We start from the raw sequence: 61,450 nt of genomic DNA on the forward strand, positions 1-61,450 counted from the left end.
CCTCTCTCCTGTTGAATGTTTGGGTGTTAGTGGTTGTGTTCCCTCTCTTGGGAAACGGAACTGACACTTCACTTCTCTCTGGCAGGTGTGGTGTCTGTCTGTTTTGAGGGAGACAGTGATGGCTACATTAACCTGGTGGCCTACCCCTATGTGGAGAACGAGGCTCTGGAGCAGGAGGATATGCCGGAGAGGGACCAGCCGCGGCGCAAGCACTCACGTCGGAGCCTTCACAGGTCAAGCAGTGGCACTGAGCACAAGGAGGAAAAGCCTGGCCTGGCCAGTGACAGCACTGAAAGGTAAAGCTTTGAGGGCCCAGTGACAGCAGGATGAGCAGGAAATGCCTCTTCCCCTTTCAGCTGTGGTGCTCCTTTTATCGAGGGCATTTTGCACTCCATACAGGGGCCAGGCTGTCTCATGCTTGCTAGCCCAGCCCACTGTGGTGCTGCAAATGGTGTCAGGAGTTATTCTGGGTTTAAGGTGAACTCATCTGCATGAAATGCTTCTGACAGAGGATATAACCCTTGGCAGTTTATTGGATGTGGAACCAAAGCATGTGGAGCAGATTCAAACACTTCAGTCCACCTGGTTATTAACCCAGAAGTCTCTTCCAAGGCTACTTTGAATAGAAGTCTCTGCCTATTCGCACCAGCCAGAGCTGCCTGAGAAACAAATGTTCCTACATTATAACCTAGCAGAGATGTTAGACCAGATCCTTGAGCATGGGTTCACAGCCCAGGGTATTTGTGGGGATTTGCTGTTAAGAGCTTTTGTATCGTGCACAGTGTGCAGCAGGAGATGGTTTAGTCCCAAGGAGGGTGACAGTTGTGTCTGGAGAATGCATGGATCCTAACAGGCAAGTTTGTTCTGTCTTTATACCAGCAGCATCCAGGAAACGAAGAGTCCCAGGATGGACCTGCACATCCATTCAGATGTTCCATTTCAGATGTTGGATGGGAACAGTGGTCTGAGCTCTGAGAAGATCAGCTATAACCCCTGGAGCCTGCGCTGCCACAAGCAGCAGCTGAGCCGCATGCGCTCCGAGTCTAAGGACCGAAAGCTCTACAGTATCCTTTGGGAAGCAGAACCGAGTGTGTCAGCTTGCTGCTGCTGCCCTGGCCTCACACCTTGTGCTTGGGCAGCCAGGCCTCCGTTTCCTTTGGCTTTCCTGTCCTTCACACAACCAAAGCTGTTTTAAGTGTTTCTTGTTTCTCTTCCTTCCTGCTTCCCGTGCAGTGATGCTGCTGCTTGGAGCAGCCATGTTTATGACTAGATCATCCTCTGTTTTCTTTCATTGCGGGCTTGTGGTTTGAACTGTGGGGGGTTTTAGCTGGAAAAGGGCAGGTGTAGACTGGATTATTAGGCAAAAATTCTTTACAGTAAAGGTAGTGAGACACTGGAACAGGTTGCTCAGGGAGGTTGTGGATGCTCCCTCCCTGGAGGTGTTCAAGGCCATGTTGGATGAGGCCTTGAGCAACCTGGGCTAGTGGAAAGTGTCCCTGCCCATGGCAGAGGGGTTGGAAATGGAAGATCTTTAGCCCAAACCACTTTGTTTGGGTTAACAGGCTTTGCCTGTTCAGTAATCCCCTGGGGAGGGAGTTGTTTGCCCTTGTCGCCTTTCCTGAGTGTCTTCTGGTTCTACTGTATCCTTTGGAGCCAATGCCCAGCACTGCATACAGGACAGAAGGTGTAGGTGAACTGGACGTTTCCACTGGTATTTAGTGCTGTTGTCCTTCCTCTGCCTTATAATTCCTAGCACAGTCTCTTGTTCTAACTGCTGTTTCATTACCCCCAGATCCCATTCCTGACTGGTAAGTTGTCTCCAAACCCCTTACTTTATGCACTAAGAGTCTTTTTCTCCTTATGTTTATCATCTTGTGCATAAAGTGTAGTGAATCTCACCTGCCCCTTAATGGCAAAGTCAGTCTCATAAGATCCTTGGAGTCTTTCACAACCGTTACCTATTTTTGCAGCTTTGAGTAGTTTAGTACTTTGGGGATATTTGCCATCTCCCTGTTGGCTCTCTCTTCCAGATCACTTGCTGAACAGTGTGGATCTCCACACACAGCCCCTGCTGGCCACCCGGGGTTCAGGACCAGTCCGGCTGGTTTGCAGTAGCCTCTGTTCAGTCTCCTGGTGTTCAGATGGTGTTAAATGAGTCGCAGGACTCATTTTGTGTTTTACATGTGATCCCTTCTCTGGCCATTTCAGTTTGAGAATTCTCTGAACTCAGAATTCTGGCTTGGGAATCTCCTAAGGTATTGCCAGTAAAAAAAGCAGCAAAATATTGATCCTGCTTCTCTTTAGGGGGTCTCCTTGCACATTCCCATGCCACGGCTGCCCCCTTTAGCTCCTCTTGTGCTTTATCTTTAAACTCTCTGGGCAGTCTGACCGACTTGGCTTGGCTCTGGACTAACTGGATTTGTTACTTCCTGTGCCTTCCACATGATTTCTCATGTTTTTGTCTGGAACTTGCCAGTTTGTGGGCTGTTTGTTTTTATGTTTTCTGTTTCACCTGCTGGAGTTTGATACTGTTTTCCTCACATGGGAACCAACTTTTAGTACCTGTATTTTTCACCATTTACTTCTGTGGATTTCCTTTCAGTGTTCTCAAATCTGTACTTTGTTTTTAGTTTTAAATTAGCCTGTGGTTCTCCTTGCCTGATCTCTTAAATTACACTACCTTATTTTTATGAAGTTGCTCTTTCAAAATGAAGCACAGCTAATGACAGATTTTTCTTTTTCTAAACTTCCTTGCAGGTTTACTCTGGCTGTGCTCTGGTTGCCATGTTAAGCTGTGCCCTGCAGGGCAAACTTCAGGGTTGTTTTCTCCCCTTTGGGTCAAGCTGTTGCCCCAGTTGTCTGGGGTTTGTCCTCAAGGTTGTGCCCTAATGGAGGGTTTGCCTGCTGTGCCTCAGGGCTCCTGTTACCCTTCCGTTTTCCTGCCTTTGTAGCCTCCCCGGCTCCCCGCTGTGTGTCAGGCAGCATTGTCGGTAGCAGCAGCACTGTGCTGTTAACTGACCCCTGAGTTTTCAGTCCATGGGGATTGCATTGTTTATCCATATGGTTAAATTGCTAATTTGATTAGACTCTAAGCTCTCCCTGAGCATATCAGCAGTTCTCACTGGTGTGCTGTGTCCTTCCTGACACTGGCACTCTGCTCTCTGGTTCCCTCTGCTGAGTTTCCAGTGTGCCTGCAGTCATCTTGCTTACTGCTGCCCATTCTGCTTTCCAGGCTGATTTCTGCTAACTGGCAAAGCCTGGGCACTGCTGTTGGGGTTTCATCCTCTTCACTTGTCCAGATGGTTTGTTCCACCTTGGTTGTTCTATGTGTCTCAGTTCTTCGATTCCTGTTTGTTTGTTGTCCAACCCTATCTCATGCTGGCCCACGTCCCTGTCTGTGGTGGCCCTAGGGAGCAGTGTCTCTGACTGGTGAGCTCTCCTTGACACGTCTCCCAGAGTTCCTTTTGCTGGAGAACGTGGTGCATCACTTCAAGCTTCCCTGTGTGCTTGATCTGAAGATGGGGACCAGGCAGCATGGAGATGATGCATCCGAGGAGAAGGCTGCTCGGCAGATGAAGAAGTGTGAACAGAGCACTTCTGCCACCTTGGGTGTGCGTGTCTGTGGGATGCAGGTAGGGATCCCCCAGGCTGCAGGCACTGCACACTCTGTTTCACAGCCCCAGCAGACCTCCCTGTTAGTGTCTTCCACTGAGCACTGTCACGAAGTCTCCCAGTTCAGGTAGGTGCAGCCATGTTCATGGTACGTGCTTTTTGTCTTCATTTCTAAGCCCAGAACAAAGGAAGCTGCTTCTCCTGAGAAGAAAGCCTGCTTTATCCAGAGCTCTTTTGTCCACAGACAATTAGAGGATTTTCTAATGCAATTATTTCTGTGGCTTAGTGTTCACCCAGAATTGTAGTGCCTAGGGAAGGACCTGTGCCTCTGGCCCTGCAGCAGCTGACCTTCCTGCATTGTACACTCCTCTGGTGGCTGCGCCTTGCACACAAGGGTTTGCTGCTGTTGTGCAATAGTTGCTCTTTTCCCCACCCAAGGCGGGATCTTGTGATCCAGATGTCTGCCCACAGACTCTGAAGCAACAAGGGCTCCTCATTAATCATATCACCATTAGGTGACACATACTGGCAGCAGCTCCTGCCACCAGAGGATTGTCCAAGTTGTTGTAAGGTGCTGCTTTTTAAGCCTCAAGTTGCTGTGCCTCCTGGGGATGCTTGAGGTGAGGAGCCATTTTTTGGGTGTCCTAGGAGAGAACTAGTGATGAGGCATCCTGTCTGTGTCCATGGGATGCACCCATGAGCTGCTGTGGGATACAGGGAGCATGCAGAACTGTTTCCTGCTCCCTCTAGGGCCTGGTCGGGAATGGAATGAGTTCCTTCCACCCTGTCAGTACATGACAGCTCAAGACTCTCTGTGCAGGGCCTTAACCTGTTGCTCCCACTTGATACCTGTTCCCTTTGGTGTTCTAGGTGTATCAGCTGGACACGGGACATTACTTGTGCAGGAATAAATACTATGGACGAGGTCTTTCCATTGAGGGCTTCCGCAACGCCCTCTACCAGTATCTCCACAACGGCATTGAGCTGCGCAAGGACCTCTTTGAGCCTGTCCTGGCCAAACTGCGAAGCCTGAAGGCGGTTTTGGAGAGACAGGCCTCCTACCGCTTCTACTCCAGCTCCCTTCTCATCATTTATGATGGGAAGGACAGCAGGGCAGGGATGTTTATGGAGCGCCGGCCAGAGATGCGCCTGAAGCGGGTGGACAGCTCCGTCCCAGAGAGCCTGCAGGATGGCAGCAGCATGGAGCCCGGCTCCGCAGCACAGCCCAAGGTGGACGTGCGCATGATTGACTTTGCACACAGCACCTTCAAGGGCTTCCGTGATGACCCCACTGTGCACGATGGACCCGACATGGGCTATGTGTTCGGGCTGGAAAGCCTCATCAACATCATGGAACAGATGCGTGAGGAGAACCAGTAGCCCTGCGGCCTCTCACTGTCCTGGTGGCAGGAGCAGACAAGACCACCTACTACCACAGGAAAAAAACAGATGACTTTGGTTTTAAACAATTGTATTGCTCCATTGTTTTTAAATGTACTTGATAGGAGAGCTGAGGGGAGGCAGGATGGAAGAGCTCATGCCAACCAGATGGTTCTGACAGCGCTGGATCAGCCTTCTGGAGAAGGCTTCATAGATGCCTGGGTGTTCTGGTTCACCGCTTGTCACGTGTGCATTCTGAAGGGAGGACCTGGAAACAGGGAAGAGAAAGCAGGAGAGCTCTGGGGCTCTTTGAGGGCTTGTGGTGTGAGGAGCCTCCTGCCTCAGGAGCCCCCAGGAGAGCCTTCCCTTTGAAATTCTCCTGAGCTATTTGGAAAGGGCACTTGACGGTTGGCAGTGTCTGTGGGGCTGATGGTGAGCAGCACAGGTGCTGGCCTGTGTGCTTGGTGTCGTGAGCTCTGCCCTGGGTTTTCCAGCGGGGCTTTGCTTTTGATGCTGCCTTTTTCTGTTGTTTGGGCACTGTGAGTAACCAACCCAAACTCAGAAATAAAATGACCAAATGCAACCCCTGGCAGAGCTGCAGCTGGGAGGGAATGCCACTGCCCAGAGCTGTGCTCAAGCTTGGGTCCTGCTCCCACCCGCCTGGTGTGGCATGGGCAGGCCTGTGTGCAGGCAGGCACAGGGCTCTGTGAGAGTAACTGCCCTGAACCACTGACCAAGCAAGAACTCAGCTCATGGGCTAGCAATAGTATCTGTAGCAGTTAACATGACCCCAGCTGTGCAGCAGGGCCTTTCGGACCATTTCAACCCTTCTGTCCTGTAGCGTTGGTCCTACAGGTTGTAGGCGACTATGTCCCTCCAGTACCAGGCTCTCCTCTTCCCCCTCCTCTTCTGGCAGGTCCATGGGTGGAGATGGTGGAAGGGGAGGCTGAAGGTTAGGGCTGACCCCTCTCCTTGTCTCCTCCCTGAAGGCCTCCAGGTGAGGGAGGGGGGGCTCCTGGCTGAGTGAGGAGTGCTGGCACCTGACTGTTTCCTTTAGTTTTGCTGCAGACAGTTGGTCTTTCCCAAAATTAATAACCAGATTGGGGATGAGCAGCCAGCTGGGACATGCTCTGCTGCCAGGCTTCTTCCTGGAGCTGGTGCTTTACCCACAGCTCCCCTTGATGAGGGCATTAATGTTTGATACTGTGGCCTGGTAGTACTGAACCGTACCGTGCTCTACATAACCCCCCTGTGTTTCTGTACTGGCATCTCTAATTGCTCCCTCCCTGGTGTCACTGAGTTGTTCCATGGTGGTACCATTTCCTTGCCTGCCTGACGAACTGCCTGGGTACCTGCAAGGCCAGGGTTGGGGTTTCTTTATTGTTTTTTTTGTTGTTGTTGTTGGTTTGTTTTTTTACTTCAGGAAAGCTTGTTTGGAGAATACTCGCATGTAGCATGTGTGCCGACACGGTGTGTGCACGGTCTGCTTAGAAATCGTTGGTGCTGGGCTGGGGGCCAGCCAGAGCTGCCACCAGCAGCAGCTGTAGGTCTGTGGCAGGGGCTCTGGAAAGGTGCAGGGCCAGGTGCCGGCTTTCTCCCTCCCTACATCATACCTCTCTCCCAGCTCTGCAAAGGCTTGCCCAAGCCACCACTCCCCTCCAGCTCCCCAGCCAAGGACCTTCGTTCATAGGTACATTTAGGTTGGAAGAGTCCTTCACGATCACCAAGTCCAACTACTAACCCTACTCTATCCTGTCTGCCACTAAGCCATATCCTCTAAGCGCCACCTTTCCACAGCTTTTAAACACCTCCAGGGCTGGGGACTCCACTGCTTCCCTGGCCAGCCTGTTCCAATGCCTGATACCCCTTTCAGTGATTTCTCCCCCCTCCCCCCAAGTGTTCAGCTTGAACCTCCCCTGGTGCAGCTTGAGGCCATTCTCTTTTGTTCTAGCAGTAGTCAGTTGGGAGAAGAGACCAATACCCACATCATGGCAGCCTCCCTTCAGCTAGTTCTAGAGCCATCCATGCCCCTTTGCACATGGTTCCTGCTTTACCGCTGCTGCGAGGTGCTGCCCTGTGGAGGTGGCCGGGGAACTGGGCAGCAGGAGGGAGAGAGGCTGGTGGAGCAGGTGACTCGGGGACCTACCACAGCTCTGCTGCTCTTCTGGGCTCCTTGCATCCTGCCTTGTGCATGTCCTTACCCCCGGCGGGCTGTGACTGGGCTGGTGCAGGGCCCTTAGTCCTAGGGAGCCCCCCTGCACTCCTCCAGTGCTGCCTTCTGCTCTTTCGCTGGAGGGGAGGCACTGATTCCCCTTGGACCACCGTGGTGGACCTCCGCAGCTTGTACATAGCCTTGCTTCCCTCTCCCCCTCCCCAGTTTGTTTTTACATGAATAATCATCCTGTTTGTGCTTCACAGAGAACCAAAAACCATTAAAGGATCTGTTTTTGTCCGTCGTGTGCTGGTGCCTGCCTTTCCCCGGGGACGGGGGTGCGGGTAAGGCTCAGGCAGGATCCATGTCACCCTCCTTGCTCCCCGGTGCAGGGGTCAGCTATGGCCTTTCTTCCCAACACGTCTCGCCCGGGGGGATGGAGCACCGGGGCCCGCGCAGGGCGCGGCGGGCTGCAGCCGTGACCGGACCTGGCAGCGGGTGGGGTGGGGCAGGAGGCGAGTGGTGCCCCTCCGTGAGCGATGGAGCTCATGGCGGCCGACAGCGCCTGAGCGTCGGCGCTAGGACCTGGGGCGCATCCGCGGCGGGAGGCAGGATGCGAGGCAGGCGCCAGGACCTGGATCATAGGATGCGGGACGCCGGCAGTAGGATCTGGGGCGGGCGCTGGGCCCAAGGCCGGCTCTAAGATCAGGGCCAGCGGCAGGACCCGGGGCTAGCGCTGGAACTCGACGTCAGCATTAAGAGCCGGGGCGGGCGGCAAGACCCGAGGTCGGCGCTAGGACCCGGGGCGGGGGCGTGGCGTGTCGCGGTGACGCGGGCGGCGCGCGCGGCGCTGACGTGTCGCGGGCGCGGGGCGATGCGGGCGCTCATCCTGGTGGGCGGCTTCGGGACGCGGCTGCGGCCGCTGACCCTGAGCCGGCCGAAGCCGCTGGTGGAATTCTGCAACAAGGCGCTGCTGCTACACCAGCTGGAGGCGCTGCGGCAGGTCGGGCCCGGCGCGGGGCGCGGGGGGTGGCGTGGGGGCCGCCCCGCCGCAGGCTGAGCCGCACCTGCTCCCGCAGGCGGGTGTCAGCCATGTGGTGCTGGCCGTAAGCTACATGTCGGAGGCGCTGGAGGCGGCCATGCGGGAGCAGGAGCAGCGGGTAAGGGACTCCCACATCCCCCTGCCTTCTCCCAGAGTCCCGCCCCGCAGCTGCAGCTCACCCTGTGCCCGCAGCTCGGCATCCACATCGCCCTGTCCCACGAGAAGGAGCCGCTGGGCACGGGTAGGAAGCGGGCAGGGCTGGGGTGGCGGCAGCAGGGTGGGCTGCGGGGGGGACACTGCACTGGGTACAGGTGGGGCTAGGAACGCTGGGGACACCATGGGCACCAGGGTGGATGTAGTCAGGTTGAGGGGTCCTGGGAGCAGGAAGCCATGGGGAGCAGGCTTGGTACGGGTGGGCAGGACTGGGGGATACTGGGAGGGGACACCATGGGCAGGAGGGTGGGGGTGAATGGGCAGGGGGAAACTGGGAAAGGAATGCCATGGTCAGCAAGGTGGGAATGGGTAGGGTGTCCCTGGGAAGGGGACACCATGGACAGGAGAGTGGATATGGATGGACAGGGCTGGGAGGGCTGAGGAATCTAGGAGGGGTGGGTGTGCCAGGATGGGTATGGGCAGGATGAGGAAAATCAAGGGCAGCAGTGCCAGATGAGGGTCCCAATTGAGGATTCAGTGCTTTGAGAGGGGTAGTGGGGAGCAGGGATGCTGAGACAGTCACAAGTGGTGCCAGGAGAACCTGGGCACTGGGCTCACTCCATCCTTGTGGTGTCACTCACGGCCGGGCAGCGGGGCCGCTGGCACTGGCACGGGACCTGCTAGCCGAAGGCGGGGAGCCCTTCTTTGTCCTCAACAGCGACGTAATCTGTGAGTTCCCCTTCGCGGCGCTGGCACGTTTCCACCGGCAGCATGGTGGCGAGGGCTCTCTGGTGGTGACCCGCGTGGAGGAACCAGCCAAGTATGGTGTGGTGGTGAGTGAGGCTGACACCGGCCGCATCTGCCGCTTCGTGGAGAAACCACGCTTCTTTGTGTCCAACAAGATCAATGCTGGCCTCTACATCTTCAGCCCTGGCATCCTGCAGCGCATCCAGGTAGGGGCTGGGCTGCTGGGGCTGGGCTGGGGGGCCTGGGCCCCCTGCTCAGCCCTGTGCCCTATCCCCACAGCTGCGTCCCACCTCCATCGAGAAGGAGATCTTCCCAGCCATGGCACAGGAGGGGCAGCTCTATGCCATGGAGCTGCAGAGTAAGGCTCTGCATGTGGTGTGTGCGCATGGCAGTGTCTTGCCTGCACTGTCACCCCCAGGCTGAGGGCTGTCACCTTGGCATTGTTCCCACAGGCTTCTGGATGGACATCGGGCAGCCAAAGGACTTCCTCACCGGCATGTGCATGTACCTGCAGTGGCTGCGGGCTCAGCACCCAGAGAAGCTGCACTCGGGGCCTGGTGTTGTAGGGAACGTGCTGGTGGTAAGTGCCAGCCCCCAGCACACTGGCCCTGGGCACGTGTCACAGGTTCTCTGTGTCTTCCCACCACTGTCCTTGCTGCCATCCTTGAGCTGTGCCCTCCTGTCCCCACACTGGCTGAGTGGCATAGGCCCTGCTGCAGCCCCTCTTCTTTCCAGGACCCCAGTGCCAAGATTGGGGCAAACTGTGTCATTGGCCCCAATGTGACGATTGGGGCCGGTGTGGTGGTGGAGGACGGGGTGCGCATCAAACGCTGCACTGTGCTGGAGGGGGCACGCATCCGCTCCCACTCCTGGCTGGAGTCCTGCATCGTGGGCTGGAGCTGCTCCGTGGGACAGTGGGTGAGGACATGGGTGCCTCTGCAGGGTTTGGGGCTCAGCTCTTGCCCTCCCACCTCCCCTGGCTGCAGCCAAAGGGACGGAGGGATGTGCGAGTGGGCAAGAGCAGGAGTGCGGCACCAGGCCCTGAAGTGGGGCAGGCATGATGGAGCCTGTATGGGGCAGGTACGCATGGAGAACGTGACAGTGTTGGGCGAGGACGTCATCGTCAACGATGAGCTCTACCTCAATGGGGCCAATGTGCTGCCGCACAAGTCCATCACCGAGTCCGTCCCAGAGCCGCGCATCATCATGTAGCAGCCTGTGGTGCCCCCTGCACTCCTGGCTCTGCTTGCATTAAATATTTATATTTCCAGCTACCGCAGAGCATCATCTGAGTGCAGCCTGAGCGCTGGGTCGCTTTCCAGAGCTGGCCTGGCTTCCCGTCCTCACATCTCAGGGCACCACATAAGGAAGAATAATTTAATGCTGCATTTCATGAAGTCAACCCCCAGCCTGGGGCAAGTTAACAGCCCAACTGCCCAGCCTGGCCCCCCTGCCCCGACACCGGGGCTGCCGCAGAGCTTGGGCTCCCCTCCCTGAGAACGGCTGTGGGACAGAGGGGTGCTGGGTGAGGGGGATGATGGGGCCCAGAGCCTGGCACTGGATCTCACCTCTACCCTCCTGTACCTCCCGGCAGCCCCCTGCCCCACACTGTGGCCGGTGCTGGGTCTTGGCCCTGCAGGCAATGAGAGAAGTCAGTTGCTCAGCTTGGGGAGCCTGTGGCGTGTGGCTGGGCGCTAAGAATTGGCTGGCTTGGTGAAGTCATCCACCCCTGTGATGGTGGCCTTGCAGAAGAAGCAGTCCTTGTTGTTCATCAGGTGCTGGTTGATGCAGGCTCTGGGACAGAGGAAAGAGTGTGAGTGCTCCCCAGCACAGCATAGGGAGGCCACCCTGGTGGAGGTCACGTATGTGATCTACTCACTTGCACGATTTGTGAGAGCAGGGTCTGAAGATGGCTGAGATTGGGTGTGCATAGCAGATTGGGCACAGGTCTTCCTCACTGGTGGGCTGGTGGGAGACACCAGGCTGTTACCAATGCCAGCAAAAACCCCATGTCCCAGGGCAGCTGTGCTGGGGCTACTGCCACACAGAGGGACTGGGCAGGGGGAGACTCACCAGTGTGGTGGCAGCTGCCTGCTTGGACTCCTCACTCAGGTGGCTCAGCATCTTTTCCACCTTTGCCAGTTCCTCAGCACTGATGTACTCTGTGTCTGTGAAACAAATGGTGGATGTGGGGGGAATGTGACTCAGGCTCCCCCAAGGTCCTGGGGGACTGCAGCTGTCCTTGTGAACCAGCCAGGCCAGGGAGCATGGTGCTGGGGACAAGAATCCCTGTATTGGGATCAGCAGTCTGGACACTGTGCACCACAAAGGGACAAAACTGCTGCCAAAAGCAGGCAGTAGACAGAGCTCCATCCCAAATGCCAACCACTGGGAGAGAGCAGGAGAGCCATGGACCCCTGTCCCAGGGCTAACAGGCTGTAGGGGGGTCACAGACGGCAGGAGCTCCAGCCCCCACTGTCCCAGCCATAGCCCCACGGTGGCCACAGCCCATGTCCCCATGCAGCAAGAACACTTACAGGTGTGCAGAGAGAAATGGCGCTTGTCTGCAGTCAGGGCAGCAGCTGCCAGGGCCGAGGGCTCAGCATGGCCCAGCAGGTACTGGATAGAGCGCAGCTGGAAGCAGGGGTCCGCCAGCAGCACCGCTGTCGCACGCTCAGCCCTGTGGAGAAGCATAGTCTGGCCTCTGTCCTGAGTAAAACGGTCACAAGGCCACCACCCTGCAGCCCCAGCCAGCAGCATGACTCCTTGCAGCATGGAGGCAAGGAAACCTGCTGGAATGCAGCTGAAGGGCAGCAGCCATCCTCCTCCTGCTGCCCCCAGCTCAGCAGCTCTAGGGATCGATACGGTGCATTAGCACTTGCTGAGGCTGCAGCCCTTGCCTGGTGAGCCCAGGGAGCTTCAAGGCAGCTGAAGCAGCCAGCACCATCCTCGCTTCACAGCACCACAAAGGTGACAGGAGAGCGGCTGCAGCAGTTGCCTCATGCCAGGGGCTGTACTCCCTACACCAAGGGTGTTCCCAGGGCAAGTGGCTGCCCAACAAGGCAGGACGGAGTAGTCGTGGCTGTCCTTGGCTTCAAACATCAGCAGGGACAGATGAAGGGCATCTTAATAGGCATCTCCATCAGACCCCAGTGCTATGGCACTCAGTAAGGCACAGTGCTGGCTCCATGGCTGGTCCTCAGGCAAGCAGAACAGGGAAGCAACCTGGCTGCACAGGCTGAGCTGGGGCCGGGGTGCAAGGGGTTAACAGCCCCTTGCCTCCCAGCAGCTGCCGCAGCCAAATGAGCTCTTCTGCTGCTCTAATGGAAACCAATTCCCCAGCCCGCCTTTCAACTTCCCACTAACTGGATAACTCCTGGGCATCTTGTCTTTCACCCTGTGGCAACTCATCCCTGCAGAAGCCCCTCTGCCATGGGGTAAGCCAGAGGAGCCGAAAGATCGCTGCCATCTCATGCAGGGGTTGGTGACAATGAGAGCAGCATGAAGGACCATGAGTGGGTGCTGAGCACCAGGGCAGGGAGGGGATGACGAGCATCCCTTCTCTCAGGCTGGGTGCAGGACAAGCCACAATGGGCTCCCAGAAGTGGTGAGGGGTTGGGTTTATTCCAGCGTCCTGCCAGAGGCTGAGCAGAGGGGGAGCAGCCAGCACAGCCCTGCTCCATCGCTGTCGCCTTACAGCTTCCAGCCGCTCCAGGCTGCGCCTCTCCAGTGGGAGGGACAGCGGCTTCACACCAGTAAGGTCGGAGGGTTGGTGAAGTGGTTCTGAACAACCCTGAGGAAAAGCCACCACGCAGGGCTGGTGCCGGCTGTGCATCGCCCTGCCCACTAACAGAACAACCATGGCCACAGCCACCACCGCGGCCACCACCCCCCATGCCAGAACCAATGGGATCCTGCCCGGCCCACAGGCTGTGAGCTGCCAGCACGGTCATAAATAGGGGCAGGAGAGGGACCGCGCTCCCGCAGCGAGCTCTGCTCCTGGGGAGATGCGGCTGGCCGGGAAGGAGCCGGATGGTGCTCACCAGACTCCGGAGCATGGGGATGCTGAGCCGTGAGAAACTTCGTGCTCCAGGGACGCGCAGCAGCGGGAGGATGCAAGCCGCTCGCCGAGTCCCCAGCACAGCCCCGGAACGCTGGAGTGTCTCAGAGCCCTGACGGCAGACGCCAGCTCCCACCCCACGGCACTCGGGTGCTGGGCAGCCCACGGCCAGCCAGAGCAGAGCACAGGTACGGGCAGCCAGGGTGAGGCACGGCAGAGCTGGGCAGGGTGATGCTGCCCTTGAACTCTTTTCAAGCCCCAAGGCTGGAATACGGATCCTGCTTTGTGGGGTTCAAAGGGGCATCTGTGGGCGCTTGGTAGGACCTCTCTACCAAGCCAGCACAGGGGGAGAGAGGGCAGGACCGCGGCACGCTTCTCACACCCCGTCAAGCTGGGCTGTGCTGCTGAGCTGCACAAGAGGCACATGCCTGACACAATGTCCCTGCAGGCACCCACAGATCTGCTCTGGCCTCAGGTGGTGAAGCTGGTGGTGCTGCTGCTGTTCCAGCTGTGTGCCCACGGCCACGCTCCCCACACCTCCCCACTGCCCCGCAGCTGCCCCATCGCCTGCATCTGCACCTCCGACCTGCTCAGCTGCAGCCGGCAGACACTGCAGCACGTGCCCCGGGTGCTGCCACCCACTGCCACCACACTGGACCTCAGCCACAATGCCCTCACCCAGCTCCATGATCGCTGGCTGGCTGCCCTCCCACACCTTGAGGCCCTCCACGTAAGCCACAACCAGATTAAGGACCTTTCTCCGCAGGCTTTCCACAACGCTTCCTCCCTGAGGCACCTCGACCTGTCCTCCAACCACCTGCAGGCTGTTGAGATGCACTACTTTGATGCACTGGTGAGCCTGGAGGAGCTGCTGCTCTACAACAACCGCATCACACGAGTGGATGAAAACGCCTTCACCAAGCTGAGCGGCCTGCGGAAAGTCTACCTGAGCTGGAACAACCTAACCACCTTCCCCTTCCACTCCGTTCAGGGGCTGGGGAACTACAGCCTCCGCACGCTGGACCTGTCCTCCAACAGCCTGAGCAGCATCCCCGTGGAGGAGCTGGCAGCTCTGCCAGAAAACATCAGGAACGGCTTGTACCTGCACAACAACCCTGTGAGGTGCAGCTGCCCGCTCTACCTGATGCTCCAGCGCTGGAAGCAGCGAGGTTTCAGCTCTGTGAAGGATTTCTTTGAGGAACACACCTGCAAGGTGTCTGACAACGTGCCCCGCTCCTTGATCAAGTTCCTCAAATACAACCACGTGTTTGAGAACTGCTCAGTGAGCCCTGAAGACACCCACCCTGTGCCCTCCCCTGTGATGGTGGGCCAGACCCTCCTGCTCACCTGCAACACCAGCCTGCCAGCCTCAGCCACCACCTACATGTGGATTTCTCCTCACCACGAGCCCATCAAACACCCAGGGAACAGCAACCGCTCCTTGGAGGTTTACCGCAATGGCAGCCTAAAGATTGCCATGGCCAAGCCCTGGCACTCGGGGGTCTATGTAGGCTTGGCCATCCACAGCCCCCGCAACTTCAGCAGGCTGTGTGAAGTCAATGTGACAGTGCACTACCCCAAGCCAGACGGGGAGACCTTCAGCACTGGCCTCACGACACTGCTGGGGTGCATTGTGAGCCTGGTGCTCGTGATCATCTACTTGTACCTCACCCCCTGCCGCTGCCTGAGCTGCTGCAAGAAGCCAGCTCCTCTCAGCCCCCCGCAGGAGTGCAGTGCCCAGTCCTCCATCCTCAGCACCACTCCCCCCGCCACTGACGGCCCAAACCGCAAGGCCAGCGCCAACAAGCATGTGGTCTTCCTTGAGCCTGTCAGGGACACGCAGAACGGCAAGATCCGCCTGGCCCTCGGCGAGGACCTCCCTGACCCCAAGCACCCCAAGGTCCTGCAGCTCAAGTCAGACTCGGAGTCCATCAGCTCTGTCTTTTCAGACACCCCCATTGTGTCATAGTGGGGCAGAGCTGGGAGCAGAGCCAGAGCCTCCTGGGAACTCTTCTCCTCCACTGCTGCTAGAGGCAGGATTGTTGGACACCCTGAATTCCCAGCTTCGAACACGACCCACAAGGTGATCAGCATCACCCACAGCTGCTTCAGCCATGAGCTCCACTCGGGGAGGGGATGTTGGTGCCTGGCAAAAGCTCTTTGCATAAGCCACTGCCAAGAGCCTTGTTGGCACAGGGGTAACAGTGACAAACCCAGCACACCTGAGGAACCCCCACTTCCTTCAGGCAGCCAAACCCCCTAACAGTGACTCTGGGGCCAGTGTCTGCCACGGACCAGGCATGTGAGATGCAACCTGGTGCCACTGTAATGGATCCTCCAGCCAAAGAATAACTGTGATAAAGGCCCCCAGGGATGGCAATGCCACCATCTTCTCCCAGCCTGTGCCGCTGTGGCTGGGACAAGGGGGAACATGACCCCATTGCAAGGTATGAATCCTGTCCTTGAACATGGCCACACAGGAAGGTGGAGCTCAGCACCTGACCAGCCACACAGCCAAGCAAACGTGACAAGCTTTTGCTCCCCAAGAAGCTGTAAATAGTCAAGGCAGGACTAGGTGCCATGGCACAGCACCTGGCCCGCACTGCTGAGAGCTCCCTGTGCCACCAAGGACACAGAGGGCTCGGCTGCACCACCCTCCTTCGCTGCTTCTCCTTGAGGCGGACAAACGCGCTGCGAAAGCACGGCTATTTAGGCAGTAATCTAATCACAGCCTATCGATAAATGTGAGTAATCCTCTTTTGGGTCGTAATTCTCTAGTTACATTGGAATAAAAATGCCTATTTTTTTAAGCTCATGCTGGGCTAAGTGTCTCCTTGCCCTTGCAGGGCAGCAGTGTGCAGCCACCCTGCAGCCCATGGGTGCAGTGGTGGGGTCTGAGGGAGCCCTGAATTCCTGCTGGCCTAGCACACAGAGCCAGGTGATTCACGCCAGGCTCGTGGTCTCTGTTCCCATCACCGTTAGGGTGGACTCAGCGAGGGGGGTTAAATGTGCTGAGACAGAGCTGGTGATCTGGGGCTGGTGCAAGAGGAACATCCAGTGGCTTGTTCCTGGGAGGGCAGGTCTCCAGAGTGATGCCTGGGAGTGGGGAAGGAGCACCACCAACAGACACAAGGGCATATCCAGAACTCAAAAGGAACAAGCAGGATTGAGAGGCAGGAGACAGGAACTCTGAGGAGATGCACTCAGGATGGCACTGGCCCTATCTTTGACTGAATTCCAGCACCCTCTGTGGTCAGAGTCCCCACTTCACAGGTCACCTGTGTTGCTTTCCCCAGCACCCAGCTTTTCATAGCCCTGGCACGGAGAGTAGGTCTGCTGTCTGTGCTTGATGCTCCAGAGAGATAAGGGTGTCCCCCACATCTGCTGGCCACCATCACCTGCAGCATAGGGGATACAGCATGCTGCTGTCACCTGCACCATAGGAGACGCCAGAGCCATGGGGCTGGCAGAAGCACTACTCAGACACAGCCCAAGCAGGACAAATGGGGACCAGGATCCCTCGCAGACCTTCCCCACAACCTGCAGCCTCCAATGACCATGCACTCCAGCCCCAAGACCTGCTTAGAGGGAGATGAAAGTCCCTGCAGCACTGGAACAGTGCTAGCACCCAGCCTTCAAGTTTTCCAGCCAGGAAACAAGCAGCTGTTTTCCCGGCAAGGAGTCAACCTTACCCAAAGTACTTGTCAGAACCTCCTCTCCATTCAAGGAGGAGAGAGCATTCGAGAGAACAGCTCTCTTGAGACAAGCAGAGCCTCCTAGCGCCCTTCCCGACGCTGACCTTCATGAGATCCGTGCCCCGCCGCCGCGCAGCCCGCGGCCGCCGCTGGGTGCAGGCGATGGGATGCGGAACGACAGGCCCCGGCGGGGCGCGGAGCTACAGGGCCCCGGCGGGATGCGCCCCGGCGGCCCGCGCCTGCCGCTGCCAGCCCTGTCGCCTCGCGTCAGCACAGCGCTGCTGACGAGCCCGGAACGCTGAGCCGGCCGTGCCGGGCTGCTGCCGGCGAGTGCGAAGTGCTTCAGCACGGAAAGGGGAGGCGACTGGCACCCTGCCCCTTGTGGATGGAGCTGAGGCGATGCCATGCCTTAGCTTTGCACCTTGGCTTTGCACCCAGGCTGGGATCCTGAGGAAAGGACGGCTTGAATTTTCCTTGGAACTGTCTAGAAAAGAGACCCAGCTGCCAGGGCCCAGGTCCAAATTTGGCAAGGTCATTGCCCCAAGCCTGCTGAGATGGTGCTGCACCCATGCTGGAGCACATGCCACATATAAGTGCCACATAGTCCCCCAGAAAGAAAGGTGAAGCGTTTCTCCAGGCTCCAGCACCTGGAGTGAGTGCTACCCACCCACTGCTCTGCTGTTGCTGTCCTCATAGGTTTCCTCACAAACCCTCCCCCTCCCGGTGCTAGCACCAGCTTCCCGTGCATTAATGCTCCTGCAAACCAGCATCCTCAGCTGAGGCTGATGACTGAAGCTTAGGGAAAGCTCAGGACAACTTCGGAGTGTAAAAAAAGTTCCTAAGGGTCCCTCCAGGGACACACCAGCCTGGAGAAACCCAGGAGAGCTCTTTTAGGCTGGCTGCAATTCTCCTATCCCTGCGGGAAGGCTGAGCTCCACTCTGTCAGGGACAGCACATCTGAGGTTCCCCACCACCTTTACCCAGGAAAATCCTGCATTTCACACCTTTCTGATGCTCAGAACAGACCCCACACCACAGTACTGTTCCAGCAAGCAAGGCAAGGCCATCTGAACTGTTGAAGCAGTTCATTGAGTAGCCTGAAAAGCAAACTGCCTCAGCAAGGAACAACCTACCCAGGGGCACAGCCTCCCTGACAGGCAGGAGTTGGAAAACATAATGGATGGTCCCTGAGGAATCTACCATCCTCTCTCAGCTGCCATCTGCACCACTACAGCCCCAGCTTGCTGCCAAACTGGCCTTCCACTGCTTGACTCTGTAGGGTGAAGCAGTGGGTCAACACAAAGCATGGCATCCCTGGCACGCAGGGACCTGCATCTGCACACAGCAGGATAAGGATCAGCTTTGAGGACCAGTCTCCAGTGTTGACTCCTGTCTCTCCTGGCACTTCACGTATTAGGCAGGACAACACAGGCACACTGAATGCCAGTCACTTCCTGTCCTCCTGCCACCAAGGCTAGACACACAATATCCATGTCTGGCCCTGGATCCTTCCCTTATGATCAGAGTTTTCCAGAGAGTTTGAAGCAGGAAAGCCTGGTGCTGGCTAGCATGAAGCCTACTCCTGCCTCCCAGCATGTGCCTTACAGCCCCAACGGACTGGGAGATCCCAGCCTTGGCAGTCCCCCTGCCCAGGATGCAGTGCTCAGAGACAGCAGTTTGTAAAAACTGTAAGATCAGTAAGGTCAGACTCTGCTTGCAGCCATGAACCCTAGGTCTGAGCTACTCATTCCTTCACGCTCTGGCTCATGCTCATCCTAACGTGCTATGCCTGCAACGCCTGAGCACCACTTGTTTTCTGAGCTTTCAAAGCAAGGCAGTAAGGATTCCTCTGGACTCAGTGATCCATGAAATCTCTACTCCTGCACCTTTGTCCACGACAGCTCGTTCATCAATACGTGTTGAGGAAGCATTGAGTGTTTAAGTGATCAGTAATTAGTGTTCTAGAGGACTGCAGAGAGCTGCTGTGTCCAGTGGGGACCAGCCAAGTCCCCAGGGTCCCAGCAGTGCTCAAATATGCAGATGGAAGGTCCTGCTGAGTTTAGCAACCTGCAGACTGGGATCTTCTGTGACTTTTCCAGTGGAGGTGTGCCCAAAACCATCTTGCAATTTGAATGGAGTTTGCTTAGCCTGCCTTGGCTCCCCAGCCTCATGCTTCCTCACCTTCCTGCTCACAAGTGTGTTATTTCTCCCAGGGTACTTCCTCCCTCCTGCAGGCCATCCCTCTGCCCCCATCTGCACTGTGCAGAGGAGAGCCAGCCAGAATTACCCCAACATCACATCAGCTCAGTGCTGCTCCTCCTGGCAGGTCCTGCTGGGTTGTGCTCAGCATTCCACTGGCACAGCATGTTTGTTCCTAGTCCAGGAACCCTGTTCTCTGCTCTGCTGGCTGGTACCACCATGGTCCTGGTGACCACAGTGCTCTTCCCTCTATTTCCTCCATCTTTCAGGCAGAAGTCCCTCGGAGACAAACCCTGAAGGCTGCTTAGGTCTTTTCTTGCACAGTTGCAGTGCAGACAAGTTTCCTGGATCCTTGCACATGCCCTAACCCTCCAGACTCACAATGCAGGCATCAGCCGCAGGCAGGGCTGGGGACTGCACTGCCTGACCTCGCTTCCCCTGCCTCTGAGGGCATGATGTCCATGAGGCACAGGGGAAGCACAAGGAGTGGAAGGGTGGCCAAGGGCTCAGCACTACCTGGCTCACCTCAGCTCTAGGATGGCCACTCCCTTTACCCAAAGCCTCTTTCAACCTATGTGTCCAGTACTAATGACAACATGCCCTCATCTGCAAGGGACCAACAGTCTCACCTTTGGGCCTCACCCCTTCCCTTGCTGCTTGCTCTCACCAGGATCCTTACAGAAGCTCTGGCCAATGTTGCTCCATTAGCTCACTCCAAAGAATAGAATATCTGCTCAATTATTTAGCAGACAAAGAGGGAATGATACCAGCTGAAGGCAGCCAGGGTCTCTGGCGCAGACCCAACGATTCAACCCTACTCCTGGCTCAGCCTGTCAGATCCTGCCTTCCCTCTCCTCCTCCCAAAGCCAGGGCTCAGTCCTTAGGGCCTCCAAACAAGCAGTGTGTGGGCATCCCTGCTCCTCATCCTTACTGATGGGGAGACTCCCTGGAAGAAAGGTGCTGCCCAACTGCTGTCAGACCTGAGGGCTGCGAGGGGAAATCATGTTTTGGGACTGCTCAGGCCTCCTGACACTACAGAGGCCAAAATAGTTTTAAACCAAGTGAGACAGCAGTGCCAGGCCACCTCAGTCTTGCCTGCAGAGAGGGTTTAGCTTCCCCCTCTGCAAGCCCTCAAGTGACAGGCAGCTGCTCTACTGGGAAATAGGGCAACTGCCACACTCCTGTCTGGGAACTCTGCTGAAGGACTCCAGCTTGAGCTAGCAGTTCCCCATCTGTATTCTGCACTAATTCTGCTCCACCCATCTGTGAAGTTTGTTACATCAAGTGAGGGACCTGAGCCATGAAATCCCCAGGCCCTGCTACAATGGTCAGTAAGGCCAGAGGAGGTGGGCACTGAAGCTTTGGTTCACTACAGCAGCACGAGCAGTCCTGCCAGACCCCATGAGGAAATGCTTTTCTTCCCTCTCAAAAGTACAGCCAGGGACCAAGGAGTACAATGCATCAGCTGCCTCATCATATCCCAGCCTGGCACTGCTCCCTTTTCGTGTGCTTAATGGCTCTGATGCCAGGAGTCCATAGCTAGAGGACTTGCTGAGTGCCCTGTGCTGAGCCAGGAGCAGCCAAAGCATCTAGCAGTATCCTGATAACACAGCTGGATAAGTCAGCAGGGCCCTCCTTACTTACTCCTTCCCAACTAGAACCTTTTGACCTTATTACTGGGACCTCATTCCTTCACATCCAGATGAACCCACCCTCTCTTTCCCAGGCCAAACTTTGCAGCACCTTCCAACCAAGTGCCTGGCACAGGATCAGCTCACTGGGTTAGAGGCAACCAGAAAAACTGCAGCCAAGGTCCTGCCCCCTGTCTTCATCCTCTTGGGCAGAACCTCCTCACAGGGTAACAGTTAGTGTCCCAGGTAATTCCCACAAAGAAGCTCCCATGTGCAAATGTGGGTTGGATAATCTCTCTCTGTTAGTGTTTGCTGGCAATCTAGGAATTACCAAATAGGACCTGGAACAGATTTCACTGGGCCAGTTGTTGTTGACCTTCCTGGTTTTTGGGAGACTGGGGAGGACACCCCTATGGGGCTCTGTTTACCTCAGCCACACCCCACAGTCCTCAGCACCCTGCAGCTTTGGCACCAAGAGACCTGCACACAGGATCAAGCCACAACTGAACCCCTGAGGAACACAAAGGCAGCAGAGAAGCCTCTGTGTTTCCTCTCAGATCTGCTCTTTCTCTCCATCCCTTCCCTGTTTGCTGCTTTGCAGCGAGCCTGCAGGCAGCAGAACCACTCTGTAAGCAGGTACAACACCTGCACCCTGGTCTTCAATTCAGAGGGTGGCTGGATGGTTTTTCCCTTCCCATGAGGTATATTGCCTGTGGCCACGCTGATCTCTACCATCAGGCTGCCCATTCCCTGTCTGGGTATGGTAGAGGGTCACCAAGTCATCAGCCTCAGTTCTTTTGTCTTGATTGACCTCAATATCTCCCTTGCAACATTTCCTTGCCTTTTATAGATCAGTGAAGCATCAAACCACAGATTTAGTGCAGGGCTTTGCAAAATCCATTGGAGCATTTTGTTTTATAGGCATTTTTCCCTGGGCTTCCTCCCGTTCCACCTTGTGCTTCTCCTGCTCAGCTAGGTTCACCATAAGGACACAATGCTCTTCTCACATCATTCCCCTGGTTTGTGCTTATTTCTGCTTTCCAGTGCCCAAGGAGGCGACTGCAAAGCCCTTGAAGATCAGTCAGACACTTGCCACTTCCCGACCACACACCACAGGATATGGCACCTCTGGTTTGAGACTACACAGCCTGCTGCTGCCCAAGGCATGAAGGGTGCTGTTGGCAGAGAGGGGACAGTGCCACTTGGCAATGTACAGCCCAAGTGGCACTGTCCCACCCCGTGACACTGGCTGCCTGGATTTCACCAACCCACAGCTCAAATGGCTTTTCAGGTAAAGGAAACACAGTCTGGAAGCTTTCTGTCTCCCCAGGACTCCCTGCAGGCCAGGAAGGATGTGAGTGTTATCACAGCATCTTCCCAGCATTCTTCAGAGTTTGCTAAATTGAGGGCCAGAAAAAGAGCTTTATCCTCATTTAACTCTACAAGTCACCTGGCCCAGGACAGATGTTCAAGGAACAGGGAGCCAGAGAAGGACTTGTCATCCTGGTATGCAGGGAACTGCTTTATCACCTTCCATCCAGAAAGAAGTGTCTAGCTGTGACATGAAATTCATGATGTTTGCTCTTCTGAGGGTAAGCAAAATCCACCCCAGCTCACAGTCCAGAAGGGACATTGATGAATGACCTTGTGGTAAGCTCCTGGCACTGTGGCACTTGGGGCTGTGAGACTGGTGCAGCAGCCACGGGAGGGAGGATATAATTAGATATATTTGTGTGTATCTTCAAGTCCTTGAGAGAAGAAGCTGAGAGACTGGCTGCAGGGCTGAGATGCTTGGCCAGATGGGGCTCTGCTCTCTGCAAAGCCAGAGACTATCATGTTCTCCAAACATGAAAGCAAGCAGGATGTGCAGTGCAGACAAAAGAGCTCCATCTCCCTCAGCACCCTACAGGGCATGGTGGCCAGACAAGACACCTATGAATGACACCAGGAGGTAGCGAAGGCAGAGCTGCACAGGATGCCAGAATAACCCTGCTTTGCAGGACTGGGTAGAGACACAAACTAGCAGATCAGCTGTGGCTTTGTCCAGCCACATTATTCCCCCAGTGCTGTCTCTTTGAATAGCTGATCACCATAAACACAGGGAGATGCTCTTCCTCCAAAAATCAGCATCACCTAAGTGGCTGGATAAGACGTGCCTCAACCTTGTGCCACAGGTCTGGACAGGCTGCGTGTATTTTGATGCCCCCCCAAGATGTATCCAGAGTGAAGGAGCTTTAACAAACTCCTTTGCACCCACTGCTGTGTGTCACAGCACTTTGCCTACATCAGCACATGTGGAGTTCACCGCTTTGGAGAGCAGCTGTCCTGCCACATAAAGTGCCAGACCCCATCCTGGGGAGGAAGGAACACATGTGCTGATAGCACAGCACCTTATAGCTGCCTCTCACCAGGACTTCTCTGCATCACAGGATGGAATTTTGCACCCTGCAGTAGCACTGGGATGAAGCTGCTGCAGAGGCACGTAGCTCCTTGGCTCTTAACATACTCCACGCACATCTGCCTCACCTCATTTGGTCCCCACATACTCACATCACTCACATCACAACACCTTCCACAGCACTGGCTAAGCAATGTCAGTGCCCAAAGCAATGTCATGTGTGACAACTCCATACTTTGGAAGTCAAAATCCACTCACCCCTGAACATCAGTGTCCACGAGCAGCCGGACCAGGATGCCTGTCACAGCCACAAGGATTGGGTAATGGTCCACACTCTCCAGCCCTATGGAAGCAAGAGAGAAAGACAGAGCCAGTGCCACCACACAGGCAGAGCAGGGTGGCACCATTACTTCCAGACTTGGTGGCAGTGCAGCCCAGGAGGTAGGAACCATGACTTGGTCTCTCCAGTGGGTCTTGCGGTTTTGCTAAGGACAGAGAAGTCTTTCCCACTAATGGGAACCCCAGACTCAGCCCCTGCCTCTTCTAAACCACAGGAGAGGTGGTCCATGCCCTCCTAAGCAGGCAGGAAAATCCAGCTTCTATATGGGAAATACAGGATGCCCCAACACAGCATGTGGAGCCAGTCTCTGCTAACAGGCTGCTCATGGTCATCTCCACAAGGAAGGGCACTGATGTTGCTGAGAATGGAGCAGTTCAGTGCTCCTTCACTTAATGCAGAGCATGGCAACCAACCTGCTACCTAAACTGCAATCTTTCCAGGGCTCTGAGCCTTTCAAACAGCTCTCACCTAACCTGTGTCGGATCAGCATCTAGCAAAATACCTCTCCCCATCGGAGCACAGCATAGCTGCCACGTCTACCACATGCAGCCAGACCTGTGCATTCACTGCCTCATGAGGACAGAAATCCTGGAGGGAACAAGAGGGGATGGCTAGACAGAGGGTAAGGGCCTAGGAAGAGCACAAATCCCAGAATTTATAGGGGTTGGAGGGGACCTCTGGAGATCTTGTCCAATCCCCCTGACAGAGGTTCACCTTCAGCTGCCTAGACAGTGTCCAGGCTGATTTTGAATGACTGTAGATAGAGATGGAGACTCCACCACATCTCTGGAAAGCACATTTCAGTGCTCCATCACCCTGAAAGTTCCTCCTCATGCTTAGATGAAATTTCCTGTATTCAAGTTTGTGCCCATTATCTCTTTCCCTGTCACTGGACTGGCCCTATCCTCCTGACACAAGCCCTTTAAGTATTTATAAGCATTGATAAGGTCCCCCTTCAGTTTTCTCTTAGCTAAAAAGCAACAAGTCCCTAGCCTTTCTTCATAAAACAGACGTTCTAGTCCCCTAATCAACTTTGTAGCTCTTTGCTGTACTCTCTCAAGCAATTGCTTGTCCTTCTTGAACCAAGAAGCCCAGAAGTGGACATGATACTCCAGATAAGGGCAAAGTTTGCCATGTTGTTTGCCACACTGTTTGCCACACTCCTCTTGACACACCCCAGGATGCCACTGGCCTTCTTGGTCACAAGGACACATTGCTGGTTCTTGGTCATCCTGGTGTCCACCAGGACCCCCAAGTATTCTTCCACAGAGCTTCTTTCCAGGTTCATGTCCAATGCTCATGTCTACCTGGAGGATTTACATGGCTTCTGAAAACTGCACTTTTGTGGCAGCCTGCCAGGCCTGAGGTCTGACCATAGAATCATAGAAGTGTTTTGGTTGGAAAAGACCTCTGCGGCCATAGAGTCCAACCCTCAATCTAAGACCAAAGACCACCATGGCCATTAAACTATATCCCAAAGTGCCACCTCACACACCTTCAGTACAAGCCACCCCAAGGTTCCCCTCCAGCATGTTTTCAATAGAGAGGGGCAGAGAGATGAAGCAAGGACTCACCTGGCAGACGGAGGTTGACCACTCTGTCAAACAAGTTCCTTTCAGCTGTCACCCGGTTCAGCACCTGGTTCAAGAGCTGTGCAGGGAAATGCAGAGAGGTTTTGTATTTTCTGGAAGGGCCTTTCTGTGAGCAGCATCCAGAGAGAATGCTTTGGGGCAGCACGTCCTTCTAGTTCAGGCTCAGTGCTTGGGAGCTCGCTGATACACAGTGGGAGGCTCACAGCACAGACCTAACCTGGCCCTGGCACAGGTGGTGCACCACTCCTCAGTGGTTCTACCAGACCCAGACTTTCCAGGGAAGAGTCAGTCTGAGCTCAAGACACCTGAATCTCAGCATATTCCACCTAAATCTGAATCTCATCTACAGAAGCCAAGCTACTTCTGTGGATAAAAGCTCTTGGCAAGCAGAAGCTACAGTCCCAAAGACAGACACAGTCTGTGAAGAGTGAGCTGGCAGCTGTGGACAAAAGCAGTGTCAGCAGGGTGAACCACAGTCCAGGTCCTGCCCTGCCTGGAGCTGGCAGCAGGATGGACCTACCAGCCCTGAAGCACAGGATGAGTACAGAGAGAGATCTGCTTGACAAGAACATCATCACAGGCAGAAATTTCTGCCTCTGACCAGCAGAGAAGGAATCAGATGTGAAGAGACTCAATTAGCCACCATTAGCTCTCACCCAAACTCCCAGGGGGATGAGCAGGGACTGCCCCAGGCTTGACAACTGCTGCAAGCTGAGTGCCATCTCTCAGATGCAGCATCTTCTCTCCCTGCTGCCCTCATACACAAGGAGCAGGACACTGCATCCCTCTGTGAGGCACAGCTTTACTGTAGCACCAAGGTGCAAGGGGGATACTGCAGCACCCTGCTTCCTGCTGCCTATTCCCCAGCTTTCCTAAACCACTTGCCAAGGCCCCCTTCCTTTCCTCCTCATGCAATGACCCCTACAGAAATCCCAGGATCCCAGGCTGACACCTTCCCTCACAATCGCTGTACTGGACCTCACTCTATCTTTTCTTGATTTGTCTGCTCAGACTTGAGCCTCAGCCCTTGGAATAAGCCAGCCCTTGCAGAACAGGTGAGGTATCTGTGACTGTTCCCCAGCAGGCTGGCTATTACAAGAGCTCCCTGTCCTCAAAGCTTTCCTGGGCTGCTCAAGCTTCAAAATAGAAACTAGTCTACTGGAGCTTAAGGTGTGTTGTGGTCGGAACAAGGCTTTTCTGGTAACCCTGGCCAGGAAGCGGAGACATATTCTAAAACCATATTCTAGGACTGAGGCATAAAGGTCCAAGGCACCTACCCAAACATTGGGGCACGTTCCTTGTGCAGCCAGATAGACCTTCCCCAGCACTTTGCTCAGATTTACCACACCTCCTCTCCAGATTTCATGGTGCTGCTTGTCACAGAAGAATTCAGCATTTACTGAGTGGAAAAAATTGGCCACAGCCTCTCTGAAGGAAGATTTAGATAGCCTTCCTCCCAGTAGGGCAGAAATCAGCTGTGGCCAGGCTCATTGCAAGGGAGGAGAGCGGTTAATAAGCAGAGATTTTAGGCAGCACCACTTGTTCTGCAGCAGTTGGGTTTGCTGTGGAATCATGGAATTGTGCAGGTTGGAAGAGACCTTTGAGATCAAGTCCAGCTGCTTGCCTAGAGCTCGCAATCCCACCACCACTGCTAAGCCACTACCACTAAACCACATCCCTCAGCACCTCATCCACAAGTCTTTTAAATACCTCCAGAGATGGTGACTCCACCACCTCCCTGGCAGGCTGTTCCAGTACCTGATAACCCTTCCAGTGGAAAAACTTGAGGCTGACCTCCACCTTGCTCCAACCTCCTTTCAAATAGTCATAGAAGGTGATGAGGTTTCCCCTCAGCCTTCTCTTCTGAAGATGAACCAACCCCAGTTCCCTGAGCTGTCCTCGTAACACTTGCATTCAAGGCCCTTCACCAGCTTAGTTGCTCTTTGAAGCTTTAAGTAGGAACCATAAGTACTACAGATTTGCAGCAGGATCCCCCACTTCAGAGCACATCTGGAGAACAGGTCCCCCAGAGGCCCTTCAGAGGAGGCTGCTTCACACCCTGCTGAAGGATGGTACCTGGGCAAGCCTCCGAAGGAGCAGCTCCGACGAGGGACGACTCCAGTCGAGAAAGATCTCCGGTGCCAGCGTGACAGTCATCTCCAGCACCCGCAGCAAGCTCACCGACAGGTCGAAGCAGGTGGCACACACCTTCAGCTGCCGGCTGTCCACGAAGTTCCTCTCCAAGCGCTCTGCTGCCTGCTGGATCTGCCAGGCAACGGAGGTGGCTTAACAAGCTGCCCTTCCCAGGAGGGCCGTGACTCCCGGCCCAGCTCAGCTCCCATGTGTGCCAGGGAACCACTGCACACCCAGCCTTGTCTCAAGCCTTGCTGTGTACAGGACATGGACATCCATCAAGGGGCAAGCCCCACAGGCCTGGGTGGTACGCTCACCTCCTGAATCATGCCGATGAACTCGGAGAAAGCCCAGTTCAGCTGGTTGAGGACACTGTTGAGGAAGCTGGGGGCCAGGTCACGGTCGCTGCGGAGCAGGTCTGCCATGTGCTGCTGCAGCAAGGTGGAGGGACATGGCTCTGAAACCAGACAGCGACAGCCTCAGTGGCCTGGTCCCAGAGTGCCCATGGATGGGTGGCAAAGGCAGGCTGGGAGCCACATCTTGGCCTTGGTAAATGTTGGCTTGTGTCTTACAGTAAACAGGTGGCAGGGCACAGGGAGGCAGGGTGCAAGGGCTATTCTGAGCAGCACTCTCGCCTCTTGGGCCTCCAAGCAATGCCAGCCTGAATTAGCCAGGGAAGTGCCCTGCATGCCCACTGCTGTCCCTGTGCACAGAAGCACTGCCCTGCAGCTCCGCATCCCTCCCGCTCAGCTCTGCAGAAGCCCACGGTCAGCTCAGCAGTGACTGCTCCTGATACCAATGTGGCAGCAGCTGCCCACAGCCAGCACGGCCACCCCTGGCCTTGCCCGCCTGTGCCCATCTGCCTGCATCCAGGGAGGAAGGTACTTAGTAAATTCCACTCCTGAGAGGCTTCTGCATGGAGCTGTGAGTGGCTTTGTCCTGACAGGCTCAGGCAGAGGCATCCATGCCCCTTGGCCAGGTTCAGCCCCAACACAGACACATCCCTGTGGTTTGTGGCATCTTTTTCACTATCAAGTGAGCTCAGATGGGGTCAGACCCAGCAGCAAGGAAACACAGTCAGGGCTGCATGGGGCACCAGCCCCCACGGACAGGCAGGGAAAGGAAAGGGGCACAAATGGCACGGACACTTCTCACCAGCAGAAAGACCCACTGTCAAGTGAGAAGTTTCCAAAAACATTCAACACTATGATGGAAGGGCATCAGAGTTCAAAACACAGGCTAAAATTCAGGGCTTGGAGGAAGAGACTTGAGTAGATTTACCCAATACAGGGGAAAAAGTACATTTCTTTCTACTAAAAGCCATCAGTAAGAGCCAGAGTGAAAACTCTGTCAGCACCAGCACTGTGGTGCCTAGAGGAACAAGCTGTGCTGTGGCTGCAGAAGGTCTTGCAGAAGGGGTGGCGGCCTGCTTGAATGTCTAGCATGGGCAAAGGAAACATCACATCCCTAGGGATTGAGAAGCGAGGCACAACTACAGGCAGATTGGCAACTGGGATTAGCAAAGCCAGAGAGGGGTGGCAGGACACCATCAGCTCCAATGGGAACAGGACAAATCATTCTGTAAATACCCACTAGCAAGTACAATGAGCATCTGCTGTTGGAGGACAAGTGCTGATGTCTCACAGTGCAAAATCGCTCTGGGCAGGCCAGCATCCTAGCTTTGATCCTGCCTAAAAGCACATCTTTAGGAAGGATTTCATCACAACAAACATCTTTGATGTTGTACTCCTACCCACAAGTGCTTTCCTAGCCCTCGGCTACTCGTGGCTCAGGGACTGCCTGAGCCAGACATCCTTTGTGGATTTCTTGCCCGGGGTCCCCTGAAACTGTGTAAGTCTTTAGCATTGAACATGTCCTGGAGCAACATTTCAGTTGTGTGTAGCAAGAGGAATCTGGATATGAACTTGGCTCCTATTTGCTTTATTTGATAATGTTTATTCTCTGCAAGCCCCTTCTGGTGGGAAAGACAGTGAGATGCTTCTCTTCAGTCACCTCTTACAGCTAGGCATGATTTCAGACCTTTCCAATAGGAACAGCTCCAGAAACTGTCACGTCTTTGTCCCCTTGGCCACCCCTCCCTGAGCCTTGCCAGTTCTCCCAGATTTGATTTGGAAAGTTGGAATCAGAAGTGCACTCAGCACCCAGACCACAAGCATGCAGCAGATTTGCACCAAGGCATAAAGTGGTTTGGTTTTATTCTGTTATCCTTTCTTCCTAATTGCTGCTGTGTAATTTGTTGCTTTGACTGAGCACTAAACTGGTGTTTTTCAGAAGATTACAACAGGGTGACAGTTCAAGGATAACCCTTTTGCAGGATTTCTAGCTCAAGATCTTCAGGAATTTGCTGGTTGCAAGGCACAAGTGGAAAAGCCCAGGAGTCAACACTAGAGCCCATCTCATTGTCTTCTCTGTCAGTGATGAACAATGGGGCACAGCACACCTTTTCCTATTCAGTATCTTTATTGATGATCTGGATGAAGGAATTGAGTCCATATCAGTAAGTTTGCAGATGACACCAAGTTAGGAGCAGGTGTTGACCTGTTGGAGGGTAGAAGGGCCCTGCAGAGGGACCTGGACAGGCTCAATGGGTAGGCAGAGGCCAACAGGATGAGATTTAACAAGGCTAAGGGCAGGGTTCTACACTTTGGCCACAACAACCCCAAGCAGTGCTACAGGCTGGGCACAGAGTGGCTGGAGAGCAGCCAGGCAGAGAGGGACCTGGGGGTGCTGGTTGATAGTAGCTGAACAGGAGCCAGCAGTGTGCCCAGGCGGCCAGGAAAGCCAAAGGCATCCTGGCCTGGATCAGGAATAGTGTAGCCAGCAGGACAAGGGAGGTTATTCTTCCCCTGTACTCAGCTCTGGTCAGGCCACACCTTGAGTACTGTGTCCAGTTCTGGGCTCCTCAATTCAAGAGAAATGTTGAGGTACTGGAACCTGTCCAGAGAAGGGCAACGAAGCTGGGGAGGGGTCTGGAGCACAAACCCTGTGAGGAGAGGCTGAGGGAGCTGGGGGTGTTTAGCCTGGAGAAGAGGAGGCTCAGGGGAGACCTCATTGCTGTCTACAACTACCTGAAGGGAGGTTGTAGCCAAGTGGGGGTTGGTCTCTTCTCCCAGACAACCAGCAGCAGAACAAGAGGACACAGTCTCAAGTTGTGCCAGGGGAGGTACAGGCTAGATATGAGGAGGAAGTTCTTCACAGAGAGGGAGATTGCCCATTGGAATGGGCTGCCCGGGGAGGTGGTGGAGTCACCATCGCTGGAGACATTCAAGAGGAGACTGGATGAGACACTTGGTGCCATGGTCTGGTTGATTGCTTAGGGCTGGGTGATAGGTTGGACTGGATGATCTTGGAGGTCTCTTCCAACCTGGTTGATTCTATGATTCTTACTGATTTGGGGATGACAACAAACAGGCTGTGTCTGGTGTGCTAGAGCCAGCCTCAGACACACGAGTATGATCAGATTTTTTTTCCCCCAGTCTTCAACAAGGATACAAATCTGCATCTGGGATAGAACAACCCCACATATCACTCCTGGATAGGAAACAATGGTCTAGGCACAATCCCAAAAAGGGGGTTTGTAGGATGCCAGCTTGAACAGGAGACAGGTGAGGGTTCTTTCTATAATTAAGAGGTGGGTGGTGGGAGGAGGGTGTCTTCAGCAGCTCAAGGAAAGGTGCCACCCCTTTGTTTGGCCCTGGGGAGGTCAGACTTCAAATACCACGGCTCTTTTCTCAGGAGACTGCATAGACAGGTCCTGAGCCCACCCTGCAATCCTTCCCCCCCACCTCCTTTCAATGTGTAAAAAGTGCTTTTTATTAAAACTGCTGACCTATTAGCTCTGAAGCAGCTTTAGGCAAGGACGAGCTCTGAGGGCTGTCCTGCTGGGCTGCTGCCAAAGCCTCTTTTACCAACACTTCAAGTCAGGATGGATCTCAACATGAAGTGCCCAGCCAAAGCCTCCTTCATCTGAGGGCAGCTTTGGTTTTTTGAAGGATTGTCTTATGCTTGTAATAACTTGTTTTACCCTGACTTTTAGCCAATGACTACTTCCTCATGGTCTTTTTCCAATAAGTGCTGTGAATTTGCTCCAAACCTCTAGTACTAGGTTCTTAAATGCTTTCACTGCTGCTGGCAAAGACTGTGTCACTTTATAAAAGCTTTAAAATGTGGTGCCTCTGGTCAAACTTCTTGAGAGTTATGTACAGTCTTTTAACGTTTTTAAGCTAAACCTGGGAAAGAGAGGACTCCCTTTTGTTCCTTGGCTTTTGAAAACAACATAAGGAACCAGCCCTAAAATACAACAAAAGTAGCTATGTCCCTTACATGAGCTCCCAGATGAGGTTCTTCACGGGGCAATCATTAATGGTATTCAGACCCCACCCCTGATGCTGTGTTCATCTTCATTTGCAAGATGTTCACCTTTGCTGAGGCATTTCCCCCCCCCTCCTTCATGTCCCAGCTACCACTGGGACCTGCCTTCTGGGTAACAACACAGCCCTGATATGTGCCACCTCCCACAGGGACCTCACTTCACAGGGAGGCTGTGGATATTCACTGAGGTGGTTATTTTCTTGATCCTGGCAACAGTGTGTCATTAAGAGTTTCTACAATTTATAACTCCCTAATACAAAAGCCACTCAATCTTGGCTTAGCCTTTACCATGACAGATAAAGATCAGTCATTGGAACAGAGATCAGTGGTTTTCCAAGGCCAGAAAATATGACCTCAGTACATTTAATGTAGGCAACAGAGCATGGCCCCAAGTGGTTACAGTTCCATCTGATGTTTCCACAACAGAAACTTCCCCACTATAAGCAAAATAGTCAGAAGGGGAAAAAAAATCCCACATCTAGGTGGGTGGGAAGTAGTGAATAAAAACACAGAGGCCTTGAAGAAGATTATTAGGCAGCCAGAAAGCCCCAGTGCTACAGCAAGCACTTGGGTTGAAAGGTTCACCCAGATCAGGATGAAGCAAAGACGTTCAGTTAAAATGTAAAAGGTGAAGTGAATATAAGCAAACACAGCCAGTGGTTGGTGAAAACAAGGAGAAAAGAGGTGATAGAAGGAGAAGACATAAAAGCAACATCCTGGCTGAGTATGCTACATGCCAAGTTTCTTCAACAACAGGAAAAAATTCTAGTAATTATTTAAAAAATTAGTAATGGGAGAAAGTCTAAGAGCAGCAGAGGTCCACTAATAGAGGGAGTTAAAAATTAATAAAGCAGACACAGTGGAAGCCTTCAGTAAGTGCTCCTGCCAGATAACTGTACAGCAGCAGCACCTTCAGCAAGTGTTTCCACTAGATAATTGTGAAGAAGCAGGGTCATGTACTTTCATCACAGGAAGATAATGATGTACTTAATAGTCTGCTAATGAGCCAGGAAGATTTATAACAGGGCTGTTTGTGAGATTTCTCGGCCAGCAGCCCAAGAAGGGCTTTGGATGCTGCAGCTTTTACAGCAGAGCTTGAGCACAGAGAAGGATAGTCTGGAATGGACCAGGCTGAGAAGCAAAGGAGTTCCACCCAACACTCATCTCAGGATCCAGATGTAGATGTGCAACAGCTGCTGCTCAGTGGTGATCAAACAGCACTGAAAGAGGTAAGCTGGGCATGCAGTGATCCATGTCACCAGCAAACTCTGCCTGCTTAGAGATGTTTGACCAAAGAGAACATTGCAGGGTGAGGCAGGGGGAAGTGGCAGTCAGGGGATGAGATATCAACACGGTTGAATGCAAAGCACCAGGACACCCCAGTGCGTGTGGAACTTGCACACCCCTCCAAAGCAAAGTGCTGGCCAAGAGGCTGATGCAAGTTTTGGCTCCATGACCAGCAGGTGAAGGAGGCATTCCAGTCAGCATGACACTGGAGCTGCTAAAAACATAGGAAGGGGGAACAGCACTCACAGAAGATGATACAGAGGCTGCTCTTGCTTTTCACCATTAAAAGGGACCAAGAAGTGAGTTTACCCTGGTACACAAGCACTTTTGGAGAATAAAATACTGTAATGCACAGACTTTAACCTAGCAGAAAAAGGCAGAGCCGCAGCAGATGACATAAGATGAGGTTAGGTACGTTCCAATCAGGAAAAGCAATGGATTTAATTCTCAGGGTGAGCAACCACCATGAGAAGGGCTTGGACAGTTCAACTGCGACCAACTGATGCTGTTGGTGTTGTCAGATCAAGACAGGATTTCTCCCTGAAAGACCTCTTGAGCTTCGGTGATTTGCTGGATTTGGAAAGGGGCCGTGGGTGAATTCTCTGGCCCACACTGCACAACAGCTCAGCTAGATGATCTCATGGTGCCATCCACCTAACCACCACCGCTTGATGGATGCGTGGGCAGAAGGCCTAGGGCAGTGGAGCTCTGTGCTGCAACCTGAAGCCACCCTGCAGCTCAATAAAAGCAAGACAAGCCTGGGCCTGGCACAGGGCCACTGCTGCTGCTCACCATGTGCATGCCATAACAGCACCCAGCCTTGCCTACAAACCGTGATGAAAGCAAAACAAGTTTCTACAGCAGCCACCGACCAGAACTGCCCCCACCTCTGCACAGAGCCCTCACCTGCTCTCAGAAGCCAAGCTGGAGGCAGAGCCCTGCCTGCAAGAGAGCTGGTTGGTGCCAGGAGGGCTAAGGAACAACTCAGGGAACAGGAGGAATGCAGGTGGCCTTTCTGAGCCTCCTCCCCTCCCTGGGCAAACCCAGGCAGCCATCTTGTTGCTCACCCCAGTGAGCACAGGTAAGAGGCAGAGCAGGAGACCAGGTGCATTCCCAAAAAGGGACAAGCCTGCAGCACCAGAGGGGAGGCTTTTGACCACACTCCCTTCAGACTGGCCCGCAGAAGCAGACCCAGACAAACAGGGATTTCCTTCAGCTCAGCAATTCGTCCTTTGTCCCTGTCAACGCTTATATTGCAACAAGGTGACAAGAGATGGGTGGGAAGGTGGCAGGAGGGTCACCTACTCCTCCTTCCCTGGGCAGCGTCTCAAGCATCCTTCTGAGTCCCCTGTCCCTCTTCAATTAAATCAACATTCATTATTGATTTGGCTGCAACTTAAAATAGCAACCCCAGGAGCAAATCCCCAGTAGTCAGCCCAGCCCACTCTGGGCTCAGACCGTGCGGAGCCACCAGCAGAGAGACAGGAAGGTCTCAAAAGCTGAGGAACTCTGCTCCTGCCCCAGAGCTCCCTGGGATGCAGGCAGCTCAGTCACAACCCCATGGGACTGGTGGCAGCCACTCTTTGGGTTGTTAGTGCATTAGGAGGATGAGAGGTTCCTCCTGCATGTGTACCAGGGCTTCCCCATTTCCCTCCAAGGATGAGAGGAACACAAGGTTGCCACAGCCTGCAGCAGAGCTCTGAACCCAGAGGGAACTCTGATAAACTTGGTGCAAGAGTGGGTCCATGGTGCAGCCTCAGCAACTGCCACATGGGCACTCACCTGCCTGGAATCTCTTGGGGATGTAACCGAGAAAAAAACATCACTGTGTGAAGCCCTCTGCCTCCCAAAGAAGGGTCTCTCTAGATGGAAGAGGGGAAGGAGGGAGCTCTCTAAATCTACTTCACCAGACAAGAGAGGTGACAACAAACTTACTCTGGAAACTAGCAACAGAGAGATCTCCTAGGCACCCATGGGCAGGAGAGAGAAAGAGAAAGAGAGTGCTGTTAACACAGACAGCAACACCAGTCAGGGCTCAGAGCACACCTCCACAAGCTGCCTGCCCATGTCAGGCTGCAACATCCTCTGTCCTCCATCCCGGTGCATCTCTTCAGGAGCAAGGTCTGGCACAAAGCCTTATCCACAGGACAGAGGGGTCAGGAACGTATCCAGACAGGCCTAAACTCTGCAAGCGTGAAGCTGGGGACATGTTCTTCAGCTCAAGAAAAGCATCCTATCCTCCACATGTCCTCCTCAGATACAACAGAGCTGAGGAATCCTTCAGTTCTATTACAGTGCTGAGAACAGGCAGGACAGGCTCTACCAGGCTCTGAGAGATGCCTGGTTAAAACACTCTCTGCTTGCAAACTTGTCCAGTGCCCTGCCTCCTTGGTTGCCCACTCCCCCTCACTGGGAAGTTACTGCTTGGCACTTGACAACTCCCCACAGCAGCTGCTCACTGCAGACATCAGAGAGCCCTCTCCCAGGCTTACATTTTGTGGTGAAACTCTGACTAAGGATGTAGCCCCAGGCCTCTTTCCCTTGAAGGGCAGAACCCCTCCCCTTGGTGGATCTAACCCAGCACACAAGAGAGTCACCAGCCACTGCAGAGAGGCTGGGGCTGTCCAGGAAAGGAACCATTTGCTGCAGTGATAAGGCCTAGATACTCAGCCAGGACCCCCCTACTTCAGCAGCCATCTCACCACATGGTCTAGCCCATAGTAGGGATGGCTGCTAGGGAAGAGGTCAGTCCCTCCTCATCATCCCAAGTGCCTATCCCCTGCCCCACTCACTCTGCAGGCTGGGGAGGCTGGCATCCTCAGGCTTGGTTTTCAGCAGGTGTGGAAGCCGTGTGTATCTGTACCCAAAGCCACAGCCCTGGAAAAAGAGATAAAGAAAGATGTCAGAGACTGGAAAACAATTAGGATTTGCTACTATTGGAAAGTGAAATGCTCAATGTCCAAGCAGCCTCAGATGCTGAGAGAGGCAGGGATGCAGGATGCTCACCCGCCAAAGCCTGACGAGGATCCAGTTGGTCTGTGCCCAGGGTCGCTGCTCATATGGAGCCAGGAGGTTCTTCATCATGGAGATCCGCCTGCCAGACAAGGATGTGGCTCAGTCCAAAGGGTTTGGGAATAGGGAATCAAATAGGACACACAGTAGGACTGATGGAGCTGGGGGAGAGCAAAGCCACTGGTATAAGGGTGATAGAAAGCTCCCAAATCAACCCCAGCACAGCTGCAGCTTCTGGACCCTCAGTGGTGCCTGGCACCCCACCTGCTTGCCCACCCAGCCTTGCCACCGCCCCAGCCCTGCCCCAGCTCCCTGGGAACAGGCAGGGCAGCACTTACTGCTCTTCTGGGATCCTCTCTACAGCACGCAGCGAGTGCGGGTAGCAGACGTAGCTGGCCAGCGCCTGCATCAGGGAGTCCCGGATGTCTGGGGAGGAAGAAGGAGGACGAGGCCAGGCACTGAAGGACACACAGCACAGCTGGGGGCAGCTGCACACCAGAGGCTGCCAGGGACTGACCCTCAGTTAGAGAGGCACACTGTCCCAGCCAGTGTGGAGCGTGTGCCTACGCTCAGGCAGCTAAGGTATAACCCCAGACTGGACATGCAAGCAGCTGGGATATGAGTCCTGCTCTCAAAAGGGTATCCTAGGTCATCTATATGTCCCTGGCATAAGCAGAACACACCAGACAAGGGCAGTGCCCAGCCTCCCTCTGTATGTAGAGGCACAAAGCACTCAGATTCAGCAGATAGGTTCCCAACCACAGTGTAGTGAGCCACTGGCAGTGGGATTGGCCAGACCTGCACCAGTATCACCTCAAAGCAGCTTTACCTGTTCCCACAATCCTTGAGTCAGCAAAATGCTTGGCCAGGATGGCAGCGAGGCGCATCAGAGTCTCTTCGTAGCCTGCAAAGACAAGGAGGGAGCAGGGGTCATGCCAAGAGCCTGATGGGCAGCCCTGTGGTCCCAGCATTCCTGTGGACATAGCACAGGCCATGGAATTCCTTCCTGCTACAGATAGCTACAGCTTTGTTGTGTGTCTAGTTGTCACAACAGACAGCTGGGAGAGCACATTCACCTCCAGCAGAGTCTTTCATCTCAGTCTGCAGAGCCTGAAAGAGTTACTCAGAGAAAGAAGAAACCAGAGATGCCTGGTGCAGAAGATCCTGAGCAACACAGATAACACTATAGATCTATGCAGAAAAGCCACATCCAGCCTGCAGGTCCTGAAGAAATCTGCTACCACTCAATTCTGCTGCTACCTGAACAGCAGGCACAGCTCTCACTTAATGGGTGTGAACACTTTAGTTGTGCCTTGTTGATGGGAACAGCAGCTCTTTGTACCTTTGCAGGCCCTGGAAAGCATGTAACTAAGAGCTCAGTGGGATCACCTAGCCAGGAGAAGCACAGAACGTGCACAGGGAGAATCTACATAAACACAGACTCTTGGCATCAAGCAGGTGGTCATCTAAATCCCAGGGGGATTTGAAAGCAGTCCCAATTCCTGCATTCACGGCACACCTCATCCTACCCAGAAATCAGCAGGCAGTGGCACACACTGCTGGGGCAGTCACCTCCTTCCAGCATTCCTGGTACCTCCCTGGAAATAAAGCTCATACTTGCCAGAGTTTTTCACTATAGCCAACACTGCGACAGCTCCCTGCCCAAGCCCATCAACAGCCAGGGCTCACCAGTGGTATCAAGGGATAGCACTCAGCACCTGCCCCACACCACACAGACAACATACTGGTGCAGGACATCACAACCACCAAAGGACACAGAGGAGATGATATCCAGGCTACCACTACTTCACCATAAGGACGTGGCTTGCTTTAGAATCAGCAAGGCTTCCCCAGCCCCTTACCTGGAAGTTCCTCCATGCTGTTTACAGGGCTGAAGTAGTTCTTGAGTGCACTGTAGCTGTTCATAGCCACACTGAGGTAGAACTCCGGCATGAAAGCGAAAAGGGAGCCTGTCCTGTCGCCATGCTCGATGGTGCGGATGCACACTCGCAGCAGCCAATATATGTCCTGCATCTTCTCCTGGACAGAGAGCACACAAGTCCCATTCAGTTTCATCCAGCTTCAATTTGGAGAAGCACAACAACCATCATGACAATTAGAAACATCTCCATGTCCGAGATGTTCCTCAGAATGCTGCTCTAAGTTCATTAAGCAGATCAGTGCCATTTGGTCTTTTCATAGAGCCACAGAAGCATCAGGTGGTAGGAACAGTCAGAGATTTCTACACCAGCCTCAAGCTCAGACCATAACCCTCACCAATGTGACATCAAATCAACTGTGACTTTGTGCCACTGAGTCTTGAAGCCCTCCAAGAACTCCTCCTTGGTAGGGCATATCTGACCACACAGGCCTGATCACAAAAAAAAAAAAAAAGGGAGCCAGTTTTTATTCCAAGCATCTGGGCTGAAGGAACCCAGACAATGGCAAACCCAGCATAAATCCGCTGCAAAGAAAGCTGCTCCTCTGTAGGAATTGAATGGGAACAAGCTGAAAGCTCACACCGACTTGGATCTTTGCAATAGATGGCCACAGCCTTTTGGATTCTGCCAGCCATTCAACTAGAGAAACATTGGCCTCTTGCTTCTCTAAGCACAACTCAGGGGGTCCCAAATTAAAACCAGGACATTTAAGGGCATCTACAGAACTTTAAGCTATAAAAATCAGCACCAACACAGCCACAGAAAGAGGAAATTGGGCTAGATAACCTCTAAAGGCCCCTTCCAACCTGAACAATTCTGTGAAATACGATTTCATATCCTTTAATAATGCCAAGAGCTATCATAAGCAACAGCAATTTACATTAAAGTAGATGGGGAAGGGTAGCACTTCTAATTAAAAAAGAAATTAAAGTCAGCTGCTTAGTGGCTTTTCTAAAGTATGTTGCTATGATGCAGGGGAAAAGGAACAACTTGTGCAACAACAATTCACTGCATTACTGAATGCAGAATGCACTCTGTCTATATAGGAACCAAGTGAAGAACTAGACAACATCTGAAAAAAGCCCCTAGGCTTGGATCCTGTACATTTCAGGAAGAGCAGCACTAGTGAGACCTTCCTGTGTAGCACAGCACAGATCAGTGAAATGATTCGCAGTAGCCTCTACCCTCTAGACATGCCCTGAGAACTGAATCACCCTCTGACCTGTACCTTCTGTCTGTGGTGCAGAGGCCTGATGTCCCAAGGGAAAGCTCAGGACAGTCTGGGCAAACACTATGGGATCAAGTCTAGGACAGGAAGTGGTCCAGGCCTAGGAAGGAGTTGTCGATGCACAAGAAGGGAAAAACAAGCCCCAAAGATCATTGGCATTGCTCCCATACCAGGGAAAATGACACCTCTGACATGTGAGCCAAGCAGCACAGAGAGAGGCACACTTGCTCAGTCCCCTCTGAGCTGCTCAGGTTATGCTCCTGCCCACCTTTGAATAAATGGTGACATTTATCCAAGCGAGGCGGCGGCTTAGGTGGTTCAGCTTCTCGGAGAAGACCTTTTGGCTCTTCAGCAGTTCCTCATGGATGTCTCTCCTCTGAAAAGAATGCAGGGATGTGAGGGTAGATGCCACTGCCATTTATAGCTGGACAAACAATGCAAAAGCAAAAACCACCTCGGGAGTATTGGCAGGAGCGACAGGAGACAGCAGCCTCTCTGCAGAGGGAGTGGGGATTAGTGCTATAAAAGAGCACTTATCAGTCTCAGCTGCAGCCCAGAAGGCCTGATGCAAACACTGGTCCAGTGTGAGCACCAACTTGAGAGTCAACTACTGTCAGGTATTTTTTAATACATCATCAGATACACTCCGTCTCTGGCAGATACACTAGCACAGCTGTGTCACCCAGACCAGCACTGGAAAGTCCCCACCCCAGGAGACTGGCTCCAAGGGGTCTGCAGCACATGAAGGTTTGCAAGCTGCCATGAAGCAGTTGCTTCATTCCCTCTGTTCCTTGAGGCACTGGCACAATAGGTTGGCACAGTATGAATGCAGCTGGCAGCTCCAGGCATGGGTTACTATCCAAGACTAGAAATCACCCACTGTGCTTCATCCTTTTTGTCAGATACTGAGGCTCTACCCGAGAAGGAAGCTGTGACTCCAGAGACACTTACCCTCTTTGGGCAGCGGCTGATTTTTTCCTCTGTGTCTTTCAGTGCCATGGCATATTCATTCACATCATCTGACACACCAACCATCTGAAAAGCAGCAAGTTCCAACAATAGAGCAGGGTGTATTTTTTCCTAGACATATAACCAGGTCCCCTCCAGGGGCTCAAGAAGGAATGGGCACACACAGTCACTAAATAAGCAGAAAACAGTCAGTGTAGAAGTGTGGAGGTTTAGGGAATTGATTCCTGCATAGCATGTGCCACTCACCTTCCCAAGTTGCTGGTGGACACTGAGGTTGTACATCATCACTATCCCATCCAGGACTTCCAGAAGGGAGTTCTCTGTGATTGGCTGGTCTGGTTCCTCTGGGGGTCTGCCCAGTAAGAGACCCTCATTTCCATGGCTACCTTCAACTGCAACACACCCCCAAGACAGGAGAGAAGTTTTCAGTAATGTGTTTTGGCACACCAACTTCTGCCTGCACGTCTCTGAAGCCAAAGCCCTGTTGTGCCTCTGCAACACATTGCTCCTTCCCAGCCCATGTGATTGCCCTGATGCACTAACACACCATTCCCACCTCACTTTCTGCATCAGGCTGACCTGCCAGATCTATTCAAACAGACCCAGGCCATGCAAGTCCCACTGCCTCCAGCCCTGTGCACGTTTCAGAGGCCTACCTGGCAAAATTCAATAGCAACAATGCCGCTACTGCACAACATGATTCTCTGTCTGGTCTGTGTTCAGAGCAAGCATGGCTACAGCTGCCTCTGAACTGCCGCCTTGCAAGGTCTTGCTGCACTTGCAGGAACCAAGGCAGCATCACCTTACACACACAGCGAGCGGCAGCATTATCAGTGTCATGTTCGGGTTGGCAAAGAGGTTAACTGCGGACCCTGGGAATGGGAAGGCAGTAAATAGATCTGCATTCCTCTTGAGAGTACTGGGAGCTGGGAGAGGCCACTGTCCCAGGGCCCATCGGGCCAGGCTAGCAGGCAGCAGCAGTACTCACTATCCTCCTCTGTCCGCTGCTCCACGCTCAGCGTGCGCACTTTGATCTTCTCCAGGCTGCCGAGCGGCCGCCGGGGGTTCATCAGGCTGACGGCCGCCGTGCTGAGGAAGCGGTTGGCACGGCCCAGCGTGGGGGAGCTGAGCCAGCCAGGTCTGGCAAGAGCTCCACCAATGGCCAGGGCAGCAGAGGGACGCTGAGACTGAAAAGAAATTAAGGAAGAAAGTTCTAGCTGTTTGGCTGCCTCCTAGTCCTCCCTTGTCCCTGCAAGAATGTTGGCATAGACACACAGTGGCTGCTGGAAGGTGAGCAGACACCCTTCCTATCATGGCTGGCCTGTTGCAGCCACTGTTCTGAGGGCAGCTGCTGGATGCATGCAGAGTGCATGATTCCTTAGCTGACCAATTCCTTAGCTGCATAGAGCAAAACAATAACATTCCATGTGAGCCAGGAACGACATCCTCATGTTGGCACCCTTTGATTGGAAAACACTGCAGAGGCCATCTCCTGGACATGCTGGCACCTCTCATTGGGAAAAGATTTTAGTTTATGTATGTGACTGGATTTTACTGGTCAAGTGATTTATAACAAAGAGTATAAAACCCAGCCACTCTGAGCAATAGACACTTCAACTGGGGACTTAGGTTAGAGATCTTTGGTTAGGGCTGCTAGGGACTTTTGCTCTTAGTTCACTACTTTGTCTGGCAAGGGCTTCGGTGTGGGGATACTGTGAGGGATATTCTGTTAGCTGCTTTGTCTGTTAAGGGCTTCCAGGACTTCTGCTGTAAGTGGGGACTCTAAGACTCTGTAATGCTGGGAATTCTACAATGCAGCAATAAAGGACTTCTGGGAGGACTTCTGAGATTCTCTGCTCTCTGCATTTCTGGAATCTTGTTGCTATACAGCCACAGGGTTCGTGCCTCCATTCATCACTCAATGGTGCCCATATTGGGATAGAAAAAACAACACTAGCCCACCAGTGCCAGGTTAGCAAATGGATGGTCTTTCCTCTAAAAGCACATGCCAGATATAATCAGCAGATCTGCAGAGCAAGAAGCTGCTCTATCTGCAGGTGCCCTGCACTCTTTCAAATTCAAGCACCAAGAGCTGCCAGGGAGGAGAGTATACTCAGATCAGTGGGTAGTGAAAGAGCAAGGTAAAAAAAACGTTGCTGCTCAGAACTGGTGCACCCAGATCCTTCCTGATTCCCACCCTCATACAAGTGCAGCTGTTCATCTAGATGCCCATGGTGTGCTTACAGACACTGCCTTCTAAAGCAAAGCTTTTCTAGCTAGAGGTTGCAGAGGTTGAGCTTGCTGCCCCACACACAGGGCTCACCTGTGCTGCTGATGTTGCTGATTCCTCATCTTCATCGAGATCATCCATAGTCACTGCCTGCAGCTCCGCAGGGTCGATCAGGACATTGGCTTTTGCAGCCAGGTCATCTGCACAGAGTACACCAAAGCAGCTGTGAATGTGGGAGTCACCCTCTGCTTCCCACGAGGCAGCCTGAGGCTCATTCTCTTTCCCGCTTCTGGCAGTAGCCAGTGAAGTTGGATGCTGCATCAGAACACACTCCCCTTCCCCTCAGCCTCCTTACATGGAACAGGTCTGCTCTTACTAACGCAAGAGAGACTACACAGTGATAGGTGCTGCTCTCCTAGGACCTGTTTCTGTTCCTCATCCTACCAGCCACAAATACCGAGAAACCAGGAGACAACCGCCAGGACCAAGCTGGACTAGCACAGGGAAGGAAACTCAGGGCCTGAGACCATTTAACCATCTAGCCCTTCAATGCTGTCCCATACGTTCCCAAGTCACTAGGACTGAGACTCAGACAGAAACCATGTTCAGCCCAGAAGAGGGCTGTGCTGATGGCTGTGCTGTACAAAGCCTGAACAATGTGTCCTCTAGTCCATAGCTCTGTCTCTAAAGGAGTCGGGAAGACCTTGGTAAGAGACCAGAGGAGATTACATGGTTCTCAAGTTACGTAATCTGAAACACCCAGGAATCAATTTCAGACAGGAAAATGATGCACATCTTGCAACACACTGGGGAAGGAGAAGAGAGATCTGAGCCAAAGGCAAGTGCCACATCAGCCAGACATCAGAGGAAAATGGTGAGGGGTTTCTAACCCTTCCAAAAGGGAGGCTTTCAAAGTCCATTGCTAGGGTAGAGTGCAACATATAAAACACACAGCTGCAGTACACACAGAAGGCTGCTATGGCTTGCCTGGAGCAGTACAGTAAGTAGATCCTAGATATCCTTCACACCCAGCAGAGCCAGGCTGATGGTCGTTGCTGCGACAGCTCCTAGCCCTTGACTGTGGCTCAGCAAGAGCACCAGACCAGATGATATTCCCAGATTACTCCCACTCCTCCACAAGCCCAATTCAGGGATATAGACAGTAAACTGTTAACTTAAAGCACACTCCACTCAAGAGGGATGGTGCCTTTTTCAGCATAATTTGCATCTCATCAAAATTCAAGTCCCCTGTCCTTAAATGTAACCACAGTTCATTACCCATGGCTCCCCCCCAGCACATCTCATGGGTGAAATCCAGGCAGGACCTGATGAAGGCATTGGAAATAAGAGCACTTACCTTTCAGAGTCTTTTTAAGATGAGACAGGAGACCTCCAAGCCGCTGAAGGTCAAAATAATCCACCTTCCCATTATAGAAGAGTTGAGGAGGGACATATGCCTCTGAAATTGAGAAGATTTGCTTTTCCAATGAGTCCCATGAATAGGATCCATGGAGACATGTAAGGCCTCTCAAGACAAATTCCAGAGCCCAGCCTGGACCAATGTTCAGTGGCAACTTTTGTTGTCATAAATGCACAAGCCATTAAGGCAGAGGTGGTCCCCAGAATGAGGCAGACATTACTAGGTCTAGGCAGAAATAGCAGCAGCCCATGGCCATTGACAACAAGCCTGCCAGCTCTTCATCCCTCCCAGCCACAGTTGCTGGGAGAAACTGGATCATGGGAAAACTTGGCAGCTCTCCACCTGGCTACTCCAGCTCTGTCTCAGTCCCACAGGGGCACTTCCTGAATCTAGAGAGAGAGTCAGTCTAAAGTAAGAATAGGGAATGCCAAGCAGATCATGGCAGAACAGGTAAGGAGGGGGTTGAAAGTGAGAAAGCAACTGGCACTGACTTGGTTTCCCCTTAATCCCAGTCTGGAAACCACAAAACGGGCAAAGACCTTCCCTTAAACTTTGACTAGGGGATCACTGAGCTGCCCTTCTACAGACCCATAATCAATACTGGACCTTCCATGCATCCAGAGCATGCAAGTGGAACTAGCAAACAGCGCAGGTTGCCTTCTGCAAGTCTCAGGTCTGGATGTTAACAGGATCTGCACACAGGAATTTCCCAGGGTGACTACAGACACAGGGTGACAGAATGCTCAAAGACCCAGTTTCCAGCATCTTGGAGAGCACTGCCAAGAGGTAAACCTTGCCCTAACCATAGACATTACTTCAAAGCTGCTCCTTCAAGTCTTACCTTCACTGCTCACTGTGGCAGGGGTCTTTGCCTTGTGGCCATCCCAGAAGAAGCGCAGGGCAGCGATAAGCCGGTGCAGGAAGCACACCATGTACTCTGGTGGGCACAACACAGTCAAGTTCTAGGGCAAAAATGAGAGTTCAGCCATCAGGGCAGGTGTGAAAGTGCATCTTAGTCCCAGGGCCCACAACAGGCAGGTATAAACTTTGTGTTCTCAGCCTTGCAAGCATCTCTAGCTTTCACCACTGGTACAGAGCCTAGCCTTGCTGCCCACCATCAGTTTCCACCTCTAAAATCTGGGCACTGAAACATGCAGTTGGTCTGACAGAGGAAGATGAATACCATGTGCTCCACCATCAGATGGGGCTCACCATGAACATGGAGGTGCGGGTAAGAAAGGGTTCCCTGCAACAGCAGACATCTGCTTGCCAAAGCTGTAGGCCAGCAGCCTGATCTACATCCAGAAAAAACAGTCTTCACCCAGGCATTGAAGAGGATGGCAAAGCCAGCAGGCCAGCTGTGGCAGAGCACTCCACAGCCATGCTCCACAAGAGGTTTTAGGAGGACATTCAGCTCTTCCCTAAGGCTGTTCCCAAGGGCCACTTTCCTACTAATCACTGCAGAGGACTTGGATAAGCTGCCTGGTTTCTACCCTCAAATCTTTTCTCCCTCCCCATTCCCTGCTGTATCTAGACCTCAGCTGACCAACTGCTGGAAGCAGCCAGCCAAAAGGGCAGAGCTCCCAGCCTGAAGGTGCCACAGAGCTCTCAGCAGGAGGCTTGCAGGAAGGCTGTCCCTTTGACTTACCCCTCTATTGCTAGCGTTTTCCTGAAGAAACTTGCGGAATTTGTTTAGGAAGATGTATCTGGAGGCTTCTCCCTGGCAAGAAGAAAACCAGATGGTGAAACTAGGCATTACAGCTCCAATTAGGTAGACATACTGGAGCAAAAGATCACAGAGCACTTACCCCTCCTCTGTCCTTGTTGTTCAGCAACAGCTTCAGAATCTGAACCTGGAGACCTTCTACCACTAAAACGGAGACACATGGCTGCCCTCAGCAGTCATGCACTGGGGAGCAGCTCCCCATATCAGCCCCAGCTGCAGTACCCTGTTCCATGGAGAAAAGCTGCCTCCTCAGGAGAGGGGGCCTAGGAACAACTGGTGAGAGGCAATCTCATCACTGAGAACTTTCTCCTCCAACACCTAGCAATAAATTCATGCAAAATGCTCTTCAAGGGGAGATTTAGTTTGCACCATGGGGTGCTGCAGGTCTATGCAGTGAGGTTCCTGCAATCATAACCCTCCACCAGATTATGATGTGGCTGGCCCCTGCCTCTGCAGCACAGTCTGTGCTGGCAGGAACACATCTGGGATTCAGATGGTGAAGGGGATTTGGAAACAGCTCAGGGGTCGGTCCCTGCCAGCTGCACAAAAGGGACAGCATCTTGCTCACTCCTCTCCTTCCTCACACACCTTCAATGCGTTTCTTGAGCCGCTGGCAGCCTCTTTCATATGCTCGTCGCCTCAGTCTCTCCTCAGCACTCTCCTCCTTCACCTCCTTACTCTCCTTGCCCTGCTTGGGGGACAGACACCAATGAGCAGATCACTGCAAGGACAAAATATTGTCCCAAACAGAGAGCAGGAACTCCCTGAAACAATGTGCCAGTGTGTGACTGCAGCTGGCAGCTCACCTGAACAGGCCTTCCCTGGCCTTCTCATATGTAGGGGTAGGAGATTTTTTGAGGACACCTAAGCCAACCTGTAATTCCCTAGACACTGCCAGGTTCCCTTCCAAATTTGTTGCCATAGAAAACTGTCCCTCCCCCCTGTCCTGAGCGACACATCCCAAACATCCCCTCTAAAAGGACAACAAAGATGACAGAGCAAAGCAGAGGCTAAAGCTCTCATACAGCCCAGCAGGCTGTGTTTCCAGAGCTAACACAGCTGGAAACATGGGCCATCCAACACCCTCCTCCAGAAAACCATGGGCACAGCAGGCCACAACATTTCTTCAGCCTCTAAGTGGATGTGCCCTGACTCACCTCCTTGGTGAAGCGGTTAGGCCACCACGTGGTGGGAATGAGCTCCTGCAAACCAGCCTCCTCCACACGCAGAGGGCTCTTGATGTAGAAGAACACAACCGAACGAAGCACATCGAAACTGTGGCCAAGTTAAAGCAAGCACAGAAGCTAGTGGGGAGCAGGTACAGGCCAGCTTTCCTGAGCTGTGCTGACAGGCCCCTTTCCAAACAGCTGCTCCCACCTCTCCAAGATTCAGAGCCCCTTTCTCCCAGGAGAAGCCCCATGCGCTTACCACAGCAGCTGCCCAAAGGTACACTGCTCTGAAAGTGACTTTGCCCTAAGGACACTGGAGAGGTCAGCTGGGTAAAAACGGAGTCCTCTGTTCGTAGGATATGAACTATACGACACTGCTCCCCCTCTTCAAAGTAGGTCTTTGAGCACAATGGTGTTAGGCAGGCAGAGGAGACCCCAGAAAGTCCTCTCAAATGACCTCTCAAAGACGGGGTGGCTTCTGCCTCCCAGGACATGCAGATCCTTGAAATCATCTCCTTGGCTGCACTACTGAAGGCAGGGAGAACAGAGCGCAGAGAAGACATAAAGGATACAGAACATTGCTGAGTAGGTACTTCCTGGATTTCTCATGCTTCAGGACTGCAATGGTGAGCCGGAGGTAGTGAATCTAGGGAAAGAGGAGAAGCAAAAGTGACTCCATCTACAGGAGAGGATACAACTCTCCAGTAGGTACAGTGTGACAGAACTGCTCTCTCTGGATCAAGCAACTGCAAAATCCAAAACATCATGTACCTCTGGACAAGGGGACAGAACAGAAGCTGGTTTAGTCACAGATTCCTGGGGATTCAGAAGTGCAACTCACCTGCAATCCCAGGTCTGGGATGATGGGGGAGAACCTGTAAGCTCGCAGCAGGGACATCAGTAGCTGCTTGAGGCACTCGTGCACTTCATACTCCTGAGAAAACAAGCAACACAGTGAACAGCAGCAGCATGCAGTCAGGAATAGTTCACAGAGTTGTGACCTTGGAAGGAAGCATATGCTTCTGAACTGAAAAAGCAGCTGCTCTGAACCCACAGTATTTATTCATCTGACTCCACAGGAAAGATGAAGCAGAAGATGGTACCATCACTTTGCTACAGGGACACAGTTTCTACGCTAGTAAAACCAACCTAAAAATCATCTACAAAACCCCAAGTCCCTGGTTGTATTTAGCAGGACTCAGGCACCCATCTTTGTACCACCTGAAGCTACCCAATCCAGAGAGTCAGCAGAACCAACCCAGAAAGGAAAGAAGCTGTTCTGGTGTAAATGCGGCAATGGAAGATTTGTCTTTTTGAGTACAACTCGCAGCCAATCAGCAGGACAAGAGCCAACTCTCCCACTAAGACAGCAGCCCAACCAGGACGTGCAGCATCACTTCTAAGATGATGGCTCAGAGGGGGTCATGACAGCTGACTGGACCAGCTCCCTTCTCTCTTAATTGTTACCCCAAAAGACAAACATGCTGTCTCCAAGCAGATCTAGCTCTATGTAACCACCTCAGCTCTCCAGCACCACCCGCTTCTCAGTGGCTAGCAAAGGCTGCCTCAAACAAGTGTCCCAGGAGGGAGTAACCTCATTCAGCTTGGACAGGAAGGGACATGGGAAGCTGGAGGTGGCCGGAGGTGGTGAGAGTGCAGTGTCCATTTCCACCCCAGCCCTGCGTGCTCTCATCAGTCTCCTGGGGCACAGGGAAGCATTTAAGATCTTCACAGTCACATAAGTATTAATAAGATCCAAGAGACAACTAATTTCTTATTGATACATTTGATGTTCCCAGAAGCTATTCAACATCACCAACTTCTTTAGCAGCAGCAGAAGGTGCTTGTCTTGTTAGACCATTGCCAGCAGCACCATTACCCTTTACTCTCATTCAACCCTCATTCCCTGGCTCTGAAGCAGTACTTGCATGAGGGAAATGAGAGGGTGGTCTACCACAAACAAGGGATCTTCTCACCAAGAAGGGAAAGAAACTGATCACTACCAGCATTTTCCAGGGAAGGGTCCTGTCCTCAGCATCTCCCAGGCTCTCCATGTCATCTCTGGGGAAGAACCAGCACCCCAGCAACTCACCTCCATAAGAAGCCACATGAGATCCAGTAGCTGCTGAATAAGGGGATGTGCCTCCACAGCCCCTCCACGCTCAAGGATGCTCAACAGGAAGGTCATGAGCACATCTTCTACCAGGTACACTTTGCACTGCAGACAGACAGACAGGTCAACAGTCCTCCAAGGCAAAGTTTCTCCCCAGTAGAAACTGAGTTTTACTTCCCCTTACAGGTGCAAGCACAATAACAAGCCCCAACAGAGGCTTGCACTGTGCAGGCAATACTCACCATAAGAGGGGAGAAATAGTTAAAGATGTGGGCTAATGTAATCAGCACTGTGGGTTCTCCCTGCAGCTGCCACATGGATGTCTCCTTCTCCACCAGCTTCCCCTCCTGCAATGACAAACCCATTAAAAAACCACATCTTGGATCCAGCCCAATCCACCACCAACTGCATGCACCACAGGACTGGAGTAGCCACTGATTGATGTCCCACACCTGACTGCAGTAAAAGTCTTGACTACGGGAAGTGAGAACAACAAAGCAGCCAGGCCCATGCCTCTGGAGAGCTGCAGTGCAGTCCAGATGTCAGTTACTATCAGCCACATGCAGGGACCTTGACAAAGTTTCTCCACAAGGGTTCACATCTACATGATAATCTGCCAATGGGAAGCCCTACACAGGTCAGTTAGTAAAGCAGGCCTCCATTCAAGCCAAGACCAGAGCAGATGGCATTCCCTGTGCTTTGGGGATGAACAAATCTCTTACACCCCAGCAGAAAAAAATGGTTTCTAGTGAACAGTGCCACAGTCAGAGCAGTTCTCAAGGCAGACCTGCCAGAATTTCACCACATCACTGCACCAGGACAGCAGTAAAAAGTTCAGGATATGAACTTGCGCAGCTGTAAAATCAAATCCAGCAGTTCCAACTCTGACAAACATCACCTCCTGCATATTGGGAACAAAATTTCCTAGGACTGAGAACACCAAAGCCCAGAATCCCACTTTGCAAGCCCAAGAGTTCCAGGGACATGCACACCCCACGCAAAAGCACAGAAGTCTGTAGCCTCTCAGGTGTATGGACACAACCAAGCTGCCAGCATGTGCTGAGAAGTAGAGAGCCACATTTCCCAGCATGGTTCCCTGCAGATCCACACTGAGGGATCCCCCTACCGTCACATCTATCCCAATGTGGATCACATTCTTCAAGTAGCCCAGCAGCTTGCGAGCTTTCACTAGGTCTGCAAGCGGAGGATCTTGCAGGGGGCGGTAACCTTCCACTGGATAAGTAGGCAAGGGTTAAGGTGAAATGCAGTCTGATCCTTCCAGGACTTCTTTTGTTTGTGCAAGGAAAAGGCTCTGTTTCTGTTTTACTTTATACCCACCCAGGTCTCAGTCACAGTTCAAACCACAGAGCCTTCTAAATGGATGATAAGCCACAAGCTCTTATCCCCACTTCCTCAATCTTGCAGGCAGCGAGTGTTTCACAATACATTTCTGCTCTCATCAGAAAGACCAACAGGAACCCCCACTACAGCTATCAGCAGGCACATCCAGCACTGCTCTGACAGGAGCTGCAGCTTTCATCATTCGAACAGGAAGGCAGCAGGCAATGCTGATACCATACTGGAGATCCCCTGCTGCTGGGAGGTAGCAGGGATCAGTGGCCAAGAGGCTCAGCAGCACAGCAGCACTGGGGTTTCAACAATTGGAGAGGGCAATCTTTGCATGATCTGAGGACCTGGGAACAGGCAGCCCTCACCTGCAGCAGTAGCTGCTAATTCAGATCTGAAAGCAAATTTCATTTCAGAAACCATCTGGGACCAGCATGATGTTGGTGTGCCCTGCTCTGCTCCAGTTGAGGGGGTATCTGGTGCTTCTCTCTTTGACCTTGCTCTGCACACAAGTGCCAACAGAGAAGAGTGAAAGGCAGCCAGGAATGTATATCCTACAGCCTCCAAAGACGGACTCAGGACAGGCTCTTCTCCCTTGAGACCTACTCTCCCCACACCTAAAGGATATCGGAGCGGTCGGCTTCCAAAGTTGAAAGCAACAGACTCTTTGAAGGAGAGGCTGATGGCAGGGAAGTAAGCCATTCCAGCACCCCTGGTGATGTTATCAAAAGCTGTTCCCAAAGATATGCCATTCCTGAAAGAAGGAAAAGCCACAGGATTTTAGTACGAGGGGTTTGAGGTCACCCAGGCAATCCAAGCACCTGCCCTCCCCTCCCAGCAACTTGCCAACACAGACACGTCAGACAATCATGCCTCCTGTCACTCTTAACCTGGCACACATGCAAATGTCACAGCCAGGGAAAGCACAGCAGCAGCCCAGTTTTCATATGATGGCACAACAGGAGTCTGCACAACATGCAGCTTCAAGGACAACCCTAATCCTCAGCAGTTAACTAACCAGCAAGGCATTTTAAAGGCAGGTGACATTTCTGGCCACATTCATTTGATGTTGATGGAAACAGAAGAATAACGTTCTCAATCCACTTTCTCTAGAAGATGACAAGAAGCATCTAACAGTTTTCAATTTCAGCTGATTGGCTGCAGGCTGTAGTTTAGGGCCATGGAACAATTCTTACTCAGGCTGGCCTCTGCTCATTGTGGATGGGAGCTGGAAGCTGGAGACGATGAGCCTTTCCAAAGCTCCCTGTGAATCTAGGACAGTCAAGGTCCACACTGACCACTGAGCAATCAGTGTGGCTCAGACAACTGGAGTATTAAGCATCATGGGAGATGCCTTCCCCTCCAAAATCCAGCAAGCTTTACCCAGACTTTGTAGCTTGAATGTCTTTCTGCCAAGTGCTCTCACCTTAGGAGACCAAACAGCCCATTTAGAGATAGTTTCTGAACACAAAGCAGAAAAGCAAAGGCTGGAACTACCATAGAACTTAAAAGGCGAGGGAGAACAAATAGGGCTCAGCATCCTGCTGAGCAGTGAGGAAATCTTTGTGTTACACATAGACATCAACAAAGCAGAGAACCAAGCAAAGGTACTTACAAGCAGAAAGCAATGGTGCCCTCATCAAGGTCTATTAGACAGCTGACAATGTCTCCTGCTGCCCAGGACTGCAGAAAAGGGAGAGAAAAGGTTAAACATCTATTCAGGGTGTTCCCACATCAGAAAACAGACTGCGACCCAAGCAATTCTTTGTGATTCAGAGCTGAAGAAGAGGGAGTATCTCCTCACAGCAGCTTATATGGCATTTTTAGACTCTTCTAGATGCTGCACATAAGCCATGGACTGGGATCTTTCCCCTCCCCCACCACTAAGAATGTGCAGAGGATCAAATACCCCAACACTACTACATGCTACAGCAAACCAGAGCCTTCCAGAGAACAGTAACACTATGCTGGGTATTGGTCTGCTGAACAAAGCACACACATCGCATGTCCAGCACCCCTAAGGTACAAACAATTGCTGGCACACAGCCTCCCCAGAAGCAGACTGTGGCAAGGAGGGCAGCTTCAGGACATTTCACAAGGCCCAGCAGAACCCAGGAAGCAGAAGGAGCCTCCTGCTTTCTTCTCCCTGCCGTTCCTGGGAGGACAGCTACTCACTTTGCCATAGTTAGTAGTAGTCACGTTCCACTTGCGCACCCTGTTGCCATCATATGCATATGAATCTGGTGTATCTCCAACTCCTTCCTGCAACAAAGCATGAAAGAGGAGACTCAGAGCAGACCAAGCACAGAGGAACCTTCTCATTGCAAGAGCAGCAGACAGGGAGAGCAGCTGACAACACACATACTATGTCTGGGAAAAGCCCTCACTCCAGCAGTGAATTCAATAGCCTGTGATCTTTGGTTCAAAGGAAATTCACCACCCCCTACTCATCTTGGGGTCAGAAGAAGAGTACTGGCTTCTTGCACTTCCAAATTCTGTCTCAGCAGCCCCCTAGAATGCTCAGCACTTCCTCTCTCACACATTGCAGAATGTCAAGTTAGTGAAACTCTGCAGCTGACATCCCAGCATCCAACATCCCACCCAGTGCTTGAGAAGAGCTGGTCTGGGCCTGCCTCAGCTGGGCTAAAAATTCCCTGTAGCACCAGCTGCTGAAGGCCATCCTGAGAGACAGGCTGCCAGCACTGCTGCTGAAGGCCATCCTGAGAGACAGGCTGCCAGCACTGCTGCTGAAGGCCATCCTGAGACACAGGCTGCCAGCACTGCAGACCCACACACCCAGCAGACATCAGCTGGAAGACAATACAGAGCAGTGGCAGCAAGATCACAGCCACACACCCAGTGTGCAAGGCTTTCCCACTGTGCACCAGCCTGGGAACACAGACCACAGTTTAGTGAGGGCTTTGAAAACAGCAGATCTGGCATTTCTAGCACTGGGCACTAGAAGCTGTCAGGGCAGGAGCACAGCACCAATGTGATGCTCCACACTGACCTAAACAGCAGTGGAGGAACACAGAGCAGCCCTGTGGCACGTGTAGCAGTGACAGTACCTCCTGATTAAACCTGCAGTTGAGAGTACACCAGCCAATCTGCATGAGTCCCTGGGAGGAGATGAGCACTTCGTAAATCCATTTCCCTTCAAGAAAAAGAGACAGCATGCAGTCAGTGCCTGCTGCCTGGCTCACTGCTACAGAAGCAGAACCTGACACTGCTCCCACAGGAAACAGTGTGGCACATGAAGGAACTTCAGGACGGCCCCAGTGTCCCCTTCCCACCTCTTCCCTCTGACATCACACAATCCTCCATCCTTCTGACTTCCTGGAAAAGCTAGGGAATGAACTGGGGAAGAGAGAACTCAAGATCTAGAACATACTCAAGACTTCCTGAGCTCTCTAGTTATAGAACCCTGCATACACTCTTCCCACAGGCTTTTCTCAAAGCATCACTGGATATCTCCTTACCTTTATACACACACGTTGTGGCCCTGATGGACCCAAAGTTACTGTGGCCAATCACCTGGAACAACAAACAGAAGATATTTTAAAGTTAGGCAGAAAGGCAGGTTTGCTCAGCCCTACCCATCTCTCCATCCTAGCCCTCAAAACAAAGCAAGATGGAGAGCTATTTGCAAGCACAGCACAGGGAAGGTGCAGGACATCTTCCCCATCCCAGCAGGCCCTGGGGAACCATTCAGGTCCTTCCCAAAGCTCATCTGTACTTGCTAAACCTGAGAAGCATGCAGCATGGCAACAGTACAGGGACAGCGTGGTGGCAGACAGGCTCTCGGTGAATGGTGGCAGGTATACAAAAGTGACTGTAATATGGGAAAGATGCCTGAACCCTGGACAAGGTAGGACAAAACTTTAAATTCAAGAAGTCCAGGTAGGACTGGCAGATAACATGCTGCCCAGAAACTGAATCCTGTTGACTCCTGACTCTCTCAATCTCATGAAGAAGAGATGAAGGCAGCCACAAGGAATTCACAAGCAAGCCAGTCTGATCTGATAAAGGGTAACTTCTAGGTACGGCTGAGGTTACCTACAGCAGGTGGTTAACAGGAAATGGGGAGACCACAGCAGTCTCCTCTGCTAAAGGTAAAGGATACTTGGATTAAGGAGGAATAAGCACAGAGGGATGCTCAGTGAAGAGGTGAAAGGATTAAATTCCAGTGGATTCTTTCAGCTGATTTTCTGTATAAGGAATATCAGCTAAGGGGCAAGCAGGGACCTAGCGAAAACAAAGGAGAAAGGAAAGCCTCAGCCTCTTGCCACCATTAGGGAGACCAGAAGGAAGGAAGGAAGAGGCAGGCTACTGGAGGGAGGGACAGGAAGGCTGGCTCCTGGTCTTCGCTTAGCCAAGCTCTTCAAGTAAGCCCCTGGGCTAGAGTAATCCTCTCACTTCCTTGCAGCTCCACTCAGAGCTTGATGAGACCTAGAGGTACTGCAAGACCATTTCCCAGGAGAGCTCATTTCCTTCAGGATCCTGCAGCTTTCTGGGTAGACTCCATTCACAGCATGTTACAACGCTAGAGACAGGGATCTGTTATGAAGAACAAATCAAGAAGCCCAAAGTACTTTTAGTTCCATAAGACCATTTTCTGCAGCACCTAGCATCACACTCACCCCAAGCAAGTCATCATCAACCAGCAGGAGCCCCTCAAAACCACTGGTGTGGTCCAGCACCACAGTAGAGGGGCCAAGACGGCCCTCTGCTACCTGATCTGAAACAAGAGGTACAGAAAATCTCTTAGGGAAAGTTGTGCAGGATTTAACAGGACACCTGATGAATGCCTCCAGCTAGACAACACCATCTGAATTCCACTACAGTGGAGGAAGACTAAAACAGTGTTACTCATGTTAGACCAGGAGAACCTCAGGAAAGGAGGCACCACTGAAAGAGAAAATGATGTTTTCACAGCAACATACAAGGTCGTAGCTATGCAGCATTCAGGTTATAGATCAAATTTTCCACACTGCCTAAAAATTCTACTTTGGCAAAATTCAAAGACCAAAGTAAACTCTGAGCCAAATGTTTGGCCAACACATCATACTTTGATTGCAGCCAGCAAGAGAAATTTCTCCTTTTAGGAAAGGACCAGGTTGTATCCTGCTACATCCTGACTCACTCAGGGAAACAGATGCTAGCAAGAATACAGGCAGCAGTCTGAGCCCAAAGTGAATACCAGTATGTAAAAACTGTGAACAAGCCTCTGCATTTCCCCCCAAGGGTAGCACTGCACACTGCTGGGTCACAGCAATGGCTCTGCACATCATTATCAGTGAAACACCAACATTTGCCCCAAGACTGCTTTTCTAGGCATTTGCACCTGGAAATATTCTTCCTCGATCAGCAAGCAGACCTGCTCCAGGGCTGGCTGATGAGCCTCTCAAAAGCAGAATTTAAAGGTATGAGAAATTAGAGCACATCAGGGCAGAACAACACTCGCTCAGGGAACTGCCTTTCATGATGCAACTTGCCCTCCCAATTAAGCAGCACAGGCAGAAGCACAAATTGGACAGCTGCTCAGTGTTTCCTACCTCGACCGTCTTCGGAGCCATTCTCCTCTGCTAGCAACCGGTCAAGGTGCTCCTGCAGGTTCTGGAACGTCAGGTGCTTCCTAGGGAATAAATATCCACAGCAGCACTTCAGAAAACTCTGAGCTTTAAAAGAGTTGCAGCCCAGACACCTGTCTGCACAGTCCTGTGCTGTGGGACACGAACCAGGAAGCTGTTGATCTGTGTTTCTTGTCATGAACCTGAGGAATTTGCTGCCCAAAATGTTTGGTGCGTGAATGAACCAAGGACCAAATACAGCATCAACGTGCAAAGAAGGTCATAAAGGATCTTTAGTCTTCAGTCTGCTGAGGAGCATTTTGTGGCAGTATGAAAACTGATCTGTGGTAAAGTAACCAGTTGTATCACCAGTAAGAAGCCAGCTGTATCACCAGTAACTGTGGCCCGTGACTTTGCCACAGCCAGCATCACACAAACATGCCAGAAGTCAGGATTTGCTTTTTATTCCCCAAGTATTTCATAATGCAAAAGAAGAGAGCAGACCACCTCAGCAGCTGTAGCAGTTCAGACAAAGGTCAGGCTAGCCCATTATCCTCTCCCTGACAACAATCTGAGAAGAGAAGCTTCTCATGGCTCCCCACTGGGCCACTATTTTAAAGAAAGTTCTCATAGTGCCCTCCCCTAGCTGTCTCTTTTCAAGACTACTTTACATAGATGTTCCTGTACAAGAGTCATTCCAGACATCTGACTTGCTCTTACCCATCCTCAAAACTTCTGCAGCTCTAAAATACCCGTTTGGAGTTGATGAGACCAGAACCACATGATACTCCAGATGAGGGTAAACCACTAATTTATTCAGTGGCATCATGACTTCCCTTATCCTACATCCCTTTCCTAGCCAGCTCCTAAATTCCTATTTTCTTTTTCTGACTTCGCATTCCCACTCCAATCTCATTCCTACACAGCAGAAACCAGCCCAGGGCCCATCATTTTATGCATGATGCTGAGGCAGTTCCCCTTTCAGTACATCTCTTTGCATTTCCCTGCACCGAGTTTCATATACCATTTCACTATCCAGTCACCACCACAGCCACCTTACCTTTACATCGCTCCAAAGAGCTTTGCAACAGCATCAAACCTTCCCACTTCATGCTCTCTCCCCTTCCAAGTCTCCCATGGATACACAGAACAACACAAGTTGTGTTGCAAGTCTTTGAAGCACCCCAACAGGACTTCCTTTTACTGTGGGAATTGCTAGTTTCTTCCTATCCCTGCTTATCATTTCCAAAGCTCTCTGTGGAACAGTTTCCCACTTCTCCAGAAATAGGGGTTTCCCACAGACTGCGGTGAGAGACCTTTTGAAAGCCTGATGGACGTAAAGATACACATAAGTGGAATCAAAGCATCAGTTTTGGTTAGCACAAGAGAGGATGGCTTCAGCAAAGCAGCTTAGTAAGTAGCTAGCACAGAGGAGGAATTCTGGAAGAAGGTTAGAAGAGCATAAGACAGTTAGAGAGACATCTGCAGCGAGCTCCTCTACGAGGAATTCAGGCCTCTGAAGACAAAATGTCATACCATACAAGATGTCATACCATAGAAGTTGCTCTCATACGGCAAATGTTATTTTTCAAGACCTGTTTGACGGCAACTGGGCTTTCTACCAAATAGCGAGGACCAGGGAAAAGGGTGGAAGGCAGGAAAAAAAAAAAGACAGAGGCCAGTCCAACAACCTATCAATTCTGTCATTTCAAGTCATTCATCACCAAGGAAATTAGAAATACTGGAAACCAAAAAGCTCAGGCAGATGGAATATTCCAAGGCATGCTGGGCAGGAGAGCTCATGGCAAAGTAACATGACCCACTTTGTCTCCCCCCCACCACAACCCTAGCTCACCAGGAGTGTAGAGGGCCAAGAGCTATTTTTAGCTCAGTGAGCTCTGAGCTCACATTTGAGCTGGCACTGCTAAGTATAGCCTGTGGAACATGACCCCAGCCACTCTGCAGCAGCATCAACCAGCAGCAGCTGCATGCCTGCCTTGTTCTACCACACTCCTACCTGCCCTCAACCTGTCTGACTTGCCTCTGGCAAAGGAGCTAAACACAGGGGAAATTCCTCTCATCCAAAGCTACAAGCTTCTGAGCTACAAGGTGATGGAGTACTGAAATCAAAGAGAAGAAAACAGACACTAAACAGGAATGTTGTCTTTCTTCTCCTTTGGTGACCCCTAATTAAGAAAGTAGAGTTCCCCAGCCTGAGAACTGCATGGTATTCCAGGTCTCAGTAAGAGCCTTGCCTTTAGTTTACAGGACACTTACAACCTGTTTTTCATTCTTGTACCTAAAACCTGTGTGTTTTGCACTTCCTTACATGTAAAGGGGGAACAGAAACAATAAGGTGAATGCCTAGTTGCCTGTTTCTTTCAGAAGCATTACCTAGTGATTTTCTACAGGGGCTTTTTCATGAAAAAAAAATCTGAAGAATCCTTTCTCGCAAGGCTTCCAATTTCAAAAAGCCATCAAAGGACAAGACCCAAGAGTTGTTTCTGTAACACAGTGCTGCTGTGCTTTTAACGAAGATCACTGAGTGGCACTAAAAGATCCTTCCTCTCACCACAGTGCTGTCTATGTGGGGACTGATATAGCATCACTTGTGAATGAGAAGTTGAATACCTGTAAGCAGCTGCAGGTTGGTTCCCATCTGCACTGGTAAAGACACGATGCAGGTAATCATTCAGCAGCCTGCTGTTCACAATCCCTTGTGAAAAACAGAAGGCAATAAGCTTGGGGAGTCAGGAGGTAAACTCAAACATTAATTTCATGTGCAAGCAACAAACTGGTAACTATGGGGAAATGATGTTGCAGTTTGCAGATCAGCGTGGTGGGAAACACAACATCAAGTTGTTCATTGCTCTACTGCCTTCACTCACTGCCCCAGCACCCAGCACTGTGAGATGCATCTCCACAACAAGGGCTCTCCTTTCCAATTGGAGCTGCTCTACAATAGCAAAAATAGGAGACTAAAATTCAGTCCCCACAGGTGGAACTATGGTCTCTCAGCAACCCTCTGTTCTACTTACAGATAAAGTAACTCCAAAAGCTGGACATAGGAATTCAATTTAATTCCCAACAAATCAAAATGAAAACCTTATCACTACTGCAATTTGTGATGTCCTATTCATAACCAGGAGATTTTAAGTATCTACATCTTCAAACTGCACTACAAGATGCCAAGATAGAAAGGCTTGTAGATGCAGCTCATCTTGTCTAACCCACAGCCCTCTCCAGGGACGTACACTTCACTTCAGCTTTCCCTCTGCAAAACAATCCCCAGTGTCACACTGATGCAGCCTCCTTTATTTCTGGGTGCAACAGTGCCCTCAAATGCCAGATTTATGGCGTCATAAGCACCACCATAAGCTGGACCAAGAAGTCCAACAGAAAACAGACTAGCAGGTAACACAATTTCCCAGAAACTGATTAATCTGGGAACTCAACAAGCTGCTCACCCTGGAAGAAGAGCTCCCTGAATCAGATGGGACAATGGCAGGCAACACAATGTTCTCCAGCCTCGGCACAGGGCTGCATGCCAAAGAAAGGGCACTGAGCCACGAACTTCTGGAGTCTTTAGTACTACAGGAACGTCCTTCCCAAAATCTCATCTCAGTTTAGGGATTTACTCAGTTTCAGCCCCACCACACCTCACATTAGCAAGGTTAAGTGCAACTGAAAGGCAGCTGATCTCAAGTGAGGCAAGAGAGGCACACACCCAATCCACAGTGGTCCTGCTTTTACATGGCACATTATGGGCCCATACCTGTGACCTTGGACTTCTCTGGCTCAGTGCTCAGCCTGTAGTTCTTCCTCGAGAAAGCAGTCCCAGCACCTCTCGACGTCATTCTTCACAGCTGCCACTTCCAGAGTGCACATAAGATGAACAGACACCTAGAACAAAACTTGCTGGGGAGGATGCTGCCTTTAAACTTCTCCTTTTCTTGGAGGTTGATGTACCTGGATTGAACAACAGGGATAAGCTAAAAAATAGCCAGAGTCCTTGCACTAGTGACATCATACAAGAACCGAGTGGTAACTGTGCTCTCAAGCCTGCCTCTCTGACAGCTCAAAACCTTCCTGAAGTAGACAAGGCATTAAAACACACTCCAGACAGCCACACAGACCCCACTCCAACTAAAAACACAGGCAGAACCAAGCCAGAAACACAGGCAACCTTTGCACCGAGTTTGAGCCAGAAGCACTGAGCCACAACTACCACCACTTCTTAACACCACTGCAACTGGCAACCACATCACACTTCTACTCCTGCCCTGATGAAACACTTGCCTTTCTCTCCCTCACTATATTCTTTAGGAGAGGAATAGGCACCGGGTTCATCTTCTGTCAGCAAATTAAATTATTCCACTATCCTAAACAGAGACAGAGGGAGAAGTTATGAGACAAATGCAGATCAACTGCACTACAAAAATGTATCACTGATGACAAAGTGAAAGACCCTACTCTCTGACAGGGACAAAAGCAGACACAGGTGGGAGTATACAGAATTGTTTGCAGGTGAAAAGCTACCACGAGACTAAAGATTCATGACCCTTTCTGGTATCACTGGAATGCAAATACTATCAGAACTGATCTGATACGTGCCAGGACAAAAAACAATAAAGTCAAGTTGCTAGTTCCATCCAGCTTCAAAGTGTTACCTTCCACCCCTCTCCTATTTCTGATTGCCCCAACAGCCAACTGTCATGGAAGTCTCTCTTGTTCACTAGACAGCCATCTGACAAACCACTTTTTGACACATAGAGCAACAGAAGCAAAGGCTGCAGGATTTTAAAGCTTGCTGGAAATCTCATACAAAGCAGAAACTCAGGTGAGCCCAAGAGAAGTTAGTGAACTCGCCAAGTGACATGCGTGCTATAGCAGCTCCACCGGTAGAATATCACTTGCAATTAAGCTGGACTCAGAAAAGAGTTTCCTAAAGCCCCTTTCCTCAGGGACAACTCAGCATCCACCAGTGGAGCAGCACTGCCCAGCATCCCTCCTGCAGCACTGATGAGCAAAACCACAGGGACAAAGCAAAAACCAGCCTGGATCAACGGCCCTGAACGATCTGCATCAGAGACTCAAACCAAGGAATAGAACAAAACTACAGAAATGCACTGTTTAGTGCCAAAGCTGAGCAGACAGCACAATCCTAAAAGTACTCTAGCACCTCTGTCAGGACAAGTCAAAAACACCCGAGGGTGGCAGAGAGTGCCCTTAGCTCTTCCCAAGGGCAGGCAGCCTGGTACCAGAGCTGCTGAACAGCCCAAACGCTCAGACAGAGTGCAGCATGGCCACACTGGCACCATAGGAGATGCACTGCTGGTACTGCTGCTGTGCAGGGGGCAGGAGTGTTCAGCTGGAGCAGATGCTGCTTCCAACAGGTCAGAGAAAGGGGACATGCATCTGGCCCTTTGCTGCGGCTCCCGTGTGCCATTCACAAAATTGTTCCCAGCAGCTCTGGCAAAAACACCCAGCCCTGGACCTGGCCACGGGTTAAACTCCCTTCTCTGGGGACTGGCAAGCACGTTCCAAAGGAAGGGCAGAATAAACATCACTGGGGAAGCCAGCTCTTAAATTGAGCCGACTGGAGGCAGGCAACGAGGCCGAGAAGCTGGGCCAACAAACACAGCTTTCTCCGGCAGCTGCCGAACAAGCCCTCCCGCTCCTGCCGGAGTAGCGGGGATGAAGCCAGGTGGCACAGGCCCCCGTGCCGCTCGGGCAACTGCTCTGCCTTCATTACAAGAGTGTCTCTCTGTGCCACCCTCACCTTGCCAGCACCCCCAAACCGGAACACCGGGCAACACTGCCCAAATCCTGGCACACCTCCCCACCGGCAGCACCTCGGAAGCCAGAGGCATCTCCGAAGTCCCATCCCCCAACGACACCCCCAAACCCAGC

General features: G+C 52.3%; 4 protein-coding genes across 6 annotated transcripts in view; 3 read left to right on the forward strand and 1 right to left on the reverse strand.

The window, feature by feature from the left end:
- Positions 1-5,462, forward strand: part of IP6K1 (inositol hexakisphosphate kinase 1) — a 7,939-nt gene extending 2,477 nt beyond the window's left edge. Inside the window, exons 2-5 of one of the 2 annotated variants that reach the window (XM_054387158.1) lie at positions 86-296; positions 880-1,064; positions 3,457-3,632; positions 4,483-5,462. In XM_054387158.1, the coding sequence (XP_054243133.1) occupies positions 86-296; positions 880-1,064; positions 3,457-3,632; positions 4,483-4,992 (1,082 nt within the window). In that variant the 3' untranslated portion in view covers positions 4,993-5,462. The remainder of the gene's footprint in view (positions 1-85; positions 297-879; positions 1,065-3,456; positions 3,633-4,482) is intronic. The other variant, XM_054387159.1, reaches the window with a different exon arrangement.
- Positions 5,463-8,018: 2,556 nt separating this feature from the next.
- Positions 8,019-10,298, forward strand: GMPPB (GDP-mannose pyrophosphorylase B). Of its 2 annotated transcripts, none has more exons than XM_054387344.1 (8): positions 8,019-8,147; positions 8,224-8,304; positions 8,379-8,427; positions 8,991-9,292; positions 9,366-9,444; positions 9,539-9,666; positions 9,822-10,016; positions 10,125-10,298. In XM_054387344.1, the coding sequence occupies exons 1-8, from the start codon at positions 8,019-8,021 to the stop codon at positions 10,296-10,298; spliced, it is 1,137 nt and encodes a 378-aa protein (XP_054243319.1). The 2 variants fall into 2 exon arrangements, with proteins under 2 accessions (XP_054243319.1, XP_054243320.1); XM_054387345.1 differs by having other exon boundaries at positions 9,822-10,004; positions 10,167-10,298.
- Positions 10,299-10,761: 463 nt separating this feature from the next.
- On the reverse strand, positions 10,762-59,394 carry RNF123 (ring finger protein 123). The gene is made up of 38 exons (XM_054387326.1): positions 59,313-59,394; positions 58,169-58,253; positions 55,523-55,602; positions 54,608-54,705; positions 53,447-53,501; positions 53,036-53,121; positions 52,143-52,229; positions 51,583-51,650; positions 50,596-50,721; positions 49,747-49,861; positions 48,863-48,967; positions 48,600-48,725; positions 47,349-47,441; positions 47,080-47,153; positions 46,496-46,613; positions 45,927-46,026; positions 45,421-45,482; positions 45,261-45,332; positions 44,454-44,574; positions 43,550-43,651; positions 42,286-42,392; positions 40,951-41,143; positions 40,209-40,354; positions 39,945-40,028; positions 39,262-39,369; positions 37,688-37,865; positions 36,655-36,729; positions 36,164-36,251; positions 35,820-35,907; positions 35,606-35,690; positions 27,452-27,591; positions 27,078-27,266; positions 24,984-25,059; positions 23,328-23,412; positions 11,624-11,766; positions 11,160-11,254; positions 10,966-11,051; positions 10,762-10,880 (listed from the first exon to the last, which is right to left on the reverse strand). Exons 1-38 carry the CDS (start codon positions 59,392-59,394, stop codon positions 10,781-10,783), a joined length of 3,921 nt encoding a protein of 1,306 aa, XP_054243301.1. The 3' UTR covers positions 10,762-10,780.
- AMIGO3 (adhesion molecule with Ig like domain 3) lies at positions 13,583-15,115 on the forward strand. Its single transcript, XM_054387327.1, has one exon. The coding sequence runs from the start codon at positions 13,583-13,585 to the stop codon at positions 15,113-15,115; it is 1,533 nt and encodes a 510-aa protein (XP_054243302.1).
- Positions 59,395-61,450: the final 2,056 nt, after the last annotated feature.

This window comes from Indicator indicator, chromosome 15, assembly GCF_027791375.1.
Source record: "Indicator indicator isolate 239-I01 chromosome 15, UM_Iind_1.1, whole genome shotgun sequence".
In the NCBI taxonomy this organism is placed as follows: domain Eukaryota; kingdom Metazoa; phylum Chordata; class Aves; order Piciformes; family Indicatoridae; genus Indicator; species Indicator indicator.

What these genes read in the sequence shown, in the direction of transcription:
- GMPPB (XM_054387344.1), top strand. Translation starts at nt 8,019, where the DNA reads ATGCGGGCGCTCATCCTGGTGGGCGGCTTCGGGACGCGGCTGCGGCCG. An exon ending in GCATCCTGCAGCGCATCCAG is followed by an intron (nt 9,293 to 9,365) that starts GTAGGGGCTGGG and finishes CTATCCCCACAG; the next exon opens with CTGCGTCCCACCTCCATCGA. An exon ending in TTGTAGGGAACGTGCTGGTG is followed by an intron (nt 9,667 to 9,821) that starts GTAAGTGCCAGC and finishes TCTTCTTTCCAG; the next exon opens with GACCCCAGTGCCAAGATTGG.
- AMIGO3 (XM_054387327.1), top strand. Translation starts at nt 13,583, where the DNA reads ATGTCCCTGCAGGCACCCACAGATCTGCTCTGGCCTCAGGTGGTGAAG.
- RNF123 (XM_054387326.1), bottom strand. Translation starts at nt 59,394, where the DNA reads ATGACGTCGAGAGGTGCTGGGACTGCTTTCTCGAGGAAGAACTACAGG. An exon ending in ACTATTTCTCCCCTCTTATG is followed by an intron (nt 48,726 to 48,862) that starts GTGAGTATTGCC and finishes GTCTGTCTGCAG; the next exon opens with TGCAAAGTGTACCTGGTAGA. An exon ending in TCATGTGGCTTCTTATGGAG is followed by an intron (nt 47,442 to 48,599) that starts GTGAGTTGCTGG and finishes TTGTTTTCTCAG; the next exon opens with GAGTATGAAGTGCACGAGTG.